Here is a 72,089-nt window from a genome sequence, read left to right as displayed (position 1 = left end):
TTCTTCTCGTTGACACCTAGCCCTCTGCTTTCTCTCTGAGAGCTCCCATCTACAGAATCACTCCGAAAGTTCAGTTAACATTTTAGAAAAATGACTTGTCTGGTGGACACCAAAATATGGCTATGGTGCATAGTTGACTGGCTTGGAAATAATACGTTACGGTTACCATTGTCATTGTCACTAGATATTAGTCAGAGGAAGGGAGCAAATGGCAGGCCAGACATTATAAGCACAATCTCTGGGCAGCTTCACCAGGGAGCTGCAACTTCTCCCTCCCCAGCGGGCCACCAGTGCAGTCCCTGCCGTTCACTGGGGGAGGGGGAGATGGGTTATGCACAGTGAAGTTGGGGTGATGGAGAGAAGGTGCTTGCCTGTCAGTCTCACCTGGGAACAAAGATAATTTGCTGTTGGGGGAGGGAGAGAGCCACTGCAAGGGAGAAATCCCGAAGGCTTAATCGGTTATGCTCCTAGTTCAGATCCCAGAGACAAAGGAGTTGTCTCTCTCTCATTCCTTCTGCTTTGCTTCCGCTTCCTTGCACTTGCCACGTTCCCTCTGTAGCCATGTGGCCCTAGAAGCTTCACGGCTCATGGTCACGGGGCCCCCAAATGCAGTGGACCGCAGCGGAGAACACGAGCTGAGCGATCAGACACTGGCCTGGACTGGACTGTGCAAACACGGAGGGCGACTCTGGGCAGTGACTGTGATCCTAGTTCTGTTGAAAACAAGACGGGCCCTGGCCGGTTTGGCTCAGCGGTTAGAGCGTCGGCCTGCGGTCCAGAGAGACCCGGGTTCGGTTCCCGCTAAGGGCATGTACCTCGGTTGCAGTTTGTCCCCGGCCCTGGTTGGTCGTGCGGGTGGCGGCCACTCGATGTGTTCCTTTCACATCGATGTTTCTCTCTCTCTCTCTTCCTCTCTCTCCCTCCCACTCTACCTGAACAAAAAATGGAGAAAATGTCCTCGGGTGAGGATAAAAAAAAAAAAAAAAAAGAAAACAAGACGGGACTTTCCCCTGGCGAGATGGAGGGAGAGGGGACCTTGGAAACGCGGGGATTTGATTCTACTAAAATAAAACCTTCTACGATACCTCATCCCCCCCATGGGGACCTCCGGAAATTCTTATTCCGAGGTACCCCAAGAGCTCCACTTTCACCAGCAACAGGTGGGACGCAAAGAGCACCCCACCAATAACGTTATGGCCTTTGTGTCACCGGCATTTAAAAGACTTCTCTGGACTGAACACACTTTCATCACCATTTGCTACTGTCCGTAGGTTGAGCATTATTTAGGCTCTTGGTTTTCCCTCTCCAGCTGGTACCTTCACCTCCTGGTCATTTGATTGGTCACCGAGCGCTGCTGGCTGTTGCCGACGTGAGTCCATTCTGACCGCTGACTGATTTAGTTTGGTGCGGGGAGGAAGCTGAGAATATTGGCTGACTTAGGTTTGGGGGCCGATCTATGATTTTGACATTGGGGACCTGGAATGAAATTGGCTCCGGTAGAAGACGTTAAAGCTCTAACCCTCTGCAAATGCCCAGGGCTGACTCGAAGGGGTTCGGCGTCGCCCCCCACCCAGCTCCGAGGGCCTTCCCCCTGGCTGTCGCAGCCCACCTCCTGCACGGCGGATCGGCAGCAGGAGCTGCGGCTGGGAAGGAAGCTGTCAGGGCGCCAGGAGAAGCTGGCCAGGTAATTTCTTCTCTCTCTCTCATTAGGTTTGAATATTCTTTCGTTTATGACGTCTCCAAAACAGACTAGCGTTGAATCTGAGCTTTCAGGTTTTCAAAAAAAAGATGACATGTTTGTCAAAGCTCTACTTGAACTGGAATAACTGTATTCTGGGCTTGAACTTCATTCCTCCATCACTAACTTTTTCAGAAGAAGAACTTCAGGAGTGAATGTTCGAGTATGGCATTAGTCGGGTCTTCCAAAGTTTTATTGAACTTAAGTTTAATTCAATCTCTTTAATAGCTCCATCAGTATGGAAACATGAGCTCTTATGTTTGTGTATTTTTCAAAAATGTTTATTGTGAGACTTTCCAAACACAGAGAGAGTACAATAAACAAGCTCTCCACGTATTCATCACCTGGCTTAAATGACCATCATTGGGTTTCTGTTTTAATGATCACACTGACTAGATCTCAAAGGAAAGAATCATTATTGCTGTGTGAGAAAATGCTACGAAGGTTCCTGGGTTCGTAAAGAACTGTGCTTTGGAGTGAATCTCATTTTAAAAAGTAGAATATGAATTATAGAACACTAAGTAGATATGATATATGAATTTTAAAAATTAGTCCTTATTTCTGCTCATTGTAGCTATTATTTAAAATATTGGTGGAGTAGGAAGTTTGGTTTCCCACCGTCAGCTGTTCCTTTCTCCCTGGTTCAAAGCCGCATTGTCAGAAGGGAAACAAATTGGCAACTAGCCAAAGCACCAGGGGGGATACATTGTGTCTTTCGGACTTAATTCTTAACCACCACCTTAAAAATCTGCAGATAATTAGTGCAGCAATCCTGAAAATATTCATTAAGAAAAGAACTAATAATTACTATGCTTGAAACTGAAAGTGATATAATTAGACTTGAACTGTGCAGTTTTTATTTGAAATTAATTAAGACCAATGAATTACTTGGCAAAGAAAAATTTACCATTTCTATTAAATCTGTACTAGTTAATAGAAATATAAAGAGCCCCAAATATCTGCTTATAGATTCTCCCATCTGATTCCATCTCATCTGAATTATTTATGGGTACCATGCTTTTTCATTTTTATTTTTAGGATAATGAAATTTAACAGAGCTGGTGCAATATTCTTGACATAAAGTGGATAAATTTGCTGTTGCTCTTGAAAAGCTACGTAGTTTCAGCATATGTACATTTTCTTTACTGAAATCTTAGGGTGTTTCCCAAATCATCATCTATGCATGTGAAACAATGCTTGGAGTTTCTTTTTTCTCTCCTCTCAAAAACAAGGGAACCTGACTTGGTGAATTAGGAAAAGGTCTCAAGCCGAACGATGCCTTTTTGAACGGGCTGGTGTTGGCAGACTGGGTGACAGTTTCGGAGCCTCGACCACCGACAGTCCTCTTGCTGGGTGACGAGGTTTTTCTGTTCTGCCTTCAGAGAACTCACCGCATCGGTCAACCCCCACCGCCCGAACCCATGAGGTCATCACTATTACTGCATCTTTTATTTCCACATAATCCAGGCTGAACTTGAGAAGCCTTTCTGCTTTTCCCATCACAAGTTATTACTCCGAACTATGGAAATAATGGGAGACTTTTTCTGAAATGTGTGCTTTTCTAATTAGCCTGAGTGCGCAGTTGAAAGACAAACGAATATTCTGAGCAGTAGATCGACCGAATCTACATCAGCCTCAGGTAAACGCAGTAGCTTCTTCCCACGCAGACGGTCCTCTGGATACAAAAGGTAGAGCAGTCATTTTGGGGGAACAGGATGAGAGCACACTAGGAAGGAAGACAGAGTCTGGGCAACTGCAAAGAGAAGTTACTGGGCTCACGTCAAAGAGATTGTTGACATCACTAACTCAAAAAAGCTATTTTAAAAGAGTGAATTTCTACATCTTTTAAAAATGGTTAAGAACATGGGTTCTGGCCCAGCTGGTGTTGCTCAGTGGTTGACCATCGACCCATGGACCAAGAGGTCACCAGATAGATTCCTGGTCAGGGCACATGCCCAGGTTGTAGACCTGATCCTCAGTGCGAGGCATGCAGGAGGTGGCCAATCGATGTTCTCTCTCATCGATGTTTCATCTCTCTCTCCCTCTCCCTTCCTCTCTGTCTCAAATCAATAAATAAATAAAGAAAAAACAAACAGAACATGGGCTCTGAGGATTGAGCTGGATAGACACTCACCACTACCACCTGCTAGATAAATTTTAGATGTTGCTGCCATCTATGATGGGAATTAGCAGGCATTTTCTGCAAAGGGCCAGAGAGTAACTAATGTCAGCTTCGAGGCCAAACTGTCCCTTTCACACTGGTCAACTCCGCCGCTGCAGCCTGAACACAGCCACACACGACACATACCAGAGGCCAGTGTGCGTGTCCCCACGGGACTTTATTTACAGACACTGAAATTTGACCTCTATGGAATTGCTGTGTCACAAAACTTATTTAATTTTTTTTTTTTTCTGTTCAAAACTAAAACCAATCTTTGCTTGAGGACCAAATGAGAAGAAAGCCCAGTTGCTGGATTTGGCCCTTGGCCCGAGTTTTCTGAAACCTGTCCTAGACAGTGGGTGTCACAGTGTGGTCCCCGGAGCAGAGCAGCGGCCCGGGGCCTTAGCAGCACCCACTGCACGGGGCGCCCGTGGGGAGGAGCCTGTCTGCACAGCATCCGGGCCTTTCCGCCGGCCACGGAGTGAGTGCCGCTGATCTGTCAACAGTGCCCCTTGGCCACAGTGCACTCCTGTGACAATTCAGGGGACAATGAAGTGACAGTGCTTAGGGTGATGTGAGCCACTCAGTGGGGCTGAGCACAGCAGAGCCAACAAGGGTGACTGACATAAGCTGGCTTTATGATCATATTTTTTATTCCTTTAAAAAAAGATGACTGTGTTATGAATTCCGTAACCAAATGCATGAGGAGGAAATTAAGAGCGGATAAGTCTAATCTTCTTTGATACTACAGGAGGATTAAGAAAATCAACTCTCCGCAGTGTACTTGACACGGACTTTCTTGGAAAACGCAATCCCTTCAATGCAAATACTGCCTTTAGCCTGTTAGTGATGAGAAAATGATAGCAACAGCCCTGGCCAGTTTGGCTCAGCGGTTGAGCCTCGGCCTGCGGACCAGAGGGTCCCGGGTTCAGTTCCCGCTAGGGGCACGTACCACAAAAAGAAAAAAAAAAGAAAGAAAATGATAGCAATAGAGTTGGTGGTGTCACAAATCTGAGAGCAGAATACATTCTTGCTAAAAAAACAAAAACAGAATGTGAATCTATGCTTATAAAATGAAAGCGTCAACAACACAGCATCTCTTGTCTTTCATTCCTCCGTGGTCGTGGGCCCAAGGCGTAGCCCTGGCCGTTCCCCTCCTGTTGTCTGAGACTCAGTGGCTGTCTGTCTGCCCCACAGGATCTGGTTCGGGGGAATCGTGTCAGGGAAAAGGCAAAGGCAAAAATCATATTACCTCGCCAAATAATTCATTTGTGCCTTCTGCAGAATGGATGGCATGGAAACCTGCTTTCTTTTGGAAACCTCTATCATTACTGAGCTGAGTGTTTCGAAATATAAATAACTAAGAGAGAAGGAAAACGACCGTCCTGGCAGAAAAACACCACGTACATGTCTTTAACTTTGAGCTTAGAACTGACTGTGAAAGTCCTAAATAACCCCAGGTGAACAGGAGACAGTGAAGTTAAGAGCTGACATTGTCGTGAACACGGTCATCGTCGCAAGCCGTACCTAACGGAGTGGAGGCAAGAAAGGGAGACTGCTTTTCCCACAATTATCTAGGTAATGTTTGTTGTTGTTTTTTAATTTAAAATTTTTGCTACGCTGTATCTGGATAGCTATGGGTTATCGAAATGTTCCATACGAAACATCCTGAAGTTTTATTTTGCTTTTCTGGGTGCATCTTTTATTGCAGATGCTCATGAAATTTCTTGGGTAACAGCTGGCCTCATGATGCCATCACGACCAGTGAATCTGCAAAAGCAGATGAGATCCTTCTGTAAACTCCAGTGAACGGAAAAAAAAAAAAATTAAAATGCTTGGGCAAGTCCCTGGGATAGAACTGTTTTGTTAAAGTTCTCCTCTGTTTTGGTATTTTAATAAAGACCACATGATAGAGGTTTCTTTCTGGGTGATACTTACCCTGGCTGCCATTTCTGTGACAGTCTTAGTCTGTCAAGGTCAGGCTGCTGGGGTCATCTGAGCCAGGGTTGGCTACAGGCAGCAGGAATGATGTCACAGCATATTGATGGGTTTGGACGGGAGTATTTCTGATAAAGAGAATATTGGATTTCATTTTTGTATATTATGTAACATTTGGAACTTCAGTGTATTTCTTTATTCAGTAAGCTATTAGTTACGTCTGAAAAAAATAGCCCCAGTGGGAAATTTCTAAAACATATTGTCAAGACTTTGCTTGGTTCAGAGCGAACATTAAGTAGTAATAGCTATCAAGTCGTATCATGCTGGGATTTAACCTCGTGTATAAATAACTACACTCCAGATGTTTCCTACTTTCATCTCAGCAAGTGGGCTGTGGTCATCCCTAACTTTCCTCCATCTCTCCGGTGCCCAGAACTCCACCTGGAAGTCCGCACCCCGCCGTCTCTCTGGGTCTTTCTACGCACACGCAGAGTGGTGCAGGGCTCTCTGTTGCTTACACCCCTGACTCCTGCCCTGCGCTCCTGTGTGTGCTCCCTGCCTGCACCGGCCCAGTGTGGGGTGCTGCCCTTCCTTCCTGCACCCTAGCAAACAACCACAGACAAGCTCACGAGTGGCTGACGTTCACTACAGACTCCAGCGCCGGGAAAAGTCCGTACAAGTCCCAAAGGCACGTCAACTCCCATGTCAGGTGCACATGTGCGCTGGAGTTAGTTCCCCAGCCATTTCCAACATCCTGCAAGCCCTCGGCCCCCAGCTCCCCAGCTCCCCAGCTCCCCAGCTCCCCAGCTCCCCAGCTCCTCTCCGACTCGATCGCGCAGAGGAACACTGCCACTTTCATTGGACATTGGAGTATAGCCGGCATGCAACATTGTACTGTTCCAGGTGTACAACACAGCGATCGGGTGTGCATTACCATGTGGTCACCGCAGTAAGTCTGGTTACTTCTGTGACCATGCAAAGTCGTACAGCCTCACTGAGTGCACTCTGTGTGCTGGTCGTTACTTCCCTGGGACTTTTCCCTCTTTCCTTTATCCTCAGTGCTCACCTGAGGATATTTTCATTTATCTTTGGATAGAGTGGGAGGGGAAGAGAGAGAGAGAGAGAGAGAAACATCGATGTGGGAGAGACATTGATTGGCTGCCTCCCACGTGATCCCGACCAGGGCCAGAGACCCAGCCCCCACTGAGCTAAGTGCCCTATACAGAATCAAACTAGCGCCTCGTTGGTCCACCGGCTGACGCTCTAACCACTGAGAAAACCGGCCAGGGCCTTCCTGGGACTGTTCCTCTCGCTCCTCTCTTCCAGCCCAGACCCTCCAGGTCAGGGACCTGACTCTCTCACCCAGCGAAGCAGCTTGTACCCCAAGCTGCTTCCTAACGAAGAACCGTGTGCCCAGGGGAAGGGGCCACTTCTCTGGGGACAGAAGCGCCCGAGTCCGTGTGTGCTCTCAGCGGGGATGGCTTCCCGCCCTGAGCGACAGTGCCTCCATCCAGCGAGCCCCGTGCCACCTCGCGGGGAGGTGATCTTACCCCTCGAGACAGTCTTCGCCCTGCAGCCAGAGGGTCTCTGTGGAGGGAACATGGTGCCACTATTTGGTTAACTATGAGGGCATCTCCAAGTGGTCACCTTCATCTCAGGATGAAGCTGCCAATCCATGAGACCTCCAGAGCTCTGGGACTGTGCCCCAGCCCACCGTGCTCACAGCCCACTGTCCGCTTCCCCGGCCCTGCCCTCCCTCCCTCCCCCGCCTCTCCCTCCCCCTCCCACGTGCGGCTCTGTGGCCCCTGGAACACAGTGTGCTTCTTCCCACCAGGGGCCTGCTGTGTCTGCGGTTCTCCCTGCCAGGAGCCCCACCCTCCGCGCAGTGACTTCTCCCTGGTCATTCAGAGCTCAGTGCGATGTTCCCTCTTAGGTTCGCTCTGACCCACAGCCAGGGGTAGGGCTCCTGATGCGGGCGCTTCTGTTCTCGGCACTTTTCCCTCATCGCGCTCTTCAGACCGGAACGCACTCCCTCTGAACGGAGGGTGGGTGTCTGTCCTCACATGGCTGTGGCTGCCTCCACCAGGGGTGCCCCGGATTACCGCGCTCCTCCACTGAAGGTGGACCTTCCCTTTCCTGTCCTGTTAGCCTCTCCCCTCCCCCAACCCGTCTGGGTTCCAGCAGCTGCTCTGAACGCAGGCCTTCCCGGGCGGTGCACGGCTGACCCAGGGCGTTACCTCCTGCCACAGCCTCTGCCCCCAGATCTCAGGATCCCGCACCGAGCGCCCCGACCAGCCCAGCCTGCTAGGCCGTCCTTTGCACACCCAGCTCTCTCACCCTTCCAGCCCCGTCTCACACCCAGTCCTGGGGGAAGCCCTCCCTCTTCCCGCTCCCCCGTCCAGGTAGGTGCCTAGACGGGGACAGCATAGCCCCTGGAGATGCCCAGGACCGGTCCTGATTGCTGGGACCTGTGGGTATCCGCGTGACCCGGCGGGCAGGAATCAAGGCTGCAGGTGGATACCGGTCGCTGAGCAGGGAGAGGCCAGCTTGCGTGATCTGGGAGGGTAGTGTGATCGCCAGAACACTCACAAGTGGGGGGATCAGTGTCAGAAACGCGGCAGGAGAAAGACGCCACCGCCGCCGGTGTCGCTGAAGACGGGAAGGGGCCACAAGCTCAGGGATGCAGACAGCCTCCAGCAGCCAAACAGCCCCGGTCCGGGTCCTGCCTCGAACTTCCAGAAGGAACGCAGCCCGGCTGAGACCTGGATTTCCGCTCAGTGAGACCCAGGGCAGACGTCCAGCCTCCAGAACTGTGACAGAGTAAATCTGTTGTTTTAAGTTGTGGAAATGTGTCCCTGCAGCCACAGAAAACTGATCAGTGCTCTCCACGGGGATTGCTCCACTGCATTTGTCATAGCGTTTGTGACCCTGCATTGTAATTGCCTATTTGTTCACCTGACTTTTTTTTTAATTGTTTTTTTCTTTTTCTTCACTGATTTGAGAGAGAGAGGAAGGGAGAGGGAGAGAGAGAGAGAAACATTGATGAGAGAGAACATCAACTGGCCACCTACCGCATGACCCCACTGGGGATTTGGCCCACAACCTGGGCGTGGGCCCTGACCGGGAATCAAACTGGCGACCTACTGGTGCAGGGGTCGATGCTCAACCACTAAACCACACCAGCCAGACCACCTGCCTTTTTCTTTTATCCTCACCCGAGGATATTTTTGCATTTATCTTCAGATAGAGCAGGAGGGAGAGAGGGAGGAAGAGAGAGAGAGAGAAACATCCATGTGAGAGAGACACATCAAGTGGCTGCCACCCACACGACCCCAACCAGGGCCAGGGACAAACTGCAACCGAGGTATGTGCCCTCAGCGGGAACCGAACCCAGGACTCTCTGGTCCGCAGGCCAGTGCTCTAACCACTGAGCCAAACCGGCCAGGACGCTGACTTTTTTTTTAACAGACTCTGAAGTCTGCAAGACAAGGACAGGGTGGTAATCACTGTTGTATATCCAGCGCTAACTATTATGATTGGAAGACCGTCCACGTTCAACAAATATTTTCTGAGTCAATCAATGGTGGAGCCAGAATTCCAGCACAGACCTTGGACACGAAGTCGCTCTTTGGTCCTGAAGGGGACACCACTTGAGATTTTTATTCCTCTTGGAAATCTGCCCAGAGGTCACTGGGAATCAGATACAGCTTGACCAAATTTTTAGTTGAGAAAAACGTCACAGATACACCCTCATCCACTGTACGGTCGCATCTCGGTTACCACTTAGAAGGACCTGCTTGGAACAGGTGGTGTGTTTCTCATCTGCCCTTAAAATCTGTTCTGTTCTCACAGGTCCACGAGCCCTTGTTCGAAACGGCCAGAAGCTGCTGGTGGTGGAGGGGGGTGGGGGCAGCCCAGGGCCACAGACTGAGCTTCAGATCTCGAGGTTCACTGTTTCTCCACTCGGTGCAACCTTAGCCTCCTGTGAAGGTTATTTCCACAAGCGAAATAAACACAGTGTCGTCTGTTTCAGCCACTTCCACAACAACACTGGATCGGCGTAGCATTCCTGGGGTCTATGCTGTGGGGGGACCTTCCAGGGTCCCCACTGCCCCTCACACACTGAGAGCCCCTGGTCCCGCCTCCCGACCAGACAGCAGAAATCATACCGTTCTAATACGATGAACAGCGGACTTTGTATTCTTTCCCTTTCGGTATTTCTCTTTGGTGAACAAGTTGGTGGGTCAGGATCGAAAGCTATCGGAACTCAGCCTGCTCTCTGTGCCTTATCCTTTAAAGGTGGGATGAAAGAAAGGGGGGGGGGGAGCCCTTCTAAATGATTCTCTCTTCCAAACACAGGAATTCTACCACTCACATCACTGAGGAATGAAACCTGACTGGGGCACATCAGCGAGGCTGTGGTTGCCTATGTAAAAACGAGGCGAGTTGTAGCGCTCATTCAGCCCTCGGGGGAAGAAAGATATATTCTTCCAAATCACAACAATTGAAATGTACTTCTGTTATTTTTTGCTAAGCCTCTTCAAGCACTTACACTCAATTTCAGAATGCTCCAACGACTTTCCACCGGGGGCGTAGTAACTGCTGCGGGGACGTTACTGTGGGAGACAGAGAAGAAACAACATTTCGCTTTCCAGCCTAGTCAACTGGTTATTTTGCAGAATATAATCCTGGCGATGTTTCCATGACCTTGAAAATGTGTGCCCATTTTCTTTCAGACTGAAAAAGAAGCATGTTGTAATGTTGAGGGTTACGTTTTAATAAAAGGGGTATTTTATCTCCTTCAGAAAGAGCCTGAGAGTACAAAGTTAGGAGATTTGAAAAGGAGGCAATCAAACTCCTTGGGGTCCTGGGGAAGCTTCACCAGCAAGTTCCCCACTGCAGCTGGTGGGGCGAAGCCAGAGGCGGGGCTGCGTGCTGCGGGGTGGACACAAAGTATCCAACAGGCTCCTTCCAGGAGCGCAGCCCCGCTGGGTTCATCCGGAGTGCGTGTGGGAGCCTAGAATCCCGCTCCCGAGTGAAACACACATAGCTGGGTCCATCGGAGGGAAGGGCTCATTCCAACATGGATCAGCAACTTTAGGTCAATAAGGTGAAACCCTGTGCACAATAAGACGGGAAGCCGTAAGAAGGAAGCAAGAATAAAAGTGACCCAGCACAGAATGGGATTCCGGGCGAGAAGTGAAAATGCACGTAAGTCCTCTGTTGGATCGATCTCGTACCTACCCTCACCTGCCACCTCCAATCTGCCTGTGCCCGCCTGGCACAAGCCTGGCCCGAAATAAACCCATGGTTCCCAAAGCCCTGCCTGGGCTCCTTTGAACTCAAAAGTTCGTCTTTCTCCCTTTCCGGCTCTCAGGTGGGAAGTGGAGTTTGGAGTTGGGGAGGCCTTGAAGTGACCGTCCCCTCCACTCCGCACCGGGTTCGCTGGGCCCGCCAGCGTGCGGTGCCCACCCACCTCGCACCCAGCACCTCGGACAAAGGCAGGGCCGTCCCAATGGAGGACAATGTCACTCGCAGTGCTCTGAAATCAGTCCCAGATTTTCTTTCATTTTGCCGACACCGTGAAACTGAACCGCGTGCGTGCAAGGAAGGTCTGCGGACCGCCCACGTCTGTGGAAACGACCAGCGAGGCACAGCTGCGAGTTTCCGCTCACTGGGACTTAAACGTGTCCCCGCGAGCGAGCGATCATCGTGGAGGGCAGTCTCCTTGGAAAACGGAGGTCTGTGTCTGCAAATGGACCAGCCGGACAAGGCACTGGTGCGAACGGCGTGGAACAAGGATGCCTTTGGCAGCGAGAAAAATCTGAACGACGCGAACACGGGGTCGACACGCGGGCGTCTTCTGAAGTCACCGCCACGCACTGCGCCCTTCGCCGGGCTGGGTTTGGTGACACGGTTTTTCTGCCATTTCTGGGAGTACTTTTCTCATTAGGAAATGTCCGAATAACAGCCAACGTTAACGGAGAACGTCGGACTGTCTCCCTCTGCCTAAGCACAGCCTGATAGACAGGCAGCCGGCGTCGGTCTGACGACATCCAGTGCAGGGGCCTCGCAGTCGGCCAGCTGGCCGTGCCGGGCTGTCTCCGCTGGAACTCGCTCGGACAGAGTGCCTGAGGGTTGGCACAGTCTTCAAATTGGGAATTTCTGTTATTTTTCTATTTCCTTGGAATACTGATTTCCAGTTTATGAATGGGGTTTGGTGCACACACACACACACACACACACACACAATGTGAATTGTTTGGTAGGAACTCAGACTATTTAGAGTTTTCCATGAGGGAGTGAAGACTTTAGCTTCCAAGACCTCGTAACCTTGTGACTGAAATAATATTAACTGAGCCACGACGGCCTCGAGTCCTGTTACTCTAATCTGCCTCCCTGGAGCTTCTGAATTTGAAGGCGGCAGAGCTGAAGGGGTCTGTGGGGGGACCTGAGAGCTCAGCATGAAGGGGCTGGGGGCTGGGGGCTGGGCTGGGGCCCTGGCAGGGGAGACGGGGCCTGAGAAAATCTGCAGGTAGACAGGGCACATGTAGCATGTGCTAAGAAAACTTGGCCATTGACTGTGCATGGATTAAAACTCAGTAAAAGCTCAGCCCTGGCCAATTTGGCTCAGCGGTTAGAGCATCGTTCTACGGACCAGACAGTCCCGGGTTTGGTTCCTGCTAAGGGCACGTACCTGGGTTGCGTTTTGTCCCCTGCCCAGTTGGGGTCATGTGGCCACTCGTGTCTCTCTGACCTCCAACGTTTTTTTTTTCTCCTCACCCCAGGACATTTTTGCATTTATCTTCAGATAGAGCGGGAGGGAGAGAGGGAAGAAGAGAGAGAGAGAAACATCGATGTAAGAGAAACACATCGAGTGGCTGCCACCCACACGACCCCAACTGGGGCCGGGGACAAACTGCAACCGAGGTACGTGCCCTTAGCGGGAACCAAACTCGGGACTCTCCGGTCCAGGGGCCGACACTCTAACCGCTGAGCCAAACTGGCCAGGGCAACTCGTGTCTCTCTCACATCGATGTTTCTCTCTCTCTCCCTCCCTCTCTATCTGAAGATAATTGCAAAAATGTCCTTGGGTGAGGATAAGAAAAACAAACAAAAAACTCAGTAAAAGCTCAAGCTTTTCTCTGATCAAGTCAAAACGTCTTAAGAAGTCACTATAGTTGTGACTGGTTTTTGAGCCTGTGCGAGTCTCCCGGTGGTCACGGGAGCTCTGTCTCTGTTCGGGACAGAGCGGAGGCACTTGTCCGTGGCAGAGAGACCCCGTGACAGTAGTCAGAGAACACATGGCCCCTGTGTAGGAGATGGAAATTGAATATGAATCAGTAAATGGGAAGACAACACATTTAGTTACCCTTTCAAGCAAATAATTTAAGGGAATTCCAAGGGAAAGAGGCTTTTAAAAAGAAAAAGGAAACTCCCTCTGCCCCCCACATTGTAAGATAGTTAAATATCTCTTAGGAGCTGAGTTTTAATTTCGCCCTGGGGGACATCACAGATCGGCTATGACTCACGGTAAAAAACAGTTCCTTTTCTTGTGTGTCAGTTTTCTTATTTTTAAAATGGATGATGATCCGATTTGACCATTGTTAAATAAAACAGCATAACTGCACCTTGATGAGGACACATGGACAACTGGACGGAGACACACCGACGTGAACGTATCTCCCCAGCGCTCCTTGGTGTCATAAATGCCCGGTGCACTTCCAGCATCCCTGAACCTAACTTCGTGATAGACAGTGGGAGTAGAGAGGACGTCTAGGAGCAGAAGGACGAAGAAGTAGGGGCGCTTCACACCGGAGAGAGAGCAGAAAGAACGGCACCCGTAAGAAGATTTCTCCAGCTCTTATGATAGGAGCTGTCTCCTCCTCCTCCTCCCCATCCCTGCCTTGTCCCTAAAGCCCTGGCGTATCCTGAACACTAAACACAAGATCAGTGTGGGGAACAGGGAAAGCGAGATGCAGTTTGTTCAATAAATATCCCAGAAATGATTAGGGAAGGTACAAATAAACACATAATTTGGAATTTGGTAAGCAAATAAAAGCCAACCTCCAACCCCTTCTCCATTTACATAAAAAGTTTGCAGTGAGAACATCTTTATTTAGTAGACTAGCAGTGAGAATCATGATATCCTATCTCCTGGGAATCACACAGTATTGTTGAGCACTGAAACAATACCCAGTGCTGCAGAGACGTGTAGGCGTTTTTAGCAGCAGGGGAAAAAAGAAATCTAGGATAAATGGCAAGCTGGAAAAGGTCATTTTAAAGGGCTGCTAAGTAATTTTTTTAATCCCCATTTTGAAATATACTAAGTGAAATGGAAAATTTGGCTTTTAAAAAACATGGCATGTATACTTTTGTCTATTTCTATAATCAAATTGTAAAAGAGAATAGAATGTTAATAGCAGTGGGTGACTTTTGAGGATCAGGAAATGTGTTAGTTTTCTAACTGGAAGACAGAAGTGAATGAACATGCATCACGGTGGTTTGTACGAGGTTTATACTAAAAACCAATCCAGATAAATAGGTGACATTTTACTATCTTTAATCAAATTACTTGAAATGCATTCAAATGACAAAAATGTATATAGAATATCTGACTGTATTTGATTTAAAGAAAACGATTATAAAATCAGGGTTATAATTCATTTTAGAAATTTAGCACAATGATTACATGACAGCTGTTAGATAATTCTATGAAAATCTACACAACAAAAGGGTATAAGAATGAACTGTACAGCCAAAAAAACTTACAGTGTAACTTTAAAATATTCGACTAATATACATTTGAGTTTACTCTATCAAAAATAATGTGGCCCTGGCCGGTTTGGCTCAGCGGTTAGAGCGTCGGCCTGCGGTCCTGAGAGACCTGGGTTCGGTTCCCGCTAAGGGCATGTACCTCGGTTGCAGTTTGTCCTCGGCCCTGGTCGATTGTGCGGGTGGCAGCCACTCGATGTGTTCCTTTCACGTCGATGTTTCTCTCTCTCTCTCTGTTCCTCTCTCTCCCTCCCACTCTACCTGAACAAAAAATGGAAAAATGTCCTATATATGACTGAAATTAACATTCACATTATTTTTTTTATCCTCACCCGAGGAAAAATAAATAAATAAAGTGAATGTTAATTTCAGTCATATATTACAGTGATCTATCAAAATATAAAATGCACCTTTGTGATTTAAAAATCTTCCATTGTAGTTTTTGTATCTTCAGTCTCTCCTACCCGTATTTTGAAAGATGCCAAGACATTTGTCGAAGAGTTAAGTATAACACGGAGAGTGTATCACTAAACTGTATTTAATCAGAATTTATACTTACACCCCTCCCTAACACAGTTTCTCCACCGTATTAAAATTTAATATTATAATTATATACACTGAAGCCAAAAAAGATGAGAATCATAGACAATAAAGCTCCCGTAGGATTGTTATCCGTTAAGAGCTTCCATCATTTTGTTTTTTAATATTCTGCAAGCACACACTGAAAAATATTTTCTGAGCTTCAGAAAACCTGTTGCACTTGTTTTAATATAATTCCATTGTAAATGATAAAAACTCAGACTGGTCATTTTGGGTAGAAACTTTAGTTTTTTAGGGTATGTCTACGCGTGACTCACGTGAATTCACCAGATTTAAAAACTGAACGTGTTCGAACAAACTACCTCTCTTCTTAATTTTCAAATTACAATAATGGGATCTCTTGTAAATCTTAATGCCAATTATTTCTGTCTGAATTAGCTTGCAGTCTCTATTGACACGTGGAAAACGGGGCGGGGGGTTCTTTTCTTGCTGATAATTATATTGTTCTGGTTGTTAGAATTACAGTCTCTGCTCAGAGCTGGTCAGGACAAGCTTTTTGAACTTGGATTTATCACTACTTACTTGTCTTAGGTCTATGACAACCTGGAGCTGTGACAAAGACTCTTCAACTGCCATTTAGCACATGAAAAGGACAGGAACAGCAAGGGGAGGCCCTGGGTACAAACAACGTTGAGGAATATTTATTTGTGCAAGAGAAGATATGTTTCGTTGCTGTGTGTCACTTTTCAAAAGGAGCCTTGCTTCAGCTTCCAGGGAATTCTCACACGCAGAAGAGTTTAGACAAAGTATGTTTCCTGAATTTTATGATTCTATGATGCCAAAGAAAACGAGCCAGTGCCTTGGAACGGAGAAGAATTAAAGCATTTTTGTGCATTTTTTTTTTGTTCCTGCAGAAGCCCCCCTCCCCCAATCTCGAAGCCCGTGGTCCTCTTCTTACTGCTTTGCTACTTTTCTCTTGTGGGTTTACCTGTCCCTCCTCCCCCCCACACCCCCACCCCCACCCTCTCGCCCTCTTTCAAAGCATTTTTTTCAATCAGCACAGGAGGTTCTGAGAGAATATTATTCAGGCTTGGCTCCCCCTCGGCTGGAACAAAAGCCGCACTGTACCCGCTCCTGGCGGCCAGAAACAATGCCGAGCGCCCCGATAAGATTAGAGGCGCTTTTAAATGCGGCGGGACAAAGACTGCCTCCCACTCGCCCCGCTCGGACCCCGACTGTAATTCCACCACAGCGAGCAGCTGAAAAACCCCCGGCCAGAGCCAGGCGGCCTGGTAAACGCCACCTCGCAGACATGGAAACCTGATCCCCATCATTTTCAGGCTTGGCAGACATTTTGTGCATAAAAAAGAAAAGAAAAAGAGAAGAAAAGGAAAGGGGAAAAAAAAAAGGCCATCTTTGAAACCAGACACAAGCAAACTTTATATATTCCCAGTTTTATAGTTTGGAGAAAGACTTAAATCTGAAATAGCAAACCGAAAGAAAAATATCTTGAAAACATATATAAAATCAGTGTACTTAGTTCTCTTTTTGCACACGACTGTCCTTTACACGTAAGTTAAATTGTCCTGTGAACTGTGCATTGTTGAAGTTAGCACACTCGTTTGTGCTTAAATCCAAGTACCCGATATGCATTTTTTTTCAACTCATAAAGTTCTCCCTTTAGGTCTGTAAATACACCAATAAACTGTCAGAGTTCATTCTTTCTTCTTCTGTCCTTTAGCTGAGAACATTGACCTAACGGGCATCCTTACCTTTATGTGTTATATTTGGCCTGGCCATAAAATGATATTGAGTCTTCTTTTTTGTACTAGTATGTAAATAATACCTCAATAGTGGTCGTGTCCCACTTCTAAATCTACCTTTTACCTACCCATCATCGATCTATATCGATAGACTCCTTATAAATACAAAACACTGATTTTTAGGTTTCTATAGAGGAAAAATTATATTGACAGGAACAAGAAGGTACTTGATTACTAATGATACAGATGCAACGCCCTTTGACCACACAGGTGCTTCTATAACATTCTATTGAGTTGGCATTTCTGTGAAAGAGATCAAATAAACTGCATCATATAACTTTTTAATCAAAGGTCACCCTTTTATAATGTGGATAAGATGCCCTTACTTCGTCAGTTCTAACATGCATTTGTGGTTGTTGTTAAGTAATCTTTACAGAGAGGCAGGACGGCACGCTGAAAAAAGTCAGATGTTGAAACTGGATAAAGAGTCTTAACTGCCTAAATTTGAGAGGCTCACTAATCTCTGAACTTCTGATCCCACCGTGGCAGGTATTTCTGAGTTAATGCAAGAGGACACATCTATAAGTCGCCTAGCCATGGAAAGTAGTGGTGTTCTGAGTATGGAGCCCCCATTAACGTGACAAGTCGCCTGCATGCATGGGGGTCCCTGACTTCTTGCCATAAAACTTCAAATAGCTGAGAAAATACCTTCACAATCGTAATCCCTCTTCCAACCCCCCCCCCCCAAGCTTATGCAGTCTCCCTTTGAGAGAGGAAGAAACCTAGACAGTAAGAATTTTCACAAGATTTCAGTGAGCGTCCACTGCATATTCGTGTTGTGACTGAAAGTAGTCGACTTTCTTTGATTTTTAAAATCTTTCTTTTCTTTCCTCTTCTCTGCTTTCTTCCGTGTGCGTGTGTGTGTGTGTGTGAGAGAGAGAGAGAGAGAGAGAGAGAGAGAGAGAGAGAGAGAGAGGAGGGAGTTGATCAGACTGGATTAGTGTAGCCGAATATCCTCAGTGGCGCCCTGCGCCCTGCGCCCTGCGCCCTGCGCCCTGCGCCCTGCGCCCTGCGCCCTGCGCCCTGCGCCCTGCGCCCTGCGCCCTGCGCCCTGCGCCCTGCGCCCTGCCAGTCCTGGAGAGAGGCGGAGCCCCGACGTGCCAGGGTGGGGAGCAGGCCCAGCTCCTTCCGCTGACGGCCTCTGCCAGGCGCAGGGACGCTCTGTATGTTTCTGGAGCCCAGGCCATTTTCCTGGGCTGTTCGTCTTTGTTCTCCAGCCCCCCCCCCCCCCCCATTGTTCCCGACATTGTTCCCGCGGCTGCGGACTGAAGAAGCCACTCGCAGGACGTCACTCTCCTGCCAGGGGCTCGGAACCTGGAGGCGACGCTGAAGCCAGGACCCGGGTTTGCTTCCCACCGGCCCTCTCACCGGCCCCAGCACAGCCGCTGCCCACGCGGACCCAGCCGAACCCCAGAAACCAGTGCGAGCGAAAGGAAAGATCCGCTTTGGAGGTGCTGCCCATTGCCCGCAGCACTGACACCTCAACTCCTGTCATCAGAAGTGGGGTACCCGTGAGGGCTTCGCCAGCCGAGAACACAGAAGAAAGGGAGAGGCGCTTTGCAGAAGAGAACCTTCCTCAGATTGTCTCGGTTACGACCGAAAGGCGTCTGCGCCGGGGTGGCCTCATCTTCTCGGTCCAGAATTACGGACAGCCACCAGGATCCAGACTTGGAGAAATTCCTTACAGTCGTAGGAATTACTACTTTTCCCAAATGTATCGGGTTTAGTCTACTCTTTCAATAAATGAACAATAAGCTAAATTACTATTTACATGCCAATAAGTACTCATCATGAAACTATATACATATATTTAAATATTATTTGCATTAGCATTATATGCTTGTAAAAATGACTGATGAGCCCCAGTTTCAGGAACTATTCTACCTTTTTTAGTGTATTTCTGCTACCATTCTTTAAAATCCATAATTAACGTGCTTGTTGTGAGAACACCACAAGATCTAGATGAACAAAAAGAAAGAACATTAGGGAAAAAAAAGAATAAAATGCTATTATATTTCTGGCATTCAGAGAAAAGCAATTCTTTTTTAATCCTCACCCAGGGATATGTTTTACTGATTTTTTTGAGAGAGAGAGAGAGAGAGAAACATCCACGTGAGAGACAAACATCTAAGTTATCTCCCATAACTGCCCCAACTGGGGACCGAACCCACAACCTAGGTATGTGCCCTGATTGGGAATCGAACCCAAAACCTTCCGGTGATGCTCCAACCAACTGAACCACCCACCAGAGCAAGGTAGGGATTTTTTAAAAAAAATCCTCACCCAAGGATATTTTTCCAGTTATCTTCACGTAGGGTGGGAGGGGGAGAGAGAGAGAAACATTGATGTGATTGGTTGCCTTCTGCACAACCTGACCAGGGCCAGGGACCAGACATTGACCAGAATCAAACCAGCGGCTCTTCTGCTGGCCAACGCGCCAACCGCTGAGCCAAACCGGCCAGGGCAGGGGAGTGATTCTTAATTAACATCAGCTTCCAACTTTTCCTATGCAAGTATTTCCATATTTTCCCACAATTGATATCCTCGTGTACACAGCATTTTTAAACCATTTTCACTTAACGGTATGTCACAAATGTTTAAAGGTCACTAACAGGAGTGTGCTTAATGTTTGCAAATGTTTTTAAGTCCCTGCACTGGAAAAGGTGCCCTCTTGTGTCTGTCTTCTTTCTCCTTCTCTGCCATGGTTTTCTCTCTGAGCAGTTGAACCCTGCGCTGCCAAGCTGTCTTTCCTCTGTCCTGCCCCTTTCCAGGGAGCACTCCCTCTCTCTGCTTGTCTGGAAGCTGTGTTCGCCCCTGCAGGCCCCCCATAGACTCTCTCCTCCTCAACAGACCCTCCAGCTCAGCTGCGTCCTGTGCATCCCCACCAGCGCGCCGTGCTCTGGCGCTGGGAGCTGGTCACGCTCTGAGCAGTGGCGGGGCCGGGGTCAGAGGTCCAACCACAAGGCCTGCTCCAGGGTCTGTGTTGACGGCTCTGGGCAGAGCGGCCTCTGCATGGCGTAGACGGCTGGGGCAGCTCCTTGCTTGTCTTGGAAAGCACGGGACAGGGATGCAGCTGCCTGGCTCAACTAATCTGTAGGCCATGCAAGAGAGCATGTGAACCCAGATCAAAATTGGGGTTCAGGCAGATGTGGATCCAGCAGAAAGGTGTGGGTGTCTCGGACGAGATCAGCTGGAGGAAGGGATGGCAGGTCCTCGAGAGAAACCCAGCCTTCAGTTGAGAGCCTGAGTGTGCCCGGCCACCCCTACTGTGCCCCCGGGAGGACACTGTGGGGGGAAGGGAATGGCTGGCATCACAAGGGACCTGGAGGCTTTGCTGTGGAAACCACCCTGGGAAACTGAGTCGGACCCGGAGGGCAATGCACAGCTGGGCGGGGTGAGTTCCCTGGCCCGCAGGAGCATGGGGGCAGGCAGGGCAGAGACCAGCTGGCAGTCCGGGAGCAGAAGCAGGGGAGCAGAGCCTGAGCAGGGACAGGCCCTGGGACAAGTGCAGCAGGGCGACCCGTGGGAACAGAACCCTTGAATATCCTCCCGCTCTCGTGTAGATGCCTGGCGGGATCACCTGCTTATTAAACTCACAGCTCTTGATGAGGTCCGATATGCACCTGGCCTCGTTCAAGGTTCCAGGACCCAAGCGGTCCGTGCCAAGCAGGCGTACTTCTTGCCTCTGTGCAGCCCAATGTTCATCGAACCAGAATTCCAGCAAATCGGTTTACGTTCCATTAGCCTGCTCGCTCTTCATGCAGTCTATTTTGAAATGTAAGAAACCAGGTTTCCCTTTATTTTCATAACATGCTCTTAAAACTGTGGATGAGCAAGCGGCTCTGTAACATAAATAACCTAACAGGTTACAAATGATCCTTTGGAGGTTTTGTTATGTAAATTGATACTTTGAAATGCAAACCAACTTTTCCAACTCACTAGGCCAGGTAACTTGCTTTGGAACCCTAATTGTGCATTGGCATTTGGGGGATGCGCGTTTTACATACGTGCAAGGTGACATATTTGGACCTCCGCTCCTACACCTCTTTATTGTGACCTGACAATGACCCTCAGGTAAAAACTGGTAATTATTTTGAACTCGATTCTTTAATAATTGGTATGCATTTCTTAATGTATTCAAGATTTTATGCTTAGTTTGGGGAAAGAAAAAAAGTGAATAAAAGATTGTTTCTACTATGTAAAGTATAAAACCTGGTGGATTTGACCAAAGAGGTGGTCTTTCAAAACGAATGAGCTGCAAAATGCTATTCCCCCCCCCTGCTGACAGATCAGAATCTTGATCCATAGTGTTCTGCCTAACCTGCCGGACTCAGGCAGGAAAGGGGTACTGTCCGAGACCATGAAATAGACATGAAATAGACATGAACTAGACGTGGTACTCCTTTGTGGGGAAGAAATACATCCAAAGTGTTTCTGTCCATTTCTCACTTCAATTCTGTTTCTTTTTTTTTTTTAATCCAAAAGTAGGTGAATTTTCCATAATAATAATTAGAAAATGGACAATAATTAGAAAATGAACAACAGCCATCTCTTTTCAAACGCCTTATTCACTTCCAAAGATGGCTTAATCACAAGAGTAACTAATGTGTATGGCATTTCATCTCTTAAAAGGACCAATCACACATTTTATTTTTACAGCAACCCCATGAGCCCAGGAGTATTATCTTTCATTTTATACGTAGCAAAACTGGGCCAAAGATATTAGGTAATTTGTCCAATGTGACTAAGACATGACAAGAATTTGATCAGTTATCAGAAAATAACCACATGAAAACCATTGATTTTTCTCATACTTTGGCCAAACAAGGTATTTCTAGGCGTTTTGGGGAGATGCTTATGATATGGATGGCATGACCTATGTCCCTAAAGACCCTCTATTTGAATGGAGATAAATAAACTATTTATATAATATGCAGAAATCATCCTATTAAAAGTGCAAAATAACGTAAAAGTGCACGTCATAGGCATACATTCTGAGGCCCAATGGGATAACACTATTTCTCAGTGATGCTAATGCTACTAATACTAGGGGTCTATGTGGGGAGCAGGAGAGGTGTTGGGTGACTATATTTGAGTCACTAGAAGCTTATCATAAGATAATAGGAGAGAAGTCAGGAAAAAACAAAAGGGTGTCTCTGCAGCCAAAGGGTTTCACCGAGGCAATTCTCTTTCTAATCTCATCATTAATGAAATGAAAAAGTCAGGAAATAAAACACCACTACATTTTTGCTAAGTAGATGATAACGCCTAAGTATATTTTCAGTTTTAAATAAATATCTATCGCCAAGACATAGCATCAGTAATATTACATGTCCTCCTCTGGTTAATGCAAAGCGCCAAACTGAATATTTCACAATCAGATCACTTACATATGAATGCTCCATCCTTTTCAAAATTCTTTTACAAATAGTATCTCATATGTTCTTCCAAATCTTGTGACTTTTCATATGAAAAATCTGTATAAATATTTATGAATAAGTATAAATGATTATTTATTTATGATTTAATATGTTTTTTTGGATTTTAGAAAGGAAGAGAGAGGGAGAGAGAGAGAGAGAAATGTAGATGTGAGAAAGAAGCACTGATCAGTTGCCTCCCCCATGCACCCTACAGGGGACTAAACACACAACCTTGGCAGGTGCCTTACTGGGAATCAAACCGGAAACCTTTTGGTGCACAGGACAGCGACACTCAACCAACTGAGCCACACTGGCCAGGGCTGCGACACTCAACCAACTGAGCCACACTGGCCAGGGCACAAAAGATGATTTAAACATATCAGCTATTAAGAGAACATTTCTCAGTCTGAAATGTTCAAGCCAGTGTAGAAAACTGGACTCGGTCCACCACCCTGCTCTCCTCTCAGAGGGTGCCCGGAGTCCACCGGAGGAGCGCACACCCCCTCAGAGGAGACCTTGCGGAGGGGGACCCGGTGCCTCACCCCCAGGGGACACAAGGCCATACTGTGTAAGTCGAGGTTTTACTTTACAGCATTTATTCCCCCGGGGGTAACACTGACTAACCGGAAGAGGTTCTGGGCTGTCTACTAACGACATACTCAAGGCTTTGAAGAGAAATAGATTGGAACAGATAGCAAGTCCTCCACCTGTGCCCAGCCCCAGGGCAGCGACCTCTACAGGCACGGTGATGAGTTACGCAGCCGAGGTGTCTCAGCTGTGCTTGGAGGAAAACAATGGAAGCAAGTTTGGCCGAAATACGTTTTTTTTCATTTAGACTTCCTTTCAGTTTCAATGGAAAGAAATCCTTATGAAAGCTTTAAATGAGGACACATGTTTGAATTTAGACAGTTGACATGTGACCTTTTATTTATTTATTTTTGCAGACAATAGTTACACAGAAGGATACTACTTAAAATGTCTTTTCATTGATTTATTCTTCAGCTATTTTGTCTAGATCCCAGCCGATCGCCCCAAGGTAAAAACTTGTACAAGCGAAATACGAATTTCTCTAAACCAACATTTGAAACATTATTTGCTTGAATTCTACCAGTATCCTGGATCATAGCCATAGGAATTAAATATTTCGGATGATGTCATAGGGTTAGTATTTTTTAAGTTTTTGAAATTGTAATGTTATTAATGAATGTGGCTTTTGCGATTAATCTTAAGATCCCATTATATTTAACATTATTTACAACCACTATTTGGTCTTTAAAATATGCTGATACCATGCTAATTGGCAGTCGACAGGGACCTCAGTCTGGCCTTCCCCTTGAGTTAGTCTGTGTGGACCTCACTCAGGCTACTTAATTCCGCGGTGTCTCCATTTTCTTCACGCACCCAGCAATGTTCATAAAAGCCCTTCCCTAAGTCACAGGATTTGGAAGGACACATAAGATACCACTTGTGAAAGAATTCTGAAAAAGATGGGCACTCGTATATAAGTGATTGTGAAGTATTCAATTTGGCTCTTTGTGTTAACCAGAAGATGACTTGTAATATTACTGATGCTAAGTATCAGCGATACTTAGATATTCATTTAAAACTACAAATATACTTAGGCTTTGTGAAGGTCCCAAGAAGCAAGGTGGTAATGGTGCCACACAGTCTTGCTGTCAGGGAGAATGTACTTGAAATTCTGGCTGTGCTTCTTCGTAGGGAAGGGATCGTGGACAAGCTGTCTGTCCTGTCCACGCCCCCGTGTCCTCATCTGCAAGCAGGGTTGGTGAGGATCATCTAACTGGGTTTTTACACAGGTTGCTGAGGTTCAAAGTGGGCTATCGTAAGTATTGACTACTTATAGGATACGTACTTTTAGAAAATTGATTTATACATGTGCACGGCAATTATTCAATCAATGTCTGATAAGGTTGTTTGATTTTTTAAAACAATTATGTAATCAGCCCTGCCCAGTTTGGCTCAGCAGTTAGAGTGTCAGCCCACGGGCCAGAGTTGTGGGTTTGCTTCCAGTCAACGGCCTGTACCTCGGTTGCGGTTTGATCCCCGGCCCTGGTTGGGGTCGTGTGGGAGGCAATCAATCAGTGTGTCTCTCTCACATCAATGTTTCTCTCTCTCTCTCCCCCTCACACTCTATCTGAAGAGAAATGGAAGATTACCCTTAGAATTTAAAATAAATAAAATTATGTAAACATCATGGTAGTCTGAATAAATTCATGCTCCTCAAAATGCCTAAAACAACTAGGCCAGCAGCAGTATTTAGTTTTTAATTCCCTACAAAAGAATGATGTAGAGTTGATGTATCACGATGGTAGCTATACTGTACTGCAAAATTCTAAGACGTCAGATGTGCAGCGAGACCAAGGGTTAGTGGAATCACCACAATATTTTTCTGGAGATGAACGAAATAATTGTTCTATCTGTACTGATTTCTAAATAGAACAGACTTTTTTTATGTCTCTAAGGGTTTTTAATGTATTTACCTTTTATACAAATTAACAAAATTATAATCTATTTTAAATCATTAGTAGCTGTCATTAAGTAGCTGGTTTTACTCAGTCATCATTTGCTAACGTTAAGAACGTTTATTTTATTTAAGCTTCAGCTAAAATTGTTAAGAGTTTTGATGTTTCCTTATCGCTAGGTTTATGAGGAAATGAAGTAAAAATTTCTTGATGATAATAAAATTGATTTGGTATGATATGTACCATTGTCACAATGATGGTAGAATTCTTAAATATTTTCATCATTTTTTAATATCTTAATCCTTTTTTTAAAAATTTTTGTTAATCTTCACCTGAGGATATTTTTTCATTGATCTTTAGAGAGTGGAAGGGACAGAGGGAGAGAGAGAGAGAAACATCAATGTGAGAGAGACAAATTGATTGGTTGCCTCCCGCAAGACCCGGATGGGGGCCTGGGATTGAACCTGCAACCCAGGTATGCGCCCTTGACTGGGAATTGAACCCACAGCCTTTCGGTCTGCAGGCCAACCCTCCAGCTGCTGAGCCAAACCAGCCAGGGCTATTTTAGGCCTCTTTAAAAGTTCTATTTCTATTCTCCAATCTAAAACTAAGTCAAAAAGAATGACCTATATGAATGACTGGAGTTACATTTTTAGAAATGAAACAAAAGTCACTCGTGGTCATGGGCACCTGGGGGATCTTCATTGCCCTTGACTACTGGGAATTGGCTTAATTTTGAAGACGCTACCTGGAGCTCTGTGCTTGGTCGTATGAGACATAAAGTCAGGTCTCATGTGATTTACAAATTGTTTATTAGAACAAGCAATTCAACTATGAAAGCTGTTGTAATGTATAAGCATTCCCAGAGTAATTCTGATTATTGTAGGTGAAGTTAAAAAGAATAATGGAGCCCTGGCCAGTGTTGTTCAGTGGGTAGAGTGCTGGCTTCCATACCAGAGGGTCTCGGGTTTGATTCCCAGTCAAGGGCACATACCTGGGTTGCAGGTTCAATCCCCAGCCCCTGGTCAGGACTCGTGAGGGAGGCAATCAATCGATGTGTTTCTCTCAAATAGAAATTCCTCTTGCTCCCTCCCTCCCTTCCACTCTCTAAAAAAAAAGAGAAAAGAAAGAAAAAAAAAATCAATGGACAAAATATCCTCTGGAGAGGATTAACAAAAAAAGAAAAAAAGAATACTGAAAACTAATCCTTTGAGAAATTATATTTTTACATTTTTTCACTATGTCCACACTAGGTAATAAAATGATGTGAGGTAATGGAAATATCAGATACAAGCTTAGTTAGGGTGTTTGTTAGAAACAGAAAAATTTTTGCATTATTTAAGAGTTAGGATAACAACAGAGTCAGAGTTGAAAGCGAAAGTAGTTCCCTTCCCAAGTTGATAATAAAAAACGATGCCAAGTCTAGTCTTCTAATGGCTTCGTGTCAAGGAGTCAGTGATCCAGGGGAACAGAGAAACCACACTGTTTGGTACCCAGCTCTTTCTGGGCAAATGCAGTCAGATACTGTCTTGCTGATGCTTTTAGGATGTCATATCATTTCACAGGGATGTTTCCTGTAGGGAGAAATTATTTGTGGCTGGAGATGAGCAGGACCAAGACGGAGACCCTTCTGATCCAGAAGAGTATTCTGTGAATAGATTGTATTCCATGTTTGATTGATTTATTTATTGATTTATTGATTTATTGATTTATTTATTTATTTATTTATTTATTTATTTATTTATTTTTCTTTATCCTCACCTGAGGGCATTTTTTTGCATTTATCTTCAGATAGAACGGAAGGGAGAGAGGGAGGAAGAGAGAGAGAGAGAGAACATCGATGTGAGAGAGACACATCGACTGGCTGCCACCCACACCATCCCAACTGGGGTGGAGGACAAACTGCAACCAAGGTACACGTCCTCAGTGGGAACCGAACCTGGGACTCTCTCGTCAGCGGGCTGACGCTCTAACCGCTGAGCCAAATCGGCCAGGGCCCATGTTTTTTTTTTAATGGAAGGAAAGTCATCGTCTTGCCAGTTAGAGTGGCGTAGGGATGTGGCTTCCATTCAGTGGCAGGGCAAACTGTGTGGCTCCCAGTGCAGGGACTGGTGGGGATGCGGTGTGCTCTTCACTCGGGGTGAGCAGAAAGAGGGCTCACGTCCAACTCTGACTCGGGAGGACCTACCACAACGCAAGTGTATGAAAAGGTGGTCGGGAATCCAAAAAAGAATTCGATGTCTTGCTTTTTCCTTGTTCTCGTGATTTTCTTGCGCAGTGTTCATATTTTGGACATGTCCCCTGGAGAATGGGGCTTTTCCTGTGCTAGTCTTGGAAGGACCTGAATAAACACCGAGTGAGAGCAGGTGACTTGGAAGAATGGCCAGGACTGTGGATTATGGTAGAGGGTTAATCCTTTTTGTAGTGAATTGTTGATGCACTCATAAATTTGACCACAAACTCTTTAAAAAAACATTTTTTTCTTTATTGATTTTAGAGAGAAGGAAGTGAGTGGGAGAGAGAGAGAGAAACATCGATGGGAGAGAGAGAGAAACATGGATGAGAGAGAACATCGATTGGCCACCTCCTGCACGCTCCCCACTGGGGATCGGGTCCACAACCTGGGCATGTGCCCCGACCGGGAATCGAACCTGTGACCTCTTGGTGCAGGGTCGACGCTCAACTACTGAGCCACACCAGCCAGACTAACCAGAGACTCTTGCTGTTAAAGTTAACTCCAAATAAAGAGATATGTGTGCTAAACTTACAGGTTTCTGAATTCAAGTTGAGTACTGTCAAGTACAGATTCATCCCTGGCTGGTTTTCTCAGTGGTTAGAGCATCAGCCTGTGGACCGAGGAGCTGTGGATTGATTCTGGTCAAGGGCACACACCTTGGATGTGCCAGAGGCAGCTAGTTGATGTGTCTCTCTCACATTGATGTTTCTTTCTCTCTCTCTCTCCCCGTCCTACACTATCTAAAGAAAAATTTAAAAAAAAAAAAAAAAAAAAATCCTCAGGTGAGGATTTCAAAAAAGAATAGAGTCAAATCACCTTAAAAAAAAACATGAACATTGTTTTAATGAATGTGTCTATTTTATAAAGTAACTGATGCTGAATAAGTGAATGATGCTTCTGTGCTTTCCTAGTAATTTTAATTGAGTTTTAAAATGTTTTAATTTACTAATGAAAAGATAGAAGGTGAAATATAGACACGTTTTATCTCTCTAGTTGTTAATATAGCAATTTTTCAATAAAATTATTAGAGGAAACTTTATTTTTTGAAAAAATATATTCTTATGAAATAATCTTAGTCCTCATACATTAAACTTTAAAAACAGTTGTCTTTATTGTTGAAAGTATTACAGATGTCCCTCCTTTTTTTCCCCATTGACACCCTCCTCCCCACTCCCACCCCCTTCACTGCTCTGTTGTCTGTGCCCATTGGTTGTGCATATATGCATCTCAGTTCTTTGGTTTGTCTCTTCCCATTGTCTCCCCCTCCCCTCTCCCTCTGAGGTCACACTGTGTTCCCTACTTCCTGTCTCTGGATCTGCCTTGTTCATCAGCTAATTTTGTTCATTATGTTCCACAAATAAGTGAGGTCATGTGGTACCTGTTTTTCTCGGACCGGCTTATTTCGCTCGTGTATTAAACTTGAAACTGAGGTTTATTTTTATAAAAATTCAAGACCTTTATATTTTATAATTATAAGAGGTAAATAGAATAGGCCAGGCAAATTTCTATCCAAATGATAGAAAATTTGAGGATACCAACTTTTAAACCTTAGGCGTTACAAATATTTTGATATATTGTACGCTGAATTGTTTAACTTCAATTTTCAGAAATTAAAGAAATAACATCAAAGAGTAAAAGCATTTTGTGTATAAAAAATGAAAGTAGAAGAAACAAGGTAACAACTAGTTGGATAAAAATCTATACTCACATGCACCCCCCCCCCCGACTAATTATTTAGATACCTAAGGCACTAAGAGTTCATTTTCATACCTTTTCTTACACATCGCTCACAGGGACAAGTTCAGCCTGCCACGAGGCGGCTAGCTGTGACAGGGACAGTTCCAAAAGTAGAAGCTCCTGTTCTTTTCTTAGAACTGCTGATAAATATCTTTTAAGGGACGCTCACCTTCAACTACAGACTAGAAACGTCAACTGAAAATGCAGAACCAAGAGGAGCAAAGATTAATATCTCACCTAAGGCAACTAAGCTACTGCATCTTTTTCGTGTAATAAGTACTTGCACGTTCATTTTGTCCAAGCCAAGCATGGCGTATTTTCTACCAGGCAACATGCTTACCGTATATACACACCATCTCGCGCCTGCTGATAAACCCGACTGGCGGGTAAGTGATACCCACGCTCCGCGGCTGTAAGAGCTACAATGGCCAGAGGAATGAACAGGCCTGATACTCAGTACTAAGTTACACGTTTAAGAGTGACACCTTTGTCCTTTGATATCATTTCCCAACAAGGTTATCACTGAAACGCCTTCCATTCGAAAGAATTGTGTTTCTCAGGCAGCTAAAGTAGCTGCCAACACCCTGCGAGCCTTCGGTCCTTCCCTTGTGCTTTCTTCGGGGGGTTCTCTGAAAAGACTGCAGCTATCTGTCAGCAGGCCGGAGTTCAGCTCCTCCCAAGCCCGGCAGCTCGGACGTGTCGCTGAAGAGGGTACTCCAGACGGGACAATGTGCTGTCCACAGGCTGAGCTGCGGCAGAGGGCTGGACGCCGGCCCGCGGGGCTCGGCGGGTGCTCGCCCTGGAGCGGGGAGTCGAGCCCCTGGAGGCGGATCCTGGTGCTGAAGGGTCACTTCAACCTTTCAGCTTGTACACAGGCCTGGGAGCAACAGAGGTACCTGGCGATTGGCCTCCTTAGGCCTCCTTTTCAACCCACAAGTAGGGAGAGGTTGCCAAGGATGCCCTCACCCTTAGAGCTATGCACTTTGCATAATGGCTCTACTTAGCAGTCCAAGGGCCTGCGGCTGTCGCGCTGACCCTGCGAGGTCCCGACTGCACACCCTTCAGTGAAGCGCCCGACAGGAGTTCTCTTGAGATAAGTTGGAAGCGATTAGGTGGTGGTTCCGCGGGTAAGCGCATTTGTCAAAACTCACCCAGCACTTAAAACAGGGGAGTTTTATTATGCAGTAAATTGTGCTGCGATGAAGTCGATCAAAAACATTTTGGGAATCTCTTCGTGTGAAGAATGGGTAGATAACAGAAGAAGGATGCTGTCATCAGAGCAGGCTCATCTCTGTTACTGACTGGTACAGGAGTCAACTTTTCTGAGTAGAGCACACGTGAACCATTTATGATAAGGACTAACACCAGCTCGTAATCGGTGTATTTCACAGGGATTACATACAAGAGCCCACCTGCCCTGGTCATGGCTGTGTTCCCACGGATTTGCCTGGTGCACAGCACACACTAGGTCCTCAGTCCATACCTTCTGAAACCGCAGTCACCAGCACACACAGTGTCATCATGCATGACTGTCTTAAAATATTTTTTAAATGTATAAAGCAAAGGAAAAGTGTGATGGAAATGTTTAGGTAATCAGCCTGCGACTGAAAAGCTATTTTTGAACGACTTTGCTAAATATCCCTGAACACCATCACACTTCTCTTACTACTTGGCAAGTTCCCCCTTGTTGCGGGCTCCTGCACTAACTTGGATGGTCAACATCAGAAGCGTCCAAGCCCATCACGATGTGCTGAATTCTGAGTTGTTCTCTCGGGAAGATCCAGGGTTTTCCCGTCTGTTAATTTTGTGGATGAGATGCTTTCTACAGCCTGAAACGTAACTACGCTCACTGGGGGGGGTTGGGGGTGGTGGACAAAGAACAGGCTTTGAAACCCTCGGTCTCTGTGTTCAAGACCCTGGCGGCGGAGTGAAGGGGAGAGAGTGGAGAAGCCCCCTTTATATGTGGAAAACACGCTCCTTGTCACGGAAGTCGCCGGTGTTTTGGACGATTTGGGGGAGCACACAGGGAAGGGCCCCGCCTTGATTTACAAAGACCTTTGCCAATTCGGTTGCTTTCAGAAAACATTCATTTTTAAAATCTAAAGAGAAGAAAAACACAGTGAAAGGGAAGAGGTGCACCTTCTCTTTGATCGAAGGAAGATGGTGGGTGGTGATCACAGTGTTGGGAGAACACGAAATATTTCAGGGGAGTGGTCAGCAGGAGGCTTCTCCGCTGACCGTGCAGCTTGTCACCGTCGTTAGGGTTGGCACTCAGGCAAGACTCTGCCCCTCAGAACACAGGCTGGGGAGCACGGAACGGGGGAGGAGGGCCCTTGGCTCCCCCCTGCACACAGGCTGGGGAGCACGGAACGGGGGGGAGGGCCCTTAGCTCCCCCCTGCACACAGGCTGGGAAGGCATGGAGCCACCGTTTGGAAGTGGTGTGTTTAAAACCCTCTGTAACAGTGCTACATATTTAAAATAATGAACTGAAACAACTTCTTAAAATATTTATAAATTTAGATGTTTTTTCTAGCATGTTCCTAACCTGATGTTAGTTACAATTATAGTTACCTTTTTTTTTGTAGCAGACTCTTCGTTGAGTAAGTAAAGTCACTTTACTCAATTAAAAGTATATATTTTTTATTGATTTTAGAGAGAGAGAAAGTGAGAGGGAGAGAGAGAGAGAAACACTGATGAGAGAGAACATCAACTGGCCGCCTCCTGCATGCCCCCCACTGGGGATCGGGCCCACAACCTGGACATGTGTCCTGACCGGGAATCGAACCGGGACCTCTGGTGCATGGGTCCATGCTCAACCACGGAGCCACACCGACAGGCCGCAGAAAGGAGAGCGATGGATACAGGTGATCACTGCACTCATCACAAACCCTGGGGGGCTTCAAGTTTGGGCCTGATTCTCTCTCTCGCTAGTTGTGTTGCCCCTCATCCTCAACTCATTTCATTTCCACAGATTTCTCTCTTCCATTATAAGTGGCTTCCTGGCAGTGACCGGTTCTGTTCCCCCTGTACCGGTCACGGTATCTGACACATAATCCGATGCTCGTTGAATATTTCTGGGATGACTGAATGAATAAATCAGCAAATAAAGACACGCATGCGCACAAGCACTCGCTGTGGTTAAACACGCCAACTGCTTCCCTTTTCTCTTTCTGCCTTGAATTCCTAGGGCCCTCCACGGGCAGCTGAGCGCAGGACTTCTCCGTTCCCATTTTACCATTTTTCTCGCAGCTAATTTTAACCATATGACCCAATTCAGACTGCTCTGATCTTATCAGGAAAGTTGTCTGAACATTTTGGTATTTCCACCTGAGTACAAGCTACTGGTCTTGGGTGTCTGCCCTTTCCTCTTCTTGGGGAACACCGACCTGCCTGCCAGCCAGCTCCCAGCGGACAGACGGTGTGCGCTGCGGACGACAGAGCCTGGAGAGAGGGACTCTGGGCTCTGAATGACAGCACATAGCACGGCCATCTCTCAGCCTGGACCACCCAACTGGAACAAGAGACGGAAGTAAATGTCTATTTCATTTAAACTGTTTCATTTGGGAATCTTGGTTATAGCAGCTTAACTTGTATGTTAACTAACATCCTTTGCTAGTATACGCAGGTGAGTGTGTAGTATGTACCTGCAATTACATACCTATGAACTGACTTCAAAGGGAAAGGAAGAAAACTATTTAAATGACCCCATTGAAAAGACTCCTTTGCTGTCGTTGACTTCACATGTGAACACATGATGCTTAGGTAACAATTTGCCATTTTCCAGACTTAAAAAACTAGTACGATGCAGTAAAGAGTTGAAAGTTTGTGACTTAATCTTTATGGGCCTCATTTTCAAAGTCTACAATTTGAGCTCTAAAATTATATTTATTTTTGAAATTCTAATATGCTTCCTAATACTATAGTAATATAAAAATCTAGAGATAACTTCCTAATGAGCCTGCATATAAAATATTTCTGCACTTAACCACAGGGCTCATTAGAAAGAACTAGATACACCCTGGCCAGTGTGGCTCAGCAGTTACAGCATCGGCCTGAGGACCAAAGAGTCACGGGTTCAATTCTGGTCAAGGGCACGGACCTCGGTTGCAGTTCATCCTCGGCCCTGGTCAGGGTCGTGCGGGAGGCAGCCACTCGATGTGTCCCTCTCACATGGATGTTTCTCTCTCTCTCTCCCCTCATCCCTCCCACTCTATCTGAAGATAAACAGAAAAATATCCTTGGGTGAGGATTCAATAAATAAATAAATAAATAAATAATAAAAGAAAAAAGAAAGAACTAGATGCGTGCTTAGAGTATTCCCTCTATAGGCAATCATGAACATGTTACCTTATATTCTGTTATTTAGGAAGTTAAATAACATGATTAGTAGTCATCTTAACAAGTCTTTTTCTCTTGTGAATCTTTGTTTGAGCTCCCATCTCTGTACTGTAAGACCACCCGAAGAGCCCTCACACTAGCATAGATGTCAGGAGGGCAATTAGACTTCTCCATTCTCTTCTAAATCTGACTAGAAAACTGTTTACATCCGAGTTGAGAATAGTAATTGTACTTCCAGGTGTATCAGAGATGTACATTCTTTGTTTTCAGTTCTTGCAATCGTTGTCATCCCAAAATTATTATAAAAATCTATAAACATTATAGTAATTTATACAAGGCAACTGTGGTAGTGGTAGTTCAGAGGCTAATACAAGGAGGTTTAAGACATGCTTTCCATCTTTAAGGTGCCGGCAGAATCACGAAAAATAAAACACACGCAGTCCTGGCCAGTTTGGCTCAGTGGTTAGAGCATCAGTCTGCGGTCCAGAGAGACCTGGGTTCTGTTCCCTCTAAGGGCACGTACCTCGGTTGCAGTTTGTCCTCGGCCCTGGTTGGTCGTGCGGGTGGCAGCCACTCGATGTGTCCCTTTCACGTCGATCTCTCTCTCTCCCCCTCCCACTCTGTCTGAACAAAAAAAAAATGGAAAAATGTCCTCGAGTAAGGATAAAAAAATAGATAAATAAATACATAAATAGAACACAAGTTAAGATGAAAGGCGCTGATACAGCTTGGCCGGTGAGGCTCAGTAGATGAGCATCGACCCATGCACCAAGAGGTTGCCGGTTTGATTCTTGGTCAGGGTAATGCCCAGGTTGTGGGCTGGATCCCCAGTGGAGGATGTGTGGGAGGCAGCCGGTTGATGTTCTCTCTCATCGGTGTTTCTATCTCTCTCTCTCAAATCAATAAAGAAAAAAAATAAAAAATAAAAATAAAGGCAATGATAAGATCTTTTCACGTGAGCAGCTCAGGTATGAGACAGAGGCACGTGAAATGGGGAAGATGATGTTTTAACAGACTGTGGGGATTTGAAGTGGAAGCCAGGTAGAAATGTTTACATCCTATTCACAGTAGCCTGGTGTCACGGAAGGTGTGAGCTTGTGGAATATAGGCTTCAGGGATTGTTTGGGGCCAAATCAAGTGAGTTCTTAAAAACAAACTTGAGGAGTATGAGTTTCATTCATTCATTTATTTTTTTACCCCCAAGGAAGGAATGTACATGAATATCAGCTTTTTAGGAAGATGAATTTCAAAGGGATTCGAGAAGACCAGTCAAAGCCAGAGAATCAAATTGGGGTAAAATTGCAGTTACCCAGACAGGAGCGGGGGATGTGGGTTTAAAGGAGAGGAAATCACAGGATGCACGACTCCTGGAACCCTGGTCCATTGACAAGAACTTAGTGTTCTTTCCAATGTTCCCGGCACTGCCCTGCCTTAACTGAGCACTGTCTTCTCGTCGTTAACCCTGAATCTCGGAGAATTCTTATTTTGTCAGTCATACCAGTGAAAGTAGTGGTAGCTGTCATTTGATAATAACTTTTGCTGATCACTTATTATGAAAGTAACATGTGGTACTGCATGTAAATTTCATTTGAACCTTATGAATTTGTGTTCTTACAGGTGCATTGGATTCTCACATCAACCAAATGAGTTAGTCATTGTTGTTGTTTGGACCTGCACTCGAGGAAACTGAGGCATAGAGAACTTGACGTGCCCGAGGTTGGAAGAGCGGCATGAGGCAGAGCTGGGGTTCAACCACCTGTGAGCTGCTACACGGGGGTAACCCTCAGGTCTTAGGAAACAGTCTCAGGAAATAGATACATTCCCACTTGAAAGAGAAGAAAAATGGCACACAGAAGGGCAGTTTGCCCATGGTACCTACACAGGAGAGAAAGTCAGGATTGGAAGCTGGCTCTGTGACCGCAGTGTTGACACTCAACCTTTGTACTTTCCATGGAGAGAGGAGGCAACACTGTGGGGTCCCCCTGGGTCCCTAGTCACGTTGTCAAGGGATTGTTCTAAAATCCTTTCCTGCTTAATTTATGAACTTGGTCAACAACCCAAAGTGTCCCACATCTGTAACCTGATATTTTGAGATTCTTTCTTGGCATCCGCCCCTGGCCCTTGCCCTGTCCCTCCCGTCTACTGAGCACTGCCTTTGACTAGAAGCTGACAGCAGTTGCTTAATCCCATTTTGTAAATACTCAGCCACGGTTCCTTTCTTGTTTCGCTTCATACCCAAATCACATCGGCTGCTCCAGCCCGGCCTTTCGGTAGCAATTTCCCGCGCCATCCAGACATTTGTTACAGTTTACCCGTTACTCTGCGCCCTGGCTCAGCCTAACTACCAATTTTCTCTAATTCCGTGCTCAGGCAGTGTGGCTGTAGCTGGAGAAAATGACAGAATCAGGTGCATTGTCTTCACGAGAAATGTATGATTTCCAATCTAAGTTTCACCCTTGATACGACACGGTAATTCTGAAAAAGTCATTTCGCTCATTTATCTCATTTTCAAGTTTCCAAATACGTGCAGGAGCTGTTGCAAATGGCTTCTGCTGTTCTGAAGCTGCCGATTATTTTCTCATCCCTTTAACTCTTAATCCCGAATGCAGTGGAAAATTAAAATGGTGCACTTCTTAGTTGTACTGCTGATTGTTTATCTCTTCTCCAACCCCTTTATTTCATCCTACCCCCATCCCTCTCCTCCAAGCAGAGATAACCTTTCTCCCAAGTTTCATTCTTCCCTCGGGGTCTGAGCATTAGGTTATCTGTTCTCTTTTGCATCATAAATCTCCCATTCATTTTTAATGAGTCTCTTGTTTTTGCTCAAACACATCCTCAGCCACTCTTCCCTGAAAGGAAAAACAAATCTGCCCTCCATCTGGGTGCTGGTAAGACTGTTAGAGCCAGAGTTGGTAGCTCTGCCCAGACCATAAGTTCAGACTTACACCTGAACCACTGACCTGTCTTAGCTCTTCTCACAAAACGCTTCCTAAACGTCTCCAGGTCTTTCCCAGCTCCCCTCTTACGTTCCGTTTGCTCTTTACAGATTTGAATTGCTTTTCAGCCCACGAGCTCAGCATTCCCTCGCCTGTATTCTAGGCTGCCTTGTTGTTGTTGTGTACAGCGTAGACTCCCTCTGAAGGCTTCTCCATCCATCTGCCATCCCGAGTCCTTTCTTCATTAAACTCTCACATCTGTCCCAAGGGTGGTTTATATGTGGCGCCTTCGCTTACACTGTCTGAGATGGTCCATTCTGTTGTGGTCTGGAGTCTCTGCCCCCTACCGAAACTACTCTTCCTAGAGAAATCAGTGACCTTCGAGTTCAGTTCCCAGATCAAATTCTCTCGTTTATGTTTTCTCTCTTTGTGCTGTGTGTTCAAAATCATCTTTCTCCAACATTTCTTTTTTTCTGGGTTCTTTGATGATGCTGTCATTTATTAATTAGTTCTGAAAGCTTTTGAGGGTGTTTGCTATTACTGCCAATGTATTAGGCTTAAGAATAGAAAGATGGTCTGGCCAATGTGGTGGTTGAGCATCGACCCACGCAGCAAGAGGTCGCTGGTTCGATTCCCAGTGTGGGCACATGCCCAGGTTGTGGGCCAAATCTCCAGTGGGGGGCATGCAGGAAGTGGCCGGTCGATGTTCTCTCTCATCGATGTTTCTCTCTCTCCCTCTCTCAAATAAATAAATAAATAAATAAATAAATAAATAAATAAATAGAATAGAATAGAATAGAATAGAATAGAATAGAATAGAATAGAATAGAAAAATGAACCAGAGTAGATACCCTCCCTGTCCTGAAGAAATTGATGGTTGGATGAGGGAGAGAGACCAGAAAATCAACTTCTGTAATATGTCTTAAGTGCTATAACAGAGCATGAAGAATCCTGGGTTGGGGGGGGGGGTACAGTAGTACAAAACGGACAAAAGGACAGTGTCCCGGGCTGGGAAAGCGTGATTTATCTTTTATTGCTGCTCCTTGAATATCAGCATTCCCCAGACTTACCTTTTCGCCGTCCCCTCCTTTCCCACGCTCCCCAGAGTTCTCACCTTCCTCATGCGCAACCCAGTCCAGCAGCTCCCTCCGTCCCCAGATGCAAGGCCAGTTGTCGCCTCCTGTGATCCCTTCAGTTCCTTAAAGAGACATGCTCATTCGCTCTCCCAGTCAATCTATGTTTCCTCCTAAGGCCTTTCTTGGCGGATGGGCTTATTCATTCAGTCCCCAAGTGAGTGACCACACATTAGTCTAGATTCCTACCACACTGTTTCTCATTTGCATCTCCAGTTAAGTAGTAATAAGTTACTTAAAGACAGACACTTTGTTCCTTTCATTTTTTAAAAATATTTTTTCTTTATTGATTTTAGAGAGAGAGAATAGGAGAGAGAGAGAGAGAGAGAGAGAGAGAAACATTGATGAGCAAGAACATCGATTGGCTGCCTCCTGCATGCCCCCCACAGGGAATCGGGCCCACAACCTGGGCATGTGCCCTGACTGGGAATCGAACTGGCGACCTCTTGGTGGCTGGGTCAATGCTCAACCACTGAGCCACACCAGTTGGGCTGTTCCTTTCATTTTTGATTGAACTCTGGCATTTCAAAGCTTAATGATATTTGTAAATAAATATACAAAGATGAGGAAGCCGATTAAGCATTGTTAGCCACGTATTAGGAATCACAGGAGATGTTCAGGTTTGAGTCTTGGCAATGGGAGAAAGGTCACGCCATCAATACTGAGTGAGGGAAAGAGAAACCATACACTTGTGGTTTGCTTTGACTATTTTTTTTTTTTTGGTGTGAGGCTTCGGTGAGGTCTGCAAGTAGAGCAATTCAGGCTGTATTTGGAAATACCGCTTTGGGCCTAACAAAGACGTTGGAGAGTGTGCTCACCTAAAGGGATGGGAATGGTACCTTCGAACTTGGATGCAGGGAAACAGAAAAAGAAAAGTGGCTGAAGACTTTTAACAGTGATGAATGGTACCACTGGGTACTACTCATAGGCAGAGAGACACTCAGGGGGATTTCAGATACACAGTTTGGGGCTGAAATTGAGTATCTAAGTGGCAAAGTCCCTGCCTATTTGACTAGACATTTAAGGAGAAGCCAGGGAGACACTGTTGAACGGAAACCCAGCTTGTCACAAAAATCAAAGGTGGTGAGCAGACTGGTGTTTGGTGTGGCGAACCTGGTCAGTAAGTGGTGTGCCCTGCTCACTGCTGTATAGAACAGCCGAGAAGAGAGACTTTTGTAAGGAGGTGCTCAACCCCACTCCAAGAATTAAAACTCAGCCTGAACGAAGCGGAAGGAGGAACACCAATCGACTGTCCCATTTGACTGAATGACCCTGTGGAATGATGGGGAGCAGTTAGGTAACGGGTTACGGAGGGACCAATGGTCCAAGTGGTGAGCAGAGGTACCTTGAAGACATTCGGCAGAAATGAACGGAGACATATGAAATACTCAAGGAGGAACAAAGTGAAAGTATTTTTAGCGTATTTTAATTTTCTTTGTTCCCTGCCCCCTTTTCTTTCTTATTTAAAATACATTTTTTTTTTCTTTATTGATTTTAGAGAGAGAAAGGGAGAGGGGGAGAGAGATAGAAACATCCATGAGAGAGAACATTGACTGGCGTCTCCTGCACGCCCCTCACTGGGGATTTGGCCCACAATCTAGGCATGTGGCCTGACCAGGAATCGAACCGGCGACCGCTTGGTGCCACACTGGCTGGGCTTTCTTATTTATTTTTTTTATTTAGTGGGGTTGGGGTATGGAAGGGAGTCTTACTCTTTTCGCAGGTAGCTAGGAAGCAGGTAGAGTAGAAGAGAAAGATGAAAAGGGATAATCGAGCATGAACCCAACTTAATGAATCGCTACCTTGGAAAGGACTGTTGGGTTAAACACGGTCCAGGCGGTGTTGGGGGAGCCTGTTCACTGGACCAGGCGACAAACAGCTATTTCTTCAGGGCAGAATGCTGCTCCGGTGGCCTGTGTCCAGGATTCTAAGGAGATTATTTTTTCTCGTAAATTGAGTATGTTCGTGCATGGAGAGATGTAATCCTACCCCTGACCTTTACATACTTCACTTGGTGGTTTTAAGGGATATGGGTCAAGGCAGTCAATAGGAACCTGGGGAGCTAGCTGGGCACGTGGTAAACATGATTTCCAGCCTCGACCATTCCAGCATTTCTTTGTTGACAGGTTACTCGGGGAGCACAAAGTTAGTATTTGTTTAGGTGCAAACCACAGGGATTTATCAAGTGTAAAAAAATTATTAAAATCTTCTGTAGTAACTGAAAGAATTATGTTTATATTTTGTTGTAAATTGCCTTTGTGAATACTAATTCATGGACGTTATTGTTGTCTATCAACCTTTCTAACTGAATTACTCCCTAACAAAACAGAGAATTGGCTGGTGTGTTTTATCTGATTGGCAGCACACCTATAGTTAGGTATGTTCTCCTGTTTAAGGTAAATTTTTAAAAATTTGCCCTGGCCGGTGTGGCTCAGTGGGTTGAATGTCATCCCATAGACTGAGAGTTTCCAGTTGGACACATGCCCAGGTTGGGGCTCCATGCCCAGTAGGGGGCATACAGGAGGCAGCCTATCGATGTTTCTCTCTCACATCAATGTTTCTATCTCTCTCTCCCTCCCTCTCTCTCTAAAAAATCAATTTAAAAAAGCATTTTTAAATTTTTTTATTTATTATTAAGCAACATACTTGGGTGTTTCTCTGACTATTTAACAAATTCATTCCAGAATCCACATTTATTTTTAAATACTTTTATAAAACTATAATTTAATTTAATAATAACTCATTCCCACATGTATGTATCTCTTTAGGCCTATAAGATGCCTATGGCTGGTTTAAGCTGGTTCTCCATAAAACGTTAACATAATGATACCACATGATGAAAACAATCTTTTGCTCAATACTGAAATATGGTCACACCCAAGAAATTACAAGTTTTTTCATGACTTAGAAATATATGCTTTCCTGACCCAGAAAAATGCCTAGAACTTTGTAAAAACGTTCAATTCTTAAGGAAAAAAGTGGTTGTTTCTTGGTGCTGTCATCATTTATAAAGAGATTAATGGAAGTTGACAACATGTACCATTTATGTGTCAGGATGGCTAGCAAAATCTTTTGATATGCAGAATTCTTTGTCAGGTAACACATTTGCATTTCTCTCTTCATCTTTAAGTGGATCTTTCCACAGTGGGTCATTCCTGCCTGTCTCTGAGAACAGGGCTTAACACAGTTCAGGCCTATGAATTTGTCATTCTTCTGTTATTCTCCTTTCTTAAAAACACTCAACAAATCTCATTTTTAGAATACCCATGAAACCTTTCTCTGCAGCAGCACAATGACAATGAGGTTGAAATGGCTCCATGGACAGAGTCTAGTCTCCAGTATGAACACGTGGGACTTGACCTCAGTATTTGTTTAATTCTTCCAGTCTGGTGTCCACCTCATTTCAGTTTAAATCTACTATATATCGAATATCAAATGTATAACTTATAGTATAATATCAAAAATTCAAAAGTTGACTCACCAAAATCATGTTACCAAGCACTTTCAAGGAGTTTAGAACTTCAACATCTCACAATGTAGACAAAATCAACAAATCAACAAGCCAACGAAGAACAACCTTTTTTTTGCTATTCCAATCTTGCTATATTTTTTTTATTGTCTTATAGGTCTTTAGGATGGTGCAGTTTTGTTAGAAGATACATCCTTGAAATTAGCTAAGAGTAATTTCTTCAGAATCCATTTCTTGGAGTATCGTCAGTGAATTCAATCCTAACTATCTTTTCTGAGATTTGTAATAGTTAATACAATTCCTGCTCATTGTCAAAGTCACTATGCTTATATTTTGGTGAGGTGCACAATTGGGAGTCTATACTGAGTGTTATAAGAAATCAGAAGAGAGAACACACTTTTGGACCATATTTCTTTGGTGTACTGTTTATTTAAAGACCTGTGTTTCTGACATTCTAATTGCATATGTAAATCATCAGTTCCTTTGTTACATTTTTTGTACAATGGACCGTCTGTTATCTCTTTGGGAAGTACTACCTCAATATTTTTAGAACAATAGGTCATTCAATGATTTCTTCCTTGACCAGGAGGAATAAAATTGTACTCATATGATTTCAAACCCAGATGAGTTTCTAAAACATTTAGGGCACAAACTTTTTTATGTAAATGGAGATACATTTCAGTGTGTTTACTATTGCAATTCTTAGAGTAGTTCAGATATTTCAGGAAAAATAACTGTGTACCTAACTACCAGTGATTAAATATATTTGCCAACTTCTCAAATTCAACTTGCAATTCTTTTTATAACTGCATCTAACTTTGCATACATTTTATTTGGATATAGTTCATAAGAAACAATAAGTCACTTTTAAAAAGTCGTTTATGTTTATAGCACATAGAAAATGCTTTTACGTTATCTTGATTAAAGGACAGATATTTTTTGGCTTTGCCAAACACGTCGTCTGCAACCGGCAGCGAAAGGGTTACTTCCCGGGAGAAGTTCGGGTCGCTCAGCCTTTCCCAGTGGCTCGGTATCTTTGGCAGTAAGTGTGGAAGCCAACTCGGAAGAAACACGTTTGAAGTGGCAGAACTAATCATGCAGACGCGATTTTCGCTTTTCTCTCCAGGCCCAGCTCAAGCATGATGACATTGGCTGCATGGACCAAGGTCAATTTACTGTGAAAAGCCAGCTCTAGGCTCCAGCTTACGGACTTTTCTCTTGCACAGCTAAAACCAGGATTTGCTCTATTGCTTACACGACAGAATGGGCAAAATCGAGTGGACAATTCAATTAGGACGCACCCCTGTGTGTCACTAGGTTTTTGTTTTTTTAAAACTGTTTCAGATAATCAGCTTGTAACTAGATCTCACGACTTCTCCCAGCCCTGGGAATGAAGTAGAAATGCTTGGTTGTTCATGGGCTGTTCCATAAAGGTTATTTTTTAGGGTTTTCAAGTTCAATCAGTAAGAATCTGCTTCAACGTTGGTTTTCTTTTATTCCACTTAATTATATTTTGGCTTTAAAATGGAAGACTTCTCTCAGAAATATACACACACTGTCTTTACAACAATATAGCGTATTCCCAGCATGAAAGAACTTTCTGGTTTAGCATTTGTGTAATGTGCCACACAAATGTTTGTTACCCCTAATACAGGAGACCCTACCTAAAGATGTTCCTACTTCTGTTGCACTAGATGCAAAATTTTCATTAATGTTTGGAAATGATTGTGTTTATGGGAGCAATCATATAAATTGTTTGGCTAATCACAGCGAATAAACGCAATCTATACTCTTTGCCATTCTTTGGGCCTACCTTCTTTTTTTGGCTGATGTCCAGAGTAGATTATTCTTATGAAAAATGAAACGCGTATACTTTAATTAGCTGTCCAAGGAGTCAGCCGTCTGGGGCAGCTATGTTTTAGAGCATTTAACTTTATTAGGTGCATCTGATGGACTCCTTTGGTCACAATTTATATTGATAATGGTGCCAATAATAAATTCTTTTCATAATATCATGAAAGTGGGATGGAACTTATTCTATAAGCTGAGCCAGAAAGTAAATGAAGATATGATTCAATGTCATTGTTATGATAGTTCATAATAAAAATATACATCCATGCCTGGGGCACGGCAGCTCTACAAATTAATGTACTAGTCAACGGTTTTCTGGATCATATTCCGGTGCTCCTGTTGAAATTTTGGCAGGCAATGGCCCTCCATGGTGCTGACATTTGTTCCTGGACTGTTGCAGAAGCCAGTCTTTAGTGTTTTCATTGGCTTCCTGAGATGCTGAGATGATGCAAGGCTCATTGGTCTCCTGCTGTTCTTGACCCAATGATCGACAGTGATGCAATGTTCTCTTAGAACTTATGGTGCTGGATAAAGGACAGAGTGAAATATTTGTCTCAGGTCAAAAATGAGGATGAAGAATATTAGAGATGAGGTGCTTATTTTAAATAAAAGCGCTGACTCATTGATTTTTTTTAGTTTAGCTTTATTGTTGAATGCATTACAGATGTTCATTTTCCCCCCATTGACACCCTCCTCCCCATTCCTGTCCCCCTCCTGCCTTTCCCCACAGTTGTCTGTGATTATGCACACACACACACACACACACACACACACACACGTTCTTTGGTTTATTTCTTCCCACCTCCAACCCCCCTCCCATCTGGCAACCAACAAAATTTATCTGTATCTATGAGAATGTTTCTGTTCTGCTTTTTCATTTTGTTTGTAGATTCAATTGTAGATAGATATGTATTCATTGCCATTTTGTTTGTTCATATTTTTTATTTTTTGCTTCAAGAAGACCCTTCAACATTTCATATAATACTGGTTTGGTGGGGATGAACTCCTTTAGCTTTTCCTTGTCTGGGAAACTCTTTATATGGCCATCGATTCTAAATGACAGCTTTGCAGGATAGAGTAATCTTGGTTGTAGGTTCTTGCTTTTCATCACTCTGAAAACTTCTTGCCAGTCCCTTCTGGCCTGCAAAGTTTATTTTGAGAAATCAGCTGACAGTCTTATGGGAGCTCCCTTGTAGGTAACTAACTGCTTTTCTCTTGCTGCTTTTAAGATTCTCTCTTTGTCTTGAACCTTTTGCATTTTGATGGTGATGTGTCTTGGTGTGGGCCTCTTGGGGTTGATCTTGTTTGGGACTCTCTGTGCTTCCTGGACCTGTATGTCTGTTTCCTTCACCAAGTTAGGGAAGTTTTTTGCCATTATTGTTTCAAATAGGTTTTTGATGTCTTGTTCTCTCTCTTCTCCCCCTGACACCCCCAAGATGTGAATGTTGGCATGCTTGAAGTTGTCCCAGAGGCTCCTTACACTATCCTGATATTTTTGGATTCTTTTTTCTTTTTTCTGTTCTGATTGGGTGTTTTTTGCTTCCTTAGATTCCAAATCAATGGTTTGCTTCGTGGCTTTACCTGCTCTACTATTGAATCTGTGTAAATTATTCTTTATTTCAGTTAGTGCCTCCTTCATTTCTGACTGGTCCTTTTTTATGCTCTTGAGGCCCTCACTAAGTTCACTGAGCATCCTTATAAGCAGTGTTTTGAACTCAGCATCTGTTAAGTTGCTTATCTTCATTTCACTTAGTTCTTTTCCTAGAGTTTTGTTTTGTTTTTTCCATTTGGGACCTGTTTCTTTGTCTCCTCATTTTTGCTGCCTCCCTGTGTTTGTTTCTGTGTATTACTTAACGAGAAGTATCGGGCTAGCTGAGACCACATGCTGCTTGTTTGAAAAAATTTAGGAAAACCTGAATCAGGATCCTAGACAGGCCAATCCTATGGTTAAGCAACTGGCAACAGGTTGGGTGGGCCTGAAAGTTGAGTGGGGCGGGGCCTCAGGGAATCACCAGGGCGGGGCTACCAGTGTGAGCCAGGTTGCTGGAGTCCCAGGTGTGGCAGCTGTCTGCCGCCCTAGGGAAGGGCTCACCAAAGGAACAAAGGCCTCTGAGAGCATGTTTGTCCTGGAGAAAGCCCCCTCTCCAGACTTCTCTCCAGTGCCAAACAGCTCAGTTCTTCCCTGTATGTCTCTGGCACCTTTCAAGTTGCCTCCCCAACGCTGGAGCCTGGAGGGTTCAAGTCTGATAAGTCCGTGCGCGGGCCCTTTAAGGAGCTGCCTGGGGCTCCTGCAGCCTCAGCCTCCCTGAGCCTCAGTTCCTGCTGGTTTTCCAGCCAGAAGTTATGGGGATTCTCTTCCTGGCACTGGAACCCTGAGCGGGGCGCCTGGTGTGGGACGGGGACCCCTCAGTCCTCAGGGAGGACCTTCCCAGCCGAGGTGTCCTCCTGATTTGTATCCGCCACACGTGGGTGTGGGCCCAGCCTGTCCCCTCCGCCCTCCTACCAGTCTCCATGTGGCTGCTGCTTTGATCTCGTAGCTGTAGGACTTCCATTCAGCTCGATGTCAGGCGGTTCTGAAGGATGGTTGTTCTGTAGTTTAGTTGTAACTTTGATGTGGTTGTGGGAGGACGCGATACGGCGGTTACCCACCTGCCCTCGAGACCGGAAGTCAACCCTGACTCATTAATTTTTGATATTGGGTTTTAAAACTCAAACTTGAGATCATTGAAAACAAATATGCAATTTTGTTCCCTGCAGAGACTAATGTTTCTGCTTACTGACAGTCAAAAAAAATTTAAATTTAGATATTTTTATTTCTCAAACTTGGGCATTGCCAATCATTTACATATTCAACTATTTCCTTTTGTTTTATGGGACATTTGTTGTCTTGGATAAGCCTCCATAACTCAGGATCTATTATGACTTCACAAAATAGATATAAACTTTATAATTTATATTTTATGAACTTATAAAACTAGTTGGGGCTAGAGGGTTATAAACTGTATATTTTCACTGTACTATAGCACAGCTTACGTCCATTCTCTATGACAACTCAGAATCCACTGGTGATTTGCATATGCTCACACAAGCAGAATTTTAGTTTTAGTAAAAACAGGATTTTAAAATAAATACGGTATCGATTTTGAATACAACTTTAACAGCTGCATGTTATTCTCGAACTGCGGTAGCTGTTCACTCAAATAAACGATGTGAACATTGTCACCCTTACATTACGACATAGTCCCAAGTCTTCACTGCAGTCACTGTGCTACTTTAGACCACACTGTGGTTGGTCTCATCCCACAGAATTCTGATGTAATCAATCGTCTGGGATGTTGCCTGACCACACTATTTATTTTATTATTAAAAAATCTGTTTTCTTTGATTGATTATGACCTCACTATTTAAAAAGTAAAAGATGACCATCATTCCTTGGTCTACATAACACCAATATATTGATTTGTTCATTGCAAATGTTGAGGTTAATGTCATCAGTTTGAAAGAACTTTTTCCATTGTTTACTCTGATCATCCCTTGAGTTCTTCCTCTTGCCTGAGAAGAACCTACATGATGATATTTTCCTTCTGTGAGTGCCGGAGTGGACTGAATTTCCAGAAGTCAGTTCTGATACTAACGTTTCAGTGTGGCACACACGTGACAGCGTGGAAAGTGCACTTTGCAAAGCACGTGTACAAACGATCTCTTCAAATTACGTGTGGCCTCCGATCACTCCAGTGATAATTTTATGTCGAATAAAGTTACAAATAAAATGACATGAAAGTGCTTCTGAAAGTTAAAAATTCTAAAGAACCATGAAGTATTGGTGTTAAAGTACTATTGTGTAACAACAAATTCACTTAATTGAAAAGTCTTTGTGTTCCTACTCAGACATAATCCAAGCATGCTCATCATGAAGAATATTTGAAGTACCTTCCTATGTAGCCTGTTTGACATTTTACATTTTATCTCACCTTAGTCAAATCTCATCAGGCTTCAGAGTTCAGTGTGTGTGTGTGTGTGTGTGTGTGTGAGTGTGCGCTCGCGTATCTTCAAAAATCAATCTCTACTGTGTACATATTTTGCATTTGGATAATCTATTCATGACAGGTTAATGCTCTTGATTTAGTGTTCAAATAATATGCAAATAATAATATCTTCGGGCTTAGTAATTATCAAACAAGTTATAAAATTATTTCGCTTTCTAACCTGTCATGGCTAAGACGGTTTAATTACACTCAGAATTGCACACACCCCTTCAAAAGAAACGTATCCATAAAGGAAGACAGCAATCCAGGGCAAAGCCAACTTTCTGCCCACCTTTGGCAACCTTTGAGCCAACCAGAAACATGGCTTTTGTCTTGTTTCCATTTTGAGGTACAGCTTGATCCCTGATTTCTTACAATGTAATTGACAAAATACTGTTTGTCAACAGTGCAGGGCAGCAAATGACCAATACCACATCATGTCATCATCACCTCCTCTCCTGCTCTCTTCCCAGAGAATAATCTGCCCCTCTGGGGAACAAAAGCGGTTGGGATAAGTTGGATGCAGCACGGCGTTCTTGAACGTATCAGCCATACGGTCATTGTTTAAACTTTATTGTTGACACTATTACAGGTGTCCTCATTCCCCACCTCTGCTCACCTCCACACAGCTCCTGCGCCCCCGCCTCTGGCCATCACCACACTTTGTCTGTGTCTATGGGTTATGCATATGTGTTCCTTGGCTAATCTCTCCACCTTCTTTCATCCAGTCCCCATCCCCTTCCCTCTGACAGCTGTCATTCCCTCCCATGCATCCATGCTTCTGTTTCTATTCTGTTTGTCAGTTTACTTTCTTCATTAGATTCCACATATAAGTGAGATCATATGGTATCTGTCTTTCTCTGACTGGCTTATTTCACTTAGCATAATAACCCCCATCCCTACTGTCACAAAAGGTGAGATTTCCTTCTTGATTTTTTTTATAGCTGCATAGTATTCCATTGTGTAAATGTACCACAGCTTTTACATCCACTCATCTACTGATGGACACTTGGGCTGCTTCCAAATCATGGCTATTGTAAATAATGTTGCAATGAACATAGGGGTGCGTATATTCTTTCAAATTAGTGGTTTGGGATTCTTAGGATATATTCCCAGAGTGGAATTTCTGGGTCAAAAGGCAGATCCATTTTTAATTTTTTGAAGAAACTCCATAGTGTTTTCCACAGTGGCTGCACTAGTCTGCATTCCCACCAGCAGTGCACGAGGGCTCGCTTTTCTCCACGCCCTCGCCAGCACTTGTTGTTTGTTGATTTCTTGATGGTAACCGTTCTGGCAGGTGTGAGGTGATATCTCATTGTGGTTTTGATTTGCATCTCTGAGGATCAGTGATGTTGAGCATTTTTTTCATATGTCTTTTACCATCTATATGTCCTCTTTGGAGAAATGTCTATTCAGGTCCTTTGCCCATTTTTTAATTAGATTGTTTGTCTTCCTGGTGTTGAGTTATATAAGTCGTTTACATATTTTGAAAATTAACCATTTGTCAAATGTATCATAGGCAAATATGTTCTCCCTTAGGGTGGGTTCCCTTTTCATTTTGATGCTGGTTTCTTTTGTGTGCAGAAGCTTTTTAGTTTGATGTAGTCCCATTTGCTTATTTTTTTCTTTGTTTCCCTTGCCCCAAAAGAACAACAAAACATCTTTATTAAATGTTTAATGAAATGTTTTAAGCATTAGTTATAAAATTAATAGTGCTGAATAATATAAAAAATACGAGAATAGCTTATTTGGAAGACATTATACTTGCCTATCCCCTCCCATATTAGAAAATGGGGGAAATGAGGGGTTAGTTCTGCATCGAAAGGTAGAAAAAGAAAATGATAAAGACGTACTAACATGGGAGGCTGGAAAAGGAGCCGAGAAGCGGGTGTTGGCCCTGTCTCCTACCCTGTCTGTTGAAACTTCCTGAGAAAGTTCTCCCCTGGAACTGAGATATTGAGCAAGTGTGTGTCTGTGTGTGGGGGTAAGTGCTGCAACCAGAAGAAAAGGTGAGACGGAGGTAAAAAGACTGGTTGGGCTCTTCGCCGCATCTACTGCGAGGATGAAGACCATTCTCAGCAATCAGACTGTCGACATCCCGGACAATGTCGACATCCCCCTGAAGGGCCGCACAGTTATGGTGAAGGGCCCCAGAGGCACCTGCGGAGGGACTTCAGCCACGTCAGTGTAGAGCTCTGTCTCCTTGGAAAGACAAAGAAGAGGCTCCGGGTTGACAGGTGGTGGGGACTAGAAAGGAACCGGCCGCCGTTCGCACTGTCTGCAGCCACGTGCAGAGCATGACCAAGGGCGTCCCCTGGGCTCCGTTACACGATGAGGTCTGTGTCCGCTCACTTCCCCACCAGCGTCGTCGTTCAGGAGAATGGTTCTCGTTGAAATCAGAAAAATACATCCGCAGAGTTCGGATGAGGTCAGGTGTTGCTTGTTCAGTATCTCAAGCCCAGGAAGATGAGTTGATTCTTGAAGGAAATGACATTGAACTTGTATCAAATTCAGCTGCTTAGATTCAGCAAGCCACGCCAGTTAAAAACAAGGATATCAGAAAATTTGGGGATGGTATATGTGTTTCTGAAAAAGGAACAGTTCAGCAGGCGGATGAATAAGATCTAAGTTGTCCAGCTGTAGAAACACCAAGATGCCGAATGATTTTCACACTTATTTGCGATATTTTAAAGATGCAATAAAAGCCTCCTATTGATTTGGGGGAAAAAAAAGACTGGTTGGTTATGCCCATAGAAACCTTAGAGTAGATGAGCGGATAAAAAAGTGTTGGCTACAGCCCTGGCCAGTTTGGCTTAGCGGTTGGAGCATCGGCCTGCGGACTAGAGAGTCCCTGGTTTGGTTCCCGCTAAGGGCACGTACCTTGGTTGCAGTTTGTTCCCCACCCCGGTTGGGATCCTGTGGGTGGCGATCAGTCGATGTGTCTTTCTCACGTCGATGTTTCTCTCTCTCTCTTCCCTCTCTTCCTCTCCTTCCTGCTCTATCTGAAGATAAATGCAAAAATGTCCTTGGGTGAGGATATAAAAAAAAAGTGTTGGCTACAGGTGTTTGGAAAAATCAGATATTGACCTACTGAAACTAATGTGCTGTCCCTCATTTCTGAATTTCAGTTCTGAACAGCTCTAAATGGAAGCTGCTTGTTGAAGAACACTGACTTTAAATATTCCCTTGTCTTAGAAATTGAGATTATCCAGAATGACAGGCAAAGAGAAAGAAAGCAGAAAATGAATAAACCTGCAAACACACAGGCCTCCTTCGGTTTCTCTTCGGGGAGCTGCAGCTTTTTGGGGTCTATCCACAGTGAACCCTCTAGTTTCCCCCACTTCATGGGAGTTTTTAAATCCTGGAATCCTCTGGCCAGTTGGAAATTCTGTCTGCCGGGAGTAGATTGAAAATTGAGGTGATGAGTGTATTTAATTCATTATTAGATGGCCGCAGGTATGTGGATGTGCTTTCTTCTTTGCACATTTTTCTACTGTGATTTGTGGCTGTTAGTCTGGAAAGCCAGCTCTTCACGTGTGAACTGTCCACGTTGGACTCTTTACCTAAACGCATCTGAAAGTGTTCTCCCTCCTCTGCCCCATGACGGCTGCAGCAGGCTCGGTACCTTGGCTGGCGGGGAGCCACGCTTCCGTACTGCCAGGGGTCCAGGTTTCTACCAGAGACAGGGAGGGCGTGGGCTTCACTGGACTGACAAATGCTGAGCATTTCTGGGTTTCAGACAACGTCACTTTTCAGTGTTAGGAACGGTCTGTCTTGGAATCATTGGTGTTTATATTTGACATGTATTTGTTATAGACTGTAAAGCACGGGGAAGTTAGGAAAGAGGACAGCCAGGCGGGGAGGTAGGCAGGGGAGGGCTGAGTAGCTGGACTCTGGCTTTGACTTGGTGACATTACACAAACCAGTGGGTTTCTCTGTGCCCAGCGGTTCTTTCTACCGCTGAGAAACCAAGAATGAGATTTGGTTCTTGCACATGCCACAGACAAGTGAGATGGATGCATGTGACCTTCAGGGCTGTTTGGAGGTGTCTTGCTTAAGACCAGTTGGTGTGGCTCAGTGGTTGAGCATCGACCCCTGCACCAAGAGGTCGCCGGTTCGATTCCCAGTCAGGGCACATGCCCAGGTTGTGGGCCCGATCCTCAGTGGGGGGCATGCAGCAGGTGGCTAATTGATGTTCTCTTTCATCGATGTTTCTCTCTCTCTTTCCCTCTCCCTTTCTCTCTCTGTAAAGTCAATAAAGAAAAAAAAACATAAAAAAAAAATATATATATATGTTTTGCTTAAGATGATCACACTTCAAGCAACCTTGCATCATCCATGAAGTGTTCCTTGACCTGTCGAACCATGTCTCCTTCACCCTTTGTCTGTCCTTCCTCCTGTCCCGGATCCTTTTCAAGGAGCTGACCAGGGTGCTGTCGAGCCTGTGCAGGGCGGGAGCGATGCAGGGGGCGCCATTCACACTGCGTATCAATGGAGACACATGCATGTGTATATTCTTTTAGCAAACATCAGGCAGATGGCAGTAAAGCATTTTGTTCTAAAAATACCCATACATTACACCGATGCTCTGGCAGCCGGAAGTACAGTGTTTGATCAAGGAGCACGGCTCTTGTAACGGGCACACGAGCGTCCCACGGTCACCGGTGGCCCATCCAATCGTATTCTAACTGGACACAGGTCTGCCTCCCGCAGCAGACGGTGCATCGTGGGCAGGCGCTGGGGTCCTGCCATCATCTCCGTGCCACCTCGGAGGCATCTGCAGCCCACGAGACGTGAATGAGACATTGGAGGGCAGACTCTGCGTCTACGTGAGACAAGGCGAAGCAGGAAGTGACGCCTGGTGAGGGTCTGGATCACGTGAAAGTTTTACATCCATTTAAGATGGTGTTACTCTTAATGCTTTCAATATCCCTAACTCCTCTCCTTTCACAGATATTTTAAAGAAGTTAGTCTTTTAAATCATTTTTTTTCTTTATTGATTTTAGAGAGAGAGGAAGGGAGAGGGAGAGAGCGATAGAAACATTGGTGAGAGAGAACATCGATTGGCCGCCTCCTGCACGCCCCCCACCGGGGATCGGGCCCACAACCTGGGCATGTGCCCTGACCGGGAATCAAACTAGCAACCTCGTGGTGCGTGGGTTGGCACTTAACCACTGAGTCACACTGGCCAGGCTAAAATTATTTTTTTAGCAAGTCCATCCATAGTCAGAGTTGATGGTATAGGCACATGGACGGGCTCTAACAGAAATGCCTTCTGAGAATTAGAAAATAAATTTGCTCTCTGAGAGTTAAACCATAAATCAAAATATGATTCATTAAAGCAAATATTTATTTATTTTTAATCCTCACCGGAGGACATTTTTTTCCATTTTTTGTTCAGATAGAGTGGGAGGGAGAGAGAGAGAGAAACATCGACGTGAAAGGGACACATCGAGTGGCTGCCACCCGCACGACCAACCAGGGCCGGGGGACAAACTGCAACCGAGGTACATGCCCTCAGCAGGAACCGAACCCGGGTCTCTCCGGACCACAGGCCGACGCTCTAACCGCTGAGCCAAACCGACCTGGTTGGGTCGTGCGGGTGGTGACCACTCAATGTGTCCCTTTCACGTTGATGTTTCTGTCTCTCTCCCACTCTGTCCGAACCAACAATGGAAAGATGTCCTCGGGTGAGGATAAAAACATAGAGAAAGCCCAGCAAGACCTGCCTTGAACCTGACAAGAGCCGTCAGTGTGTCTGCACAAGGGATGTGTCCATCAGGAGGCTTGGTCACCTGTGTAAGGTGGAAAAGGGCTCTTCCAGAGTCCACACCTGGCCCCTCCTGGATCCCTGCAGTACCTTCTACACCCGCATCCTAGGCTCCTGTGTCCTGTCCCTTAAAATCTAGAGTGTTCTTTATAAACAAAAACTAGCTTATGTCCTGCCCATGTGACACTCCCGTGCTTCTCTGTTGCATTTAGAACTGCATGCGCTGACATACGCTGACACACACTGACATATGCTGGCATGCGCTGACATATGCTGGCACACGCTGACATATGCTGGCTCACTCTGGCATATGCTGACATACGCTGACAAAAACTGGCATACACTGACATACACTGGCACACGGACATACGCTGATATACACTGACATACGCTGGCATATGCTGACATACACTGGCATATGCTGATATACGCTGACATATGCTGACACACACTGGCATACGGCGACGCCAAGTTCCACGTCGTGTGTTCCTGCCGGTCTCTGACCCACACTTCAGCACTCTGTACCCTCCAGTCTTCTCCAGGCACCTGGCCCTCTGTTCTGGGCCAGCCCCCTGTTTTCACTAGGCGCCTCCTGCCCCTCCTGGGCCCTGCCCCAGGCCGGCCCTTGCCTCGACGGCCAGTGACAAGCCACCTCCTCAGACAGCTCTGCACACCGTGCGGAGACTCCGCCCCGCCACACGCTCCTGTCTTCCAGTTCTCTCCACCACTGCCAGGCACTGGGCTGCCTGCCCTTCTGTCTGTGTACGGGGTGGGCGCTGCCGAGCCGGCCACGGAACGAGTACGACTTCCTACACAGCAGGGGCTGCCCGCGGCTGGGACACAGCTGGCTGGAGGCCACGGAGGGGACCCTGGTGGAGCCCCGGAGGCTGAACCCGAAGGCAGAGGCAGGTGCCCTGTCCGAGGAGGAGCCGGGCCGCCAGGGTCCCCGCCAGGGTCCCCGCCCGGGTCCTCGCCAGGGTCCCCGCCAGGGTCCCCGCCAGGGTCCTCGCCAGGGTCCCCGCCCGGGTCCTCGCCAGGGTCCCCGCCAGGGTCCCCGCCAGGGTCCCCGCCAGGGTCCCCGCCAGGGTTCCCCGGGCCCGGGGAATCCACAGGACTCGGAAGAGGAGGCCGAAGCAGACGCGCTGGGCAGGGCCTGAGCCGAAGGCCCGGGCACCCACCTCCCAGAGCTTTGGCGTCAGCTCTCCAACATGCCCTGGGGGACAGAAGTTACCCCCAGGCTGGAGCCTGACTTCGGTGAACGAAGAGCCCAACGCCGAGCCGTCCCCGTAACAGTGGCATTTGGCCACACCGGAGTCACCCGTCCCCTCCGTTCTGGGTCTCCAGGTGCTCGGCGAATCCCCGGCATGGCTGAGCCCCACCCGAAGGCGTCCCCTTCGCCCCGTCCCTGAAAGGCCCAGTGTCCCCGCGTCGAGAGCAGCCGTGGTGTCAGAGCCGGCCCGGCCTCGGCGCCCCCGGCCCGTGTCGTGTCCGTCCCCGCGTCTCCGTACCCGGTGTCCAGCGGCAGCTGAGCTGGCCCCTTGTTTTCTTTTCAATGTGGACGACCGTGGATGCCGTCTTCGCTGAGATCGCAGAGAGCGACAGGGAGAGTTAAAACGACAAGCTAGCCGACGTAAACAGCAGCGGCGACACGGAAGAAAGTTGGTACTTGCGGCTGGTGATGGCCAGGGCGCGTCCCCGAGCCGCCGGCCCGCTGCCGGGAGCCGTCGGGGTGGGGACCGGCCCCAGCTTCGGGCGAGAGTCGGGATCAGCTTGTGATTTACGCTGCCACCCGTGACTCAAAGAACATCCATTCTTCCACATGACAGGTTTTCTAGTTTAAACCGCCCGAATGAAAGGGAACATGCTTTCACGGTGTACCATTGTTCCTGCGGCTTAACTTCTTAACCCCTCTTCCTGCTGAAGCTTCCTCACCTCTGAGGACCGTCTGCGGCCGGCCCGCCACGCTCCCCCTCCGAACGCCAGAAACAACCCCGGGCGAGGCGCGCCTTCTAATTCCTTTGAACAAATTCCTATGTTGGATCATTTTGCAAAGAAAAGGTTTTTTCTGACAGTCCATGTAATCAATCTAATAACTGTTTCTTGGTGAGCTTTGTTTTTCCTTATTAAAATCTATACACGTTTGAAGGACATGATGATTATAATTATATTCCTGCACCCATAAACTTGTTCCCTTGAGTAATTCAATATTATAAAGCAGAAAAGTGTAAAAAGTACTCAGAAAATGCAAAGTTGTGTTAGTCTTTACAATTTAATTGTATTTAAATCAATAGATGTTATTGCTGCCTTCAAGAGGATTTTTTAAGGGAAACTCTGTTTTTTATATATTTTTCACATAGGTAAGAAAGCACCCAGTATCCTGATCTTTTTTGTTTATTTTCTAAATCTTTATGTCACCATTTTAGAAACTCTTTCTCCACTTCTCTCGTGTTAACATCTTATACACCATGGAGCATTTATCAAAATTAAGAAATCATCATTGGTACAATTCTATAAACTAAACTATAGGCCTTATTTGAATTTGCCCAGTTATTCCACGTCATTATGCATTTGTCCAAACCCACAGACCGCACAAGACCGAGTGACCAGACTGGGTGTATGAACACTGAGTGACGAATGTCCGTGTAGGCTCATCAGGTGTAACAAATGAATCACTCTGGTGGACGTGTGGACAGGGGCAGCTACGTGTGTGTGGTGTAGGGGGTGTGTGGGTCATCTCTGCACCTTCCCCCAAATTTTGCCAGCAGTCTTCAACTGCTCAAAAAACTAAAGTCTTATTTTAAAAGACTTAGTTGACTGTATTCATAGGCATCCATTTCCCAGTTCCCTATAATGTCCTCTTTGGTATCTGCATCTCTCCTATTTGATATGTACATCTGTCCTTTTTGTCAATACTGTGCTGTCTCGATAATTGAAGCTTTATCGTAGATCTCAAAATTGCCTAGTGTGAATTCTTCAGCTTTGTGCATCTTTTAGACTTGTTTTGGCTGTTTGATTTCCTTTGCATTTCCATGTAAAATTTAGAATCAGCTACTCTATTTCTGCAAAAAATACCTACTTGGGTTGTGTTTGTGTTGCGCTGGCCCTACAGATCAAGTTGGGGAAAATAGAAGTCTTAATGGCATTGCTTCTTCCAAAATATAAAAAAAGGTCTATTTCTCCATATTCAGGTCTCTAAAGAAGACCATCAGTTTTCATTGTATAGATCCTGCACTTATTTTGTTAGATTTATACGAAGGCATTTTATTTTGGTGGGGCGATTGTTAAGTTTTAAACAATTTGTACCTACCAGTGTTCGCTGCTGTCGTAGGAACTGACCTTCCATCCAGCAACCTTGTTCAAGACTCTGACTAGTTCCAGGGGACTGTCAGTAGATTCTTTGGGATTTTCTACACAGGCAGTTATGTCATCTGTAAATAGTGATCATTTTATTGCTTCCTTCCTAATCGATATGTCTTCCTCCTTTTTCCTGTCTTACTGAACTGGTTAGAAATATGTTGAATAGAAGTACTGAGAGAGTTTAGGCTGGCCTTGTTCCTGGCCTTAGGAGCAAAACATTCAATTTCCCACCTTTAAGTATGATGTTCACTGTAGGATTTTTGTAGATGTTCTTTAATAGTAAGGAAGTTCCTTTCAATTACAAATTTTCTGAGAATATTTATTATGTATTACATTTTTCAAGTACTTTTCTGCACTGATTGAAGAGATCGTAGGATTTTTCTTAAGTCTGTTAATATGATAAATTACATTGTTTGATTAAAAAAAATATTACTCAACCTGATGTGCTTGAGAAAAAACCCAAATGGTTATGGCATATTTTTCTTTTACTATATTGTTGAATTTGATTGGATATTTTACTCTGGATTTTTGTGTATATGTTTATGAGGTATATGGTTCTTTGTTTGCTTTTGTCATAATGGTTTTGTGTGACTTTTGTATAAGAATAATTTTGGCCTCATGAAATAATTTGGGAACTATTCTCTTCTTTTCTGTTGTTGGGAGAGATTGTGTAGAATCAGAATTACTTATTCCTATGTGTTTATTTGCTTATCACCTTAAATATCTCTTTTTCTATTTCTCTTTTCAGTTCCATCAGCTATTGCCTCATGTATTTTGAAGTTTTGTTTTAGGTGAATTTACATTTAGGAGTCTTATGCCTTGGGAAATGAACTCCCTTATCGTTATATAATGTTTCTTTTTATCCCAAATGATATTCTTTGTTCTGAAATCTCATTGTCTGGCATTAACGCAGGTCATACGGCTTACTTTTACTTGAAGTCTGCATGGTCCGTCTTCTGACATCTTTATTCTGCCTTTATATTAAAGCGGTTTCATAAAGACAGCAAACGGTTGGGCCTTGACTTTTTTTATACAATCTGACAATCTTTGTTTTTTTAATTGATGTGTTTGAACCATTCACATTCAAAGTTATTTTTGATATGAATGGATCAAAGTGCCATCTTGCTTGGTTTTTTAAAATTTAATTTAATTTTTTATTTGTTCTATTTTTTTTTCTTCTTTTTGGGGGGAATTAATTGAACACATTTTATGATTCCATTTTTTATGTCCCTTGTTAAATTGTATTTATAATTTTCTTTTCTAAAAATTATTGATTTCTAAGATTTACAATATACATTTTTTATTTACTTTGAGTCTATCATTTAACAAAAATGTGCCACATTAAGTGTAATGTATGAAACTTTTGCCATTATATTTCTAATTCTTTCCTCCCAAACTTGATGATATTTTTGTTATGTTCTTTTTGCACATGCTACAAACACATGATACATTGTTCCTATGATTGCTCTACATTTTAGAGCAATTAAACAAAACAATAAAAAAATAAATTCTATATTACTGTTATTTACCCATTCTGGAGACATTTCTTTGTGTAGATCTGAGTGTCTGCTTGATACTGTACTTCCTGCCTGAAGAAGTCCTGTAATGTTTCTCCTACAGTAGATCTGATAGCAGGGAAGTCCCTCTATTTTTACATTTGTCAATTACAGGTGAGGTTGTCCTGCCCTGGCGCGGGGGCCACCAGATGTCTCTGTTCCTGGGCTTCTGCTCCAGTGAGCTGTGATTGCCCCTAGTCACCTGTTGGTCTCACCGGTTTGGGGACAGTGGTTCGCCCTGTGACCTCAATTCTGGGATGGAGCTAAGAAGAGTCATTGACTCTGAGTTTGTTCAGCTTCTTCTGTTGTAAGGACAGGAGCAGTGACTTCAAGGCACTGTATGCGCAGGACTGGGAACCAGCAGTCAGATTACACGATGTCGCTTGAGACGAGGAGTTAGCAAGTGGCCCCAACTTTGATCTTTTATATGCAAAAGAAAACATTTTCTCTAGTTTTGGTAAACACGTACTCTTTTTCATTATACACTTGGTGCAATGCTGGATTGTTGATTCAATTTCAGTGAATTTTACCACACTTGTTACTGTGCTTTGTGTCTTTGCTGAATACAGTTTTCTAACTAGCAAACATCACCAGTATGCACAGTGCATGTACAGTTGTAGCAGCAATCAGTTCTGCCCTTCCAATTTCTTGGTCCAGATCGTGTTTTGGGTGTAGATAACAAACATGCCATGTGATTGGGTAGAGGCTCAGAATCAAAAGGACAGTGATTTGGACTCCATATTTTTAAAGGATTTGGAATAAAAATGACTTGTGCTTTCATTTAGCTGTTCATCCTTGGGTTGCTTCCTTAACTTCTCTCAGCTTCAATTTCTTACTTCAAAAGTGGGAATAATAACAACTGACTCTGAGAGTTATTTTGAAGATGAAAAGAGATATTTACAAGGTTAACCACATATTCAGCAAATAAATGGTCCTCAGAATATTAGCATTATTCTGCGTAGGTCGGGAGGAATTTGGGGCCCGGTGGAAGATGGATTCCAGAGCGGGGTAGGGAAGAGAACCATGTGTGGTTATTCTGTGGGGGCATGGGCTGATGGAAGGGCTAATAGCTGTCTGTTCCTGGAAATATTCAAGCTAAGGAAGGACATTCTTCCCTCAGGGACCTGGGGAAGGAGATTTTGGATTGGCTGAGAGTTAACTAAATGATCTGTAAGAGCCCATACAACGTTGAGTGTCTGATTTAATTAGAAAACACCATCATTAGTGTTCTGTTTATATTTGAGTTGTCAAATTTAATTATTGGTTTCACGAATGGTCTCCTTACCTCATTAAAGGCATTAGTGTCTACCACGCCTATCAGGGAACATTAAGTGATTTGACTTTCACAGGTAGTCTCCCTAGACTCATAAGATCAATGGCTAGCTTATAATTTCTTTAAAATATAAAATGCTTCTGATTCAGAGGTGTCAAAACTGTACTGCACTGTGTTTTTTTTTCCCCCTCTTAGTTTAAATTAGTTGCAACTTTTGGAATTGATGTAGCTAAAGTTAATTGGTTGGGATTGAGTCACAGCAGCTCTCTGGATAGAATGTGTGCTCTCCAGTTAGCCACAGTCCCTACCACTCCTTAATGCCCCACACAGAGCCTTTGTTCATTTTTGTTACTTGCTTGTTCTCTCTAGGCATTTGAGTTAGCAACTTCTGCTCTAATGTACTTATTGTTGAATCCTATCAATTCTTTCCAGCTCAAGTTGACCCCTCAATTTGGGAACTTAGTATCTAAGTTGAGAAGAGGGAAAACATTGTTACCTCAAACGTTGTTGCACTTCTAGTGGCGTGTTCTGATCTAATTTTTTATAGACTGCTGAGATAACAAAGAAAAGGGGTAGGCCTAAGTGCTCCGAAGTTGAAGGGGACTCAGGAAATATCTAGAAGACTGAAAACACAAGTAGGACATCATGAGTCAGCAGAAGCTCGGAGAAAGTGTTACAAGGAAAACAGAGACTAGTAGGTCAAATCTGTCCTTAGTTATGTAGATCAAGGTGGCAGGATTGGTGCTGCCAACTAAATCCAGGTATACGAATGTGAATAAAAGTTAAACCTGCAGCTCCAACACAGAAACATCTGGCTTTTGGGTCTGGATTGCAAAAATTAAGTATGCTAGTTGCACACTCTTTAAAGTCCTTTCAAAAACATGTTTAAATGCAAGCCTTAAAAACAAAACAATATGGATGTGGAGAAAATATTGTTCAGAAACCCCAACATGGTAAAGTGTATCTACCTTGCCATGTTTCAGTGTATTAACATCCTAATATGTCATCTGCTATTCTTTGTTCATTTGCTTGACATCTGAGCCAGTTAATAGTGAACTCAATTATAAATTCTATATTCTTTGCTCAGAACATGACCCTCGCTGTAATTCTGAATATTTATTTACTTATCGGCGTGCGTATATCTTCTACGAAAAAGTGGATTTCTCAGTAACCGATAAACATGCATACAAAATATCGACATTTTAGATATCAATGAAAATCTGAAATCATATTTTCACTACAATCTAATTCTTAGATTAGCTAGAAGAGAATGAACTCTTTGGTTCTTGTAAGTATATTTTACACAAACCATATACTAAGTATGGACTAATACAAATATGGTTGTGCTGGGTAAGAACTGTACTTTTTATTGCTACATGTTATGCTATCAATAGTTACATTAAATCCTATTTAAGAGGCTAGTTCTAGTGCACGTACCTAGTTTAAAGGTAGCTTCTTAAAATTTTATAGGCAAAGTCCAATGAGCAATGAAAAGATGATTAAACAAAGACGGTTGAATAGAAAAACAGCTGGTAACAGTAATTCATTTTAAAAACAGTTTTACTTCGTATGAATAAGTCTGCAAAACGTCAACATAAAAGGTGTACTTTTTATTGTGAATACAGCCTTACTATTGAAAACCAGTTCAGACAGGGAACATGTAAAAATTCTTACGACATGGGATCACACCCTTGCGATTCAATGGCACATGCTGCATTGGTCTGATTTTACTACTCACAGGAGGGGACAGGACAAAGTAAACAATTCGGTTTCTTTAAAAAGAATCTATGTCATTTTTTTTTTTTCCATGCCATACAAAAGTGCCATCTGTCTTTATGGGCGTTTCAAATGTCAGGCGTATTAAAATACCCCAGTCATTAATAAATGCTCACTTTATAGGAGGTGCTCCCCAGAACCACTGCTAGAAAACAGGATCCTCGACCGCAGAGAACGTGGTGATTAACGTCGGAAGGGTGGAAGGGATATTTACTGGCCACATAAACAGTTTACCAGCTCGTTCTGCCTGTGGAACGAAGGGGAAAAGAATGAGCACTGTTCACTGCTGTCCAGTGTCAATGGTCACAGACCAACGAAGTAGGAAGGGAACTTCTGTCGCTCTAAGCTGGAGCAGCAGGCCAAACCGTGCACAGCGAGGTGCCCTTCCTACGTGCTCAGGCCCAGGAGGGGCTAAGCCTCCTTTGTCCTATCGGCCAGCCCATGAAAAATAAACATGCAGTCAAAAAACAAATAAATAAATAAGCCCCAAACAAAAACTTCAAGGTATACTCTGCAGTTTTTTTTTTCTATAAAGAAAGCCCAGAACCGCGGCTGTTTTCTGGAAGAGTGAAGAAGTCCAACGAGGAGCTGCCCAGGGAGAATGTCATCTGACGGACAGATAGTTGGGTGGAGAAGACGACAGATTCCACCAAGTGGGAATCGCAGGAAGAAGTTTATTGACACTGGACTTAAAGAGTTGTAAGTGTTAAAGTTATATGTTGGAATCATGACTACGTTTTTATTAAATTTTTTATTAAGACTGTAATGATAAAAAGAAAATACACTAATTTTTATTGAAAAATAAATGTAATTAGTAAAGTTGGTAAAGGAGAGACTCTTTACTGAGAAAGATCAAATCCTGATTACATTTTTTAGTATATATAATTTGATTCATAGCCGTTCAAAATTAGCATATTCTTATTTTTTAATAGGCGATGTTTTCTTGTGGAATTCCGTTTTCCGGAAATGTACTTGAATTAGAGGCAGGTATAATAAGCTTCAGCCACTATAAATAGCTAGAGTAAAGATGGCCAGAAGATATGCTTAAAATAATGACACTTTGGGGTTTAATTTATCTCTTATGCAAAGTTTTATAAAAACATAATATTGATTAATTACAGAATGGAAATGAAAACATTCAGGAAACGTGAATAATTTGAGATTGCTTGAAAGAAGTTCTGTAAATAGTTTAGTGTATTCTTTCCCATTATTTTTAATAATATATTATATAAACATACATTTATATGTTTTTTATTTAATTAGACTGAGATCATGTTACACAGATAGCATTATTATGAATATTCTCATATAATGACATATTTGTTTATACATAATCTTATCTTATTTATATTTTTTTCTGTATTGATTTTAGAGAGAGAGGAAGGGAGAGGGAGAGAGATAGAAACATCGATGAGAGAGAACATCGATTGGCCACCTCCTGCATGCCCCCCACTGGGGATCGGACCCGCAACCTGGGCATGTGTCCTGACTGAGAATCGAACTGGCGACCTCTTGGTGCAGGGGTCCATGCTCAACCACTGAGCCACACCAACCCGACCATATATAATCTTTAATGGCTCCATAGTATTTCCACTTTGTGGATGAATTTTATTCATTTCCCTATTCATGAATATTAAGGTTGGGTTGTTTCCATTTTAACTTGCTCTACATTGAAATGAATCTTTTTAAATATAAATTTTTAATAAAATCTTTGGCATTGTTTTAAAAAAAATAATTGGGTTATTAGATAAAACAGTGTGACTATGACTGTTGAAGTGTCTTGAGCCAAATTTCCCAATTATTTCCAAGACAATTTGCTATAGTTAGAACATTTCCAAAGTGGATGAAACGGCATCACCTCACATTCAACAAAATTAGGTATTATCAGTTTAGTGTTTGCCTTTTAAAAATGTTGACAAAACATTATTAGTCTAATATGTTTGCATGTATTAAATAATTATTTCTGTGAATTGTTCGAATTCCTTCTGCCTTGCTAATTTTTCTACACAATTGCTAGTTGGTTTAATGGACTTATAAGACTTCTTTACATTTTTAGAGTATTAATCCTCTGCTGTATTACAGCAATATTAAAATTGAGTTTGTCAATAGTGGGGTTTTTTGACACTCAAACTTTTTTTTAATTTTATTTTTGTTACAGGTGTTTCTCCTTTTCCCCATTGACACCCTCCTCTTGATCCCTCCCTCCCCACCAGCACTGTTGTCTGTGTCCATGGTTACACATACATGTGTATACGTTCTGTGGTTTATCTCTTCCCTCCCCCCGACTCCCTCTTCTGGGGTTTGTCAGTCTGTACACTACTTCTATGTCTCTGGGTATATTTTGTTCATCAGCTTCTTTTGCTCATTATATTCCACAAATAATTGACATTCAAACTTTTTTTTTATATGCTTTGCATTTTATTGATTTCTTGGTGACATATTACATACATCTTCATATGCAGTGACAAGTAGTTAATTTTTTATTTTATTTTATTTTTATTTATTAATTTGTTTTTGTTACAGATGTTTCTCATTTTTCTCCCATTGACACCCTCATCCCCTTGCCCCCTGCCCCATCCCCAGCTTTGTCGTCTATGTTTATTTTTCATGCACACATGCATGTAAGTTCTGTGGTTTATCTCCCCTCCACCCCCTCCTCCTCTGAGGCTTGTCAGTCTGTACCCTACCTCTATGTCTCTGGGTTAATTTGAAAACCCAGCACATTCAAGCAGAGTTTTGTATTTATAATTTGTATTTAGAAAGTCTTCTCATGTAAAACCCAATAAGTATTTACTTAGTACAGCTATGAACAGACAGAAATACTTAGAGAAAGGAAGATTGAGAAAGACAAAATATGCTATATCAGAAATTAAAATGATAAACATATTTCAATTTATATTTTTCTATTTATAATGCTATACTTTACTTCATTAAAAGTATTGAGTATGTAGTATATTAGGAATTCACTTTCATGTATCATGTGCTGGGGGGAATCTAATTCATCCCCTGAGTCTGGCACGGCCTCCTGGAAGCAGGCGTCACTAAGGGCCAAGGACGGAGCTGCGGCCACCACGGAGCAAGTCCTGGGCTGGGAGCCTATGTCATTAGCGCATCACATTGTTGATGCTCAACCAGTTTTCCAGCATCATTTCCTTGCTATGCCTGTCTTTCTCTGTTCATTTCTGAAGATATTTCTCAGTTGTTAAAAGGAATAGGAGTGTTTCTGGGTAACTGTTTTCTTCCACTGGTGTGAATAATGATTTATACAAACACAATTGAGGACTGTGTATTTACGGTTCACTTTAACTTTTGATGTGGTATACACTCCCTTCCTCAGTCTGTCGGATACTTTATCCTGGCCTCTTCATAGCCCCCCCCCCCCCAATGCAATTCAAAACAACTGATATGTTCCACATATATAAAATTCTAGGGCTGAAATTTGAATTAGATATAAATTACTTCTGAAAGCCTTAGCCTCTTGATGTTACCTTTCCTTCTTACCCAGGAACTTGAAAAGTCTCCCTTTTATCAGAGTCTCCGTTTACATCTCTTAGTGCATTTTTAACCATTTTCTTCTTTTAGCTCTCATCTATTTCTTATTGAAGTTTGCCTTCTAGTTTAGATTTTTATTGCTCTTATAAAAAGAATATTTTCTTAAATTTAACTACTGATTCTGATGATGCAGCAGAGAATTTCTCTTTCTGTTTCTGTTCTCTCGTCGATCTGTGATCCACATTGTTCCAACAGGTTTTCGGGGCAGGCTCTTCCCCAGAGGCAATTCTGTGTCAGCAAATAACTGCAATGTTGTTTCTTCTTTCCATTAGCTGTGTTCCTTCCTTACGTTTTCTACCAAACATTTGGACTAAAATATATAAATTTGTAACATCTAGTATTATTCCTAAATTAAATTTTGAAATGACAAATAATCAGGTTAACAATAATCCACAACCTTCAGACAACTAAAAGACATTAATGTTTTGCTATTAAACATGAAGTCAGCTATCAGTTTAGGCTAAATACTCTTTTTTTTTTTTTAAATTAAATTTTTTTCCTTTTTAAAAAATGTTTTATTGATATTTTAGAGAGAGGAAGGGAGAGAGAGAGAGAGAAACATCAATGTGAAAGATACGTCAATCCGCTACCTCCTGCACACCCCCTACTGGAGATCGAGCCCACAACCTCAGCATGTGCCCTGACCAGGAATCAAACCCAGACCTCTCAGTCCATGGGCCCACGCTCAATCCACTGAGCCACACCAGCCCGGTAGGCTAAATATTCTTGATCATGGTAAGGAAATAGCTATTTTTCCAAAGATAATTACTGAGTTTCCTTTGTTTTGTTCTTGGAAAAAAAAATTGTAGTAAATCAATTTTTTGCCTTTAATTTCTATTGGGTTCCCCATTTTAACCTAATTGATATATTATATAAATAGATTGTTTCCATTCCTATTGCAAACTCTATTTAGTTTTTTGAATTATTTAAAAATTCCCAAAATTCCCTTCTCTATCTCTTAGGAGTTTCTATACATAGGCAATAAATGAAACCTTCAAGAGTATGACTTATTGGTTCATGGCATCATATTTTGGATTTTTTACTATCCTTAAATTAATTTGAAAGCTTTTAATTGTGTGTGTGTGTGTGTGTGTGTGCGCCCTAGGATTAATACTATTATAGCATAAAATACATCCAATTACTGAAATTTGGAGTTTCTCTGTGTTGCCATCTTGTCAAACATCTCATTAGAAGGTAATTATTTGACAACTTCTCAATGTCTTTCTCTGTCTTGTTTCACTTTGGCTAATGCTTTTGGTTGGAACCAATGAGAATAGCTTCAGAAAATGAATCAAGGAACTGCAGCATACAGGAAGCCTGTCTCTGGAGCAGCATTTCAGTAATCACCCCTAAATGCTGGGCAGCTGGGTTAGGCAGACTCTGCCAGAACGTTCTTTATGAAAATGTATCCAGGTGAGCAGGGAAGAGCAGACAGCAGCCGCCTCTCACGGCCAAAGATGAGAAGGAGATTGGGTAGATGTTGAGGGAGTGGAGGTGGTGAGACCATGAAGCCACGCACTGCTGTGAACGGTCTAGTCTGCAGAGCAAAGTGGGGGGCTGCTGAACCAGAAGGAGGCCCCTGAGTAACAGGAACTGGGATGAAGCACCACAAAACGAGGGGGCGATGTTCAAGGACAGCTTTTTAGTTAAGTTGGTGTTACATTTTTCAGTGAATTTATATTTGATATATGCTTTCTCTTCCTCACCATCGTTCTTAACGTCACGTTATCACCACCATCTACTACAGATCATGTGAATTACGTAATGCATTCTGTATGTAAATGACATTTCTAGACAAGACATTATGGAGAATACCCAGGAAAATGATCATCACAATGACATATAAAGTATGTTACAGTTTACAAAAGCATTCTTTCTTCCGTGGCTGAATTACAATGTTTGGGATGGGTTAGACAGTGAATCTTAACCACATGTCCCGGTGAGCTGGCGAGGCCAAGGAAGGCATCGGATGTGAACAAGAGGAAGTCGGATGTGAACAAGTCTTTGGGACCGAGCATCCCCGGGAAGGAAGTATTTATGACCGACACTACTGCGCCAAGGACAGCTGCAGGGTATGAGTGTCATGCCCAAATGAATAGTTAGGGCTATTGATCTAGAGGTCAGGTGTTAAATACAGTACAGTTGAAAAGCTACTTTAATAATCTAGATAAATGGTTTTCAGAGCTAACTTGTGGGGGCTGCTAATAGAAGGACACCACTGCATGAGAAAATGGAGAGAAGAACCAGGGACAGCAAGTAGGTGCTTTCCAAGAGCAACTTTCCCATTGCGCTGGTGTAATCGAACCTTGCAGTAGAAGAAAGAAATAAAAAAATCACTGTTACGTTGAGTCAGAATATCTGAGCTCTGTGAGGTCCAGTCTTTGCTCATTTATAAAATGCAGAGTTTGGATTATCTGGACACTGCTTCCCATACCTAAAACGCGATGATAATAGGATTCAGCTTTCAGTCTTCCCCCTGATCTTACTGGGAAGCATGTTTGGCCCTTTTTGTGCCCTTAAGCTCTGGGCCAGATCTTTGGCCTTAGTCTCTATCAACAAGATATCCAAGTCTTCAGTTATCACGATGAGTTCAGGGAAAACTTCAAGTTTGGGAGGAGTAGCCAGGAATGTGTTTAAGATTCCCCCGGTCCTGGTGTTTAACATCATACGTAGAAAGTCTTAAACAAGTCTGAGTATTCCCAAAAATGTTTTCTTTATGCAAGGACTTTTATTTCTGGATTCCAAAAGAAGTTTTTCTTCCTATCTTAGCTACTAAGAAGGATTTAGACAGTAAGAGTTCGGATTTCAGGAACTAGAGCTACACAACAATGATAAAATATTATTTAAAGAGACGATTTGGGATGTACTGTGCTTCCCTCCACGGGGAATTCCAGGCCTGCCCTCCACTTTAAGTGACCTTAGCGTCAGATACAAGTAAGAGCTGTCGAGGGTGATACGGTGATACCCTTGTTTTCCAGGAAGTAGATGCAAATAAGACACAGAATGAAACAAGTGATCGTAGAGCAAAGATGTCACAGAAAGTGAATTCTCCTTTTTTTTTCCATGTCTCTTGCCCCTTTCCTTCCCATCTCACTCATTATATTTTCTACTCAAACCACAAGAAATTTTACCATAATGGAAACAGTAATCAATTTTTGAAGACCTTTTAAAAATTAAAATGCATCGAGCCCGACTGACTGACAGGGCTGCCAGGAGCCGAGGTTCCAGGAAATGTTACGAATGTTGAGCAGAGAGGTATCAGCTTCTACCCGTCAGAAAGAAAGGGGGTTTGTGTCCGTGAAAATCAGAAAACAGTAGTGTTTTTAATGGACAGACTGCTTGGGAAGTATCAAGAACTTTTCAGCCAGGCGAAATTTTACCCCTGTTTTTTTTTTTGTTTTTTTTTTTTTGAGCCCTGATCTGTAAGCACTTGTCCGCTCAAATCCTGGGACTTGGCAGAAAGAGTTCAGAGCTGTCCTTAACTCAGAGATGTTCCAGAACCTGACCCAGGCGGGGGCACGGGGTTTGTCGTCTCACTGATACAGAGATGTAATCAAGATTGGGGCGCAGCAGCTGGCTCCTCGGGGAAATGGACCCCAGACAGAGAGGTGCAGCCTCAGCACCCCGTCCACAGGGTGACGGGGACTTCCAGCCACAGTGAGAAAGAGTTTATAAGACGCTTTCACGGAGACAGTTGCACGGGGCAAGGTTACCTTTAAAGAAAGGCAGACTCGAAGACAATGGTAAAATGCAATGAATTATGACAGCTTTCTCTCACTCAATTTTTCTAAAGGTTAAATTTAATCCAAAAATGTCACCCTTGATGTTTTGAAATTCTTTGTCACCAAAATCAATGAATCAGCATAGGCACAATTAATATTTTAGGCGATTTCTCTTGTGTTTCTTTGTATTAGGTCATGAATATGGTTGATTTAACTGTCCACTCAGAGTGACCCATAAATACTGGGATGTTACTAGATGCTACCGATTTGATATTTTAGCAAACATTTGACCTTATTTTAGAAAGGGGCATTTTTTTTTTTCTTTTTGCCAGCTTCATATAAAATTTTAATAATGTGAAATTCGTTATTTTGAAGCGGTGCCAGTTCAAAGGGTTCTTTGAAGTGCTCTGAAAAACATCTTCCACAAACAAATTTGGGTTTTTCACTGACTGCTCTGCTCACCGACACACCAAGGCACCCCTTGAAAAGTTACGACAGCTCTGAGGACAGGCAGGAAGCCCCCGCAGCCCCAGGGCGACCCGAGACAGACAAGCTGCAATTCTGGGAGAGAGACTCAAAAGAAAGAAGTCCCCAGAATCTCCCAGACTGGGGGTAGTTCGGCCCCTGCACCGGTTTCTGTAACCAGACCTGCAGGTCTAAGCCTCATGCGTCGGACGCTAGGAAGAAAGTCTCCACGGATTTTGGGGCCACCTGGATTCCCAGCCCAGAACTTGAGTGCCTAGGGTCTTTGAACTTGGATGTTAGCAAAATCTCTTTTCAGGTCCATTACCTGTGTCAACAATATGAACTTGAAAAAATGTTCCCACACTCTCCAAATAAAAATGCCTCCCTTAACAATACTAATTTTTAAAAATCCCATTTGATCCTGACAAGTTCTCAGTGCATATTGATTGAGAAAATATTTAAAAGCTCAAACATTAAGAGAGTATAATATCTTCAATAAATTTCAATTTGATTAATTGTAGGAGTGCTTATTGTCCTTTGAATTCGATACCTATGTTAAAATTATAGTTTATTTAAGCATCGCTTAGAGTTTAGGGCCTCTGGTAATGACCCCTGAGGTCCCTAACATGGGAACGAACACACTATTCTTTCTTCCCTACAATTCTCTTTTTAGTCTTTTTAACTTTAAGCTTATCTATTTGGAATGTTCAACTAGGGAGATGGTCCAACTTTCAAGTTTCTGAAAAGTGGTTTTAAAAACCAAGCAAGTTATGATTAGACACAATAGGGGAGTTTATTACTAAGAATTTGTAAAATCTTTGGAAAAATGAAGACTTATAAAGTAAATAATGCACATTACTGATGTTTAGCTTGTGAATTGGGCAACAGACAACCTAGGAGTTGGTCTATATATGAAGATATTAGACACCTAGAATATGAAAGAAAGACGTTTAAACTAGTGATCATTTACTGTCTGCTTGGCGGGGGAGCGGATACAATAGCTCAGGATAAAGTGCTGAAGGATTAAATGCCAAGGTAGATATTTTTTACCATCCCTGTAATTATCACATTTGAAAACAAACAAACAACAACACAAAAACAAAACCACCCTGGCATTCGGGATACTAAGAGGGGGGATCAAAACCACCCTGGCATACGGGATACTAAGAGGGGGGATCAAAACCACCCTGGCATGCGGGATACTAAGAGGGGGGATCAAAACCACCCTGGCATGCGGGATACTAAGAGGGGGGATCAAAACCACCCTGGCATGCGGGATACGAAGAGGGGGGATCAAAACCACCCTGGCATGCGGGATACTAAGAGGGGGGATCAAAACCACCCTGGCATGCGGGACACTAAGAGGGGGGATCAAAACCACCCTGGCATGCGGGACACTAAGAGGGGGGATCAAAACCACCCTGGCATTCGGATACTAAGAGGGGGACTCAAAACCACCCTGGCATTCGGATACTAAGAGGGGGGATCAAAACCACCCTGGCATTCGGGATACAAAGAGGGGGGATCAAAACCACCTGGCATGCGGGATACTAAGAGGGGTGTCAGAAGTAAGGACTGGATCACAGCAGAACTGGGGTCCTCCACGAGGCGGAAATGACGAAAAGTGTGAACAACTGGAAGAGGAGGATGGGAAAGGCCAAGCGAACATGTACCTCTGCGTCACACAGGAGGAGGCAAGGAGGGTTCGGTGTTAAGTTAATCAGTGGGAATATACACATACACACACCCACACACACACGCACACACGCACACACACACACACTAGGATTAAGCAGACATTTACAATTCAAAAGTCTATACTATCAAATGCATGAATAAGAATGAGAAATCTTGAAATAAAAGTATGTCTGTTCTCCTAAACACACACACACACACACACACACACACCAAAAAGCCTACACATTTATTGGGAACTCCTTTAGTTAATGCACTGACATTGTATAATCGTTTGTGACTTAACATTAATTGACATGGAATGTAAAAATTAAACCATTCTATATTAGAAAGCAATAACTTGATTTGTTTCATTGGCAGAAATATAAATAGCAATCAAAGGTAGCCATCAAAACTCAGCCACAAAAACTAAGAATTAACAGATTATTGACTTTGAAACTTGGGGAAAAAGAAATCAAGGAATGTTGGATGGGGCATGCTATAAAAACACATCCTTTGTCATATTTATGCTCAGAATACGAAGACTTCCTTACTTGGTGTTAATTTTTAAAATGTTATTACAGTCCTTGGATGCTCAGGAATGGAAGTAGAAGTGTCTTTCAGCATCTTATTATTATTTGTTATCATAGTCATTTAAATAAAGATGCATTTTTAAATTACCTTTTTTCTTGATCTCTCTCCATCCCTTGCTCAGCAACGTCAACAGCAAATGTTTTGCCTTGTTTTGGCCACAGATGATCGCCAGTTCCCCAGAACTGCACGGCCTTCCCGAGGGCTGGTCTTCGGTGGTTGAAGCAGTGTTCCCGGAACACACCGCTTCAGTGTCTCTTACTGTGTCCCTCGGAATATCTCTGTGCCCTTGTGGTTGGTGAGCAAAGGACATCAATATGCTATTGACGTTAAATAAATGACACTGGTGGAATGTCGTACCTTGTGTTCTATGTCAGATTGCTTATTTGTGTGTGTGTGTTTTTTCTCCTACTAATATGTACATTGAGGTCCAGACAATCTCCAGTTTACTTTCTTGGCATTATTTCATTGTAATCCAAACGCCAGCGGAGAAAGGGAACGTGCTCCGGAATAAGAGCTAAGGAACCCATTAAGTATTAAGAGTATTCCAGGTACTTATTTGCAGCGTTAAGGACCCCATTAGGTATGAAGAGTTTCCCAAGTACTTATTTTCAGAGTTAAGGAACCCATTAGGTATTAAGAGTATTCCAGGTACTTATTTTCAAAGTCAAAGATTTATTTCTTAAAATAAAGTGGCACAGGGAAACAGAATCTGATCTTATTTTCACAGCGAATGTCCCAAGGTCCGTGGCTGTCACACACCTCGACGGAGCGTGGAGGAACTTTCTGTAATACAGAAGCTGATGCCCGCCAGCTCTCGTCCCCCGGGGGTTGATTGATTGGGTTTTTCCACATCCATTACTAACAATGGCTATCAGAAAACAGTCAGTCTTTGTGACTCTGAAAAAGGATTTTTGTTTATTTTGGTTACTCAAGAGGGGGGGGGGGGGAAGCAAGCACGTATATAAACAGCAAATGCTCAAGTTGAACTTGAGATCTTAGGTGAAATTTGCACCGAGCATCACAACAGAGGGCGACTAGGAAAAGAAAATGCGTGGTAAGCACGGGAACGTTTATGTTGCTGATAACATGCATAGAGTTTTCTGTGAGAAGATTTGGCTTATACAAAAAAGTCTGGGTAAAATTTCAGGATTTAAGAGAATACCAATAAAGTGAAGATTGACATTAACCAGACCAGGCTATAAATACCACACAAAGAGACCCAACCAGTCCCCCCTGACAGGTCTGGCCACCTCTCCCCTTCAGAACAAACCTATAATGAACCACCCTGGAATGAAACCTGCTGTTCTTTTAGGATCCGCCAAACAGTATATGAGAGCACTTTTGTTTTTGGATGAGCTCACACTGAGTGTTTACTTGGTTCCTGTGTTAGGTACACGTTAAATCATGCAGCATCACGGGCCGTCACGTCTCTGCACGTATCATCATTGAATCATCTCTATTATCTTTCTTGTCTTATCACTCAAACTAATATGACTTCTCTTCTCTCAACAACATTTTGATGTGGAGGAGGAAACCACTTTCATGTTTAAGAACAACCTCTAATTAACTGTACCGAGGAAAAAGAAAATAGTAGCGTGTAATACGCAGCTCTGTCTCTGCTCCGTCGCCAACCCCCGGAATAGACTGCTGCACCCAGCTTGTGTTATGTCACCGGCACTGACTTATCTGTTGTTTTATTTCCTTTTTAGTCTTTTAAAATGTGCATTGCAACCTATTACAGTCTTA

This window comes from Molossus molossus, unplaced genomic scaffold, assembly GCF_014108415.1.
Source record: "Molossus molossus isolate mMolMol1 unplaced genomic scaffold, mMolMol1.p scaffold_m16_p_3, whole genome shotgun sequence".
Classification (NCBI taxonomy): Eukaryota; Metazoa; Chordata; class Mammalia; order Chiroptera; family Molossidae; genus Molossus; species Molossus molossus.
The sequence above is the reverse complement of the archived record's forward strand: the minus strand, read 5'-3'. Positions refer to the sequence as shown.